The 71,870-nt window shown below is 45.8% G+C and overlaps 3 long non-coding RNA genes across 3 annotated transcripts; 2 read left to right on the top strand and 1 right to left on the bottom strand.

Moving 5' to 3' along the window:
- Positions 1-29,210: 29,210 nt before the first annotated feature.
- Positions 29,211-55,336, bottom strand: LOC131487498 (uncharacterized). The gene is made up of 3 exons (XR_009249788.1): positions 55,092-55,336; positions 45,049-45,117; positions 29,211-31,446 (listed from the first exon to the last, which is right to left on the bottom strand). It is a non-coding gene; the product is annotated as an uncharacterized LOC131487498 (long non-coding RNA).
- On the top strand, positions 30,054-31,642 carry LOC131487503 (uncharacterized). Its single transcript, XR_009249790.1, has 2 exons — positions 30,054-30,122; positions 31,351-31,642. It is a non-coding gene; the product is annotated as an uncharacterized LOC131487503 (long non-coding RNA).
- Positions 55,337-55,415: 79 nt separating the features above from the next.
- LOC131487500 (uncharacterized) lies at positions 55,416-71,083 on the top strand. Its single transcript, XR_009249789.1, has 3 exons — positions 55,416-55,517; positions 68,350-69,168; positions 70,862-71,083. It is a non-coding gene; the product is annotated as an uncharacterized LOC131487500 (long non-coding RNA).
- Positions 71,084-71,870: the final 787 nt, after the last annotated feature.

Genomic DNA, 71,870 nt, shown 5'->3' with positions numbered 1-71,870 from the left:
GCACAAACGCCACTTTTTCTTAAGTCGACTTATAAATTTAATACCAATAGAATTTTTAACTGTAGCTTCATGAGTGTATATAACTTGACAAAAAATTCCAAAGCTCGCTTGGAAAGAATAAATGTCAAGAATAACCAGGAAATTTTTAATCCAGAAGATAATTGGAGAAAATAATTAGGAGAAAATTTCCCTTATAAATATTAAAATGTGTCATAAAGTTACCATACTACACTCTGTCATAGGTGGAGGGAAAATGAACAGATCAACGAAAAAAAATAGGCGAGGAAAAGACTAAAACATATATGGGAATGTGGTATTTAATCAAGATGCCAGTACAAAACTGTAGGAAGGAAATGGCTTATCAAATAAATGCCACTGAAAGCCAACCATGGGGGCAAAAAGACATATCTATACATCATTCCCTTAATAAATGGCAGAACGGATTAAATAAACAAATGTAAAATGTTTAAAACATGAAATCTTCCAGGCACCAGAATTTTTTGTTTTCCTAGTGAGGGTAAAAAACACAGATTCTTAAATAAAGAGACTATAAAATCTGTCCACTTCCCCAACTCCAAAACAACCTTGACCGTAAGAAAATGAGAGACAACTGAAAAAGTATTCACATCACCTATAACAAAGTAGCAATAGTATATTCAGATCGTTTTTACAAATCAAACAGAAATTAACAAACACCTTGATGGAAAAATGGGCAAAGGCTTGCCATGTTGGCAAAGATGAACCAAACAGCGTTGGCAAGGGTGGGAAAGGATGTCCTCGTGTGTGCTTACGGTGTGTATTACTTTGTAACAAGTGACCAGGAACTGGGCGGCCTGAAAGCAACAAAAATTATTGTCTCACCCTTTGGGAGGCGAGAAATTGGAAATCAAGGGGGAAACTGCCAGGGTTATGCTCCCTCCAAAGCCTCTAGGGGCGAATCCTATGATTCTTCCAGCTTCTGGTAAACCTAGGTGTTTCCTGATTTGTAGAAGCATCAATTCAACCTCTGCCTCCAATGTCACATGGCATTTTTTCTGTGTCTTTGTGTCTTCACAAGACTATCTCACCTCTGTGTCTCTGTCCAAATTTCCCTCTTCTTATAAGGACACTGATCACCTCAGACAAGGGCCAATCCTAATCCAGTCTGATCTCAGTTTGGCAACATGTTTCAGAGTCCTTTTCACGAATTTACCACAATAAGATCTTTGGATAAATGGGAGAAGTTACATGTGCAGTTTATTTTTTAAATCAAAGATCTATGAAACTGGAGAAAAGTGTCAATGACTATTATGTCCATTAATAGAGGAATGTTAAGAGGCACCTGGGTGGTTCAGTCAGCTGGGCGTCCAACTTCGGCTCAGGTCATGATCTCATGGTTTGTGAGTTCAAGCCCTGCATAGGGCTCCGTGCTGACAGTTCAGAGCCTGGAGCCTGTTTCACATTCTGTGTCTCCCTCTCTCTGTCCCTCCCCCATTTGCGCTCTGTCTCTCTCTCTCTCTCTCTCTCTTAAAAAGTAAACATTATTATTTTTTTTTTTAAAAGGGGAATGTTAAGTAAATTCAGAACGTAACACCATGCACACAGTTAGGTCTCTATTTTTTTAATGTTTGTTTATTTTTGAGAGAGAGAGACACAGAGCACATGCAGGGGAGGAATAGAGAGAGAGGGAGACACAGAATCCAAAGCAGACTCCAGGCTCTGAGCTGTCAGCACAGAGCCTGATGCGGGGCTCGAACCCACAAATCATGAGATCATGACCTGAGCCAAAGTCAGATGCTTCACCGACTGAGCCACCCAGGCCCCCGTACATCTCTACTTATTGACAAAGAAACCCAGTCTAGACATCTTGCTAAGTGAAAAAAAGTGACACGATGTCATTTCTATAAAATTACACAACTTCACATTAATGTAAAATAAAAAAAGGAATATACCAATGTCCACCATAGTATGCTTTATCTTGAGGAATGCATATCAGAGTGCTACCAGAGGATATCTCACAGGTAGTGCATAAAGTCAGAGCATTTCCACACTTTGTGTAAAACATCAGGAGAGACGAAAGGGGACGCAGCTGTAGTGAAGTTCAGAGGACCCCACACTTGAGGACAGAGAGCCAAGCTGGCACATCTCAAAGCAGAAATCTCAGATGGGTCCCATCCGAGCTGGGCTGCTTTCTTCACGTGTAAACCCCACACTTCAGGGGGTTGACCCAGAGAATAAGCAGATGAAGTTTTGGGACCGACGGGCAAACCGAGAAGTGCCATTCATTCTCGCTTCTCCTATTCCAGACATAGTTCTAGCCTCTGGGGATTCAGCTGGAAAAGAGATCAATTTATATCCATGGAGCTTATGTTCTTGAAGGTAGAAAATTGATAACTAATAAATGCATGATACAATGACAGTTCCAGTAGGGTGAAGGAAACGTACATACAATACAAATATGTATTTCACATGTAATACACCGGTGTCGAATTCAGGAGTATGAAGGAAAATACAGCAGACTAACCACAGAGAGACATGAGGGGTTGCTATTTTAGGTGGGGTGGTCAGGAAGGCCTCTCTAAGGTGGCCTTGAGCTCATTCCGAGCCGACAGAAGCCACGGAGGAAGGCAGAATCTCGCGGATATCTAGAGGCAGGGCCTTCCAGGTAGGGGAACAGCGGCAGAAGCCCTGCATGTACTAAGAGAAGGTCAGTGTGGTCCTAGATAACCCAGCAGGGAATGGTAGGAGGAGATAAGGTCAGGAAGAGAGAAAGGCAGGCAGATCACAGGAGCCTCTGACGCTATGGATTTTGCATTGCATTTCGCTTGAACGAGATGAGAGTCATGGCGGGGTTTTGAACAGAGGATTGACATTATCCAACTTCTGTTTTTAAAAGATGGCTCTCTACACAGCATATAGAGCAGGGAGGCAGAAATGAAAACAGGGAGACCGACCGGAGGCTCGTGGCAATGGCCAGGCAAGAGATGTGGGTCGCTTGGACCAAGAGGAGGTGTTGGTGGAGAAAGCAAGGAATGGTTGGACTCTGAAGGGATTTCAAAGGTAGAACCTATAGAATTTGTCAGTGGACTGAACGTGTGTTTGCAAGGGAAAGAGGACGAGATGACCTCAAGGATTTTTCCACAAGCAACTGGAAAAATGGAGTTGCTGTCTGAGTCCGGGAAGATGGGAGAGTGGGGTTGGGTAATCAAGGGTTCAGCTTTGGACAGTGAGTGGCATTCAAATGTAATTATTATGAATTGCTCCCTGGCAGGGCAAAGTGATGAAAGAATACTTTCATTTTTTAATTTTTATTTTGAGAGAGAGAGAGAGAGAGAGAGAGAAGGAGAGGGGCAGAAGGAGACAAAGAGAGAGAGAGAGAGAGAGAGAGAGAAGGAGAGAATCTTAAGCAGGCTCCATACTCAGCGTGGAGCCTGACGAAGGGCTCGATCCCATAACCCTGGGCTCATGACCTGAGCTGAAATCAAGAGTCACTCAACTGACTGAGCCACCCAGATGCCCCAAGACAGCACTTTTAAGACCAGAGTTATTTTTCCTCTTTGGTCCCTCCCTGGCATCTCCTCCCCACCCCACCACCAACTTCACGTTAGCATCAGTTACCTTCTCCGGTGATGGGATTAATGTACCTTCAGGTACATGAGTCGGGGGGGGGGGGGGGCGCGGGGAGCAGAGAGAGGAGGTACCTACCCTGGTACTCCAGTTACAGACCTTGGCAGTGAGAGGCAAGCAGCCACTCTGGGCAGAGCTCATCAGCACTGGTTGCTCCCAGCGAGAAAGCAGCAAGATTTTCTTCTGCTGGCATCTCTCTGATCATTAGTAATTGCCCTAGGGGACCTAGTGGACACAGTTCTTATCAGTAAAGCAGCACCTGGCAGGTTTTGCTGTCTGAGACCATGAACCAGAGAGGAAGAAGAACAGACTCTGCTTTGGGAAGGTGAGAAACATCTCACGTTAACAGGTAAGAAAAGTTATCTTCATTCCTTGCCTTTTTTTTTTTTTTTTTTTTTTAAGTCTCATAGAATTTTCTCGAATTCTGCTTGGGTACAGACAGCTGTTTGCTGTAACAGTGAGTATTACGAGGTGACTGTTTACCTTGTCAAGGAAGCAGGTTTTGCTCCTCAGGAGGAAGGTAAAGAGAAATTTGTCACATTCACTGTGGAGCCTGACCATACCTCACATGGACCGGCATGAACATCAGCGCATTACGGTGGATTGTGCTCAGTGTCCTTAACTGGCTGTTGCTATGGAATTTTGTCTCCGTAATCAGAGCCTCTGCCTTGATAATTTGATTGCACTTAAAAAACAACAACAACAACAAAAAAACCCCTTGAATTGGTGTAAATCCTGATAACATCACGAGAGGGCTTTTGATTAATGCAAAATTAAAGCTCTTTCAGAAGCATTAATTGAATAAAAAGAACACTATTCAAAGAGCTTTAAGGACATCCCAAACCATTTGAAGATAACAGACTCTACAGCCGTTATCTTAAAATCTGGTTAATTAAAGTACTAAGTGTCATCAAATATTTTGACTTCGGGGTACTTTATTTATATTTGTTTCTATCTAATTTTCTTGTTGTCCTGGCCATTAAGTATCTGTTCTTCTTTTCTCACACTGCCCAGTCACGTTAGCAGGAAAAGAAACCCTACAGTATTTCCAGCTCAGTCTTTCAACCCATCCTTCCTCCTGGCCAAGTGTTGATGAAGTATCGTAATTAAAAGTGACCCATTTCGGGGCGCGTGGGTGGCTCAGCCAGTTAAGCAACTGACTCTCGCTTTCCGCTCAGGTCATGATCTCGAGGTTTGTGAGATCAAGCCCTGCGTTGGGTTCTGTGCTGACAGTTGTGGAGCCTGCTTGGGATTTTCTCTCTCCCCCTCTCTCTGCCTCTATCTCTCTCTCAAAATAAAAAAATAAACATTTAAAAAGGTGATCCATATTTTCTGAGGTGGCTAAGGTACAATGTGCCTTTAGCTCGGCAGAAGGATGTGACAGAAACAAACCGTGAACATAGTATTAAATTAGTATCTATATTGACAAACAATACGCTTAAAATTTGCTGCACAGGTACCATCAAGGAGGCTTAGTGTCATAGCTCGTAGGAGACCCACATTGCCTAGATATTTAGAAAGCTCATTACCTTACAACGTCCATTTGCTGGTAGGGAGTGCTCTGAAGCTGGTTAAGTCAACAACTCAAAAGCGTCATTTAACACAAAATATCCTTTCCAACCTCCTTGTTCGGGCTTTGGGCCTCACATTTATCTGGGTTGCGTGAGGTTACAGCATCTCCAACCAGAGTCCCCACGTCTGAGGCAAAGGAAAACCTCGGTGTCCCCCTTTTCTTCACTTTTTAAATTTCTTCTTCTTTTTTAAAATTTATTTTGAGCAAGAGAGAGAGAGAGAGAGAGAGAGCCAGCGCATGAGTGGGGAAGAGGGAGAGGGGGAGACAGAATCCCAAGCGGGCTCCACGCTGTCAGCCAAGAGCCTGACGTGGGGCTCGAAGTCACCGTCAAAGTTGCCAATGGTGAGATCGTGACCTGAGCCAAACTCAAGTGTGGAATGCTTCACTCACTGAGCCACTCAGGCACCCCTCTTCACTTTCTAAACGCATGAGACCTTTCCCAAAAGCCACCCAGTGCGCTTACACTCACATCTGATTGGCCAAGTTGTGTCACGTGCCTGTGACTAAGCCCAAACCAGCAAGGACAAAGGCGGTTACCTTTGTCGCCTTGCATCTCGGGATTCCCCTCCCCCCCCCTCCCCCCCCCCCCCCCCCCCCGCCCCACCACTGAGATGAGGGAGGACCCCTGCCTTTCATGAAGGGCACGCCCCCTGGACACCCACCGCAAAGGCAGACTTCTGTCATTAAAGAAAGGGTGGGGACAGAGGGCTGCTGGGGGGAAATGCATGGGCACTCTCTGGATTTCTTCCCGTCTTTTTAGCTGCTCATCTGTAGTCCTTTTCCTTACTTCTCTTCCTCTGCCTGTCCTTGAAATAATCGGGATTCCTCAGGGCTCAGCTGGGCCCTCTTCCCTTCTCTGTGTGTCCTCTCTGCTTAGAAAATCCTATCCAGTCCTGTGGTGCCAATTGCCGTTTACACGCTGGCAGCCCTCCAGACTGCTATCGTCCGCCCATACCCCTCCTCTGAGCTCCACATTTGGCGTCCAACTCCCCACTCAACACCTCTACTTCTGTGCCTGAGAAGCATCTCAGACAGGTACGTCCCAAACTGGACTTTTAATTTTCCCCCAACCAGCCCCTCTGCAGGCCTTCGCATCCTAGAAAACAGCACCTCCCCCTACCCAGTGTTTCAGAACAGATGCCTGGGAGTCAGTCTTGACGCTTACCTTCCCTAACTACCCATCACAGCTACTTTTCTTTTGCTCCGCATGGCAGCTAGCACGGGCCCAAGGGTTCAGCCCACAGTGGGCGCTCAACAAACATTTGCTGCAAATTGATTGGATGTGCTAATGCAGCACACACCTTGATTGGAGAATGGAAATGTGAAGGTTAGAAAGGGCTTGGGGGTAACAACGGGTGGCATTCTGATAAAAGATGTTCATTCTGGGGTAAATTGAAAGGAACCTTCACAGTGCCTTCTGACAGGTGTAATGGCGTCTTCCTCCCCAATTCAAACAGAATGCCACCAATCTTTCTTTTTTTTATGTTTATTTATTTATTTTGAGAAAGAGAGATAGAGAGCAAGCAGGGAAGGGACAGAGAGAGAGGGCGACAGAGAATCCCAAGCAGAGATGCGGGGCTCGGACTCAAGAACGGTGAGGTCGCGACCTGAGCTGAAATCAAGAGCTGGACCCTTAACCGACTGAGCCAGCCAGGTGCCCCCCACCAAGGTTTTCGACAGGACTTGCATGAGCGCTAAAGGAGTGGTGGCCGTGGAATCTTCTAATTTACTTGGATTTCTCTCAGAAGCATTGGCCTCCTTCGTGCTCCTGGTAGCAAAACCATGTTTGATGGTGAATGCACAACGAGGGCCCCATGTGAAGTGAAATTGTGATGAAACCTGCATTTTCTCTCAAGAAGCCTTGGGTCAGTGACTAATGAACTGTTCAGCTGAGGGATGTTATTCTTGTCTTTGCCGTCATTAATGATGCTGATACACCGTGATGTTGAACAGATGGAGAATTACACCAGTCAGCTACTGCTGCATAACAAGCACCTGTGACATCTTGGCGAGCACTTACTTCCCACGCATCTTCTGCTTGGCCGGAGTAGCTCATCTAGGTTGGGCATTGCTGGGATAGTTCTTGACGCCGTCACTCTAGCTGGGTGTGACAGGGATGACTCCGTTCCACTTGTATTTATTCCGGGTCCCAACTGAAGGGACAGCAGTTGTCAAAGGAAGTTCTTTTCACGGTGATGGCAACAAAGGCACAACAGGGAAAATGGAAACATTTGAAGCCCCTTAAGTCGTGGGCTCAGAACTGGCACACTGCCACTTTGGCCAATGAGGCAAAGCGAGCTACAAGACCCAGAGCGGTACGTGACGCCTTTTGCGGAAAGATCTACTGGGTTACAGGGCAGACAGCATGGATGTGGGGGAGGGGTGATGAATCAGAACAATGTTTCAGTCTGCCTGAGTGTATACTACACATCAAAGAAAACGGAAGAGAAATCGCGGGTTCAGCTTGAACTAATCAAGCCCGGGGTAGGGCCGAATTTCCTCTGTTCCCATCTGCTTGTCACTGTAATTCAAGCTACACCTTACGGTCCCTTTGTAGTAGGCTATCCAATATAATATCCCTCCCTCCCAAAGCCATTCCGTTAGCTATCTATTCAGGAATGCCCAGACAACTTCCCAGGCTGGTGCCCTGGATGTTGGTTCCTCTGGTACGGTTGTTATGGGAAACATTTCATTTCACATCTGCTGACACGATTTGCTGTCTCTCTAATTTTTTTTTAAAGGAGAAAGAGAGAGACTCATATTCTGATGGCTGTAAAGGATAATGAGTAATTTATTCAGAGCTATATACAAATCAGACTATCATCTTCCAGACAGAATCAATAATATAATTTTAAGCCCACACACATTTACAAATGCTAACGCTCCAGCGCAGCTGGGTTGCCATGGGCAACCAGGGCATGCCAGCTCGTGATCTGAGACGGGCCCATGTCTCCCAGCCTGGTAAGCACATTCTGCAGACAGAATCCAAGGGAGCCAAGGATGTTAGTGTTGGCTCTGATCTGGCCGCCGCACAAATGCACTCCTGTGATGGTTTGGATTAGTTCTTGATTGAACTGCTCAGCTTTTTTAAAGCTCCTATTTGCACAGGACTTCTTCAGTGCCTCTTCTGTGTCTGTGTTTAAGCAGGTTGGGGGATGGAGTGGGGAGCGTGGCAGGAGCTGTGTGGGGTAGAGCAGGTGACGAGAAGCTCTGCCATGGCTGCTGAAGGTCAGGACAGCGAAGGGCGGCACTCAGGTCAGAGGCGAGGGAGCAGGCTGGTTAGTCAACTGGAAAAGCGGGCCCCGTGGGTCTTCTCCAAAAGAGGGCCTGATCAGATGTTGGGAGCTGACCTATGTTGGCTGGGAAGACAAGAGCGAGAAACAAAAAGTCGTGAAGGGAAAGGAGAAGGTGGTCGAGCACAGGCAAATAGTGGGAATGTGGTGAGAGGCAGGCAGGCCCCACTAAAAGGGCTGCAGGAAGGGAGGGCACACAGGAATGGTCCACGATGGTTCCATTCAAACGTGTCAGCACAGGGGTGCCTGGGTGGCTCAGTCTGTTGAGCGTCTAACTCTTGATCTCTGCTCAAGTCATGATCCCAGGGTCGATCCCAGGGATCGAGCCCCACGCCAGGCTCCATGCTAAGCGTGGAGCCTGCTTAAGAGTCTCTCTCTCCTTCTGCCCTTCTCCCCCACTCATGCTCTCTCTCCCCTTCTCAAAATAATTTTTAAAATGTCAACACAAACCGAAATTCACTGCCAAAGGGGTCTGAGTTAGCTCGGGCAGCCACAACAGAATACCACAGACCGGGTGGCTTAAACAGCAGGTACGGATTTCTCATGCTTCTGGAAGCTGGAAGCCCAAGCATCAGGGTCCTGGCATGGTGGGCACCGTGGGATTCTTGCTGAGGCATCTCTTCCCGGTTTATAAACAGTCAACTTCCCGGGTACTCACATCACGGAAAAACCCATCATCCCTCTTGTGTTTCTTTTTATAAGAGCACGAATCCACTCACCGAGGTTCTACCCTCATGACCTTGTTACCTCCCAAGGGTCCAGTCTCCAAGTACTACCACACCGGGGATCAGGACTTCAGCACGCGTATTGGGTGTTCCCAATTAGGGGATGTTCCCGGCGAGAGAGCCACTGATGTTCACAAAAATCATGAAAACATTTAGAATTAGGTGGTGTTTTATGATGTTATGACATGACTTGTCCCCCCGTCACTGGCCCTAATCTTGGTCAGAATTGAAGAAGAACAAGCTGACAGAGAGACCTGGGCTGTATCCCACCCCCACCACTGGACAGCAGCATTCCTGGACTTGTTCTACCTCAGTTTATACACCTGCGACACTGAAGAGGCGCCTCAGGTGACAACCACATGAGCAGAAGGTCTTTGAGGAGACGAGCACTGTGCATCCCGCGGCCGGGGAGGAGACCTGTAAGCCGGAGGGTTTGTGTGAGTTGGTGTGGAAACCCATCAGGACATTCTTTTCTTCCCCACCCCCCCCCCCCCCGCCACCTTTCTTTAAGTGAGAACATTTAGGTTCTACTCTCTCAACAAATTTCAATTATACAATACAATGTCATCAACTGTCATCACCACGTTATACATTAGACCCTCAGACCTTATAACTGAAAGTTGGTATCCTTTTACCAAGCTCTCCCTGTTTTCCCCACCTCCATCTCCTGACAACCACTGCTGTCTCCTCTATTTCTATGAGTTTGACTTTTTTTTTTTTTTTTTTTTTTTTTAGATTCCACATTTAATTGGTACCCAGCAGTATTTGTCTTTCTCTGTCTGGCTTATTTCAAGGAGCATGATGCTCTCCAGGTTCATCTGTGTTATTGCAAAAGACAGGATTTCCTTTTTTGTTTCTTTTTTCTTTTGGAGAAGCATCCAGAAGTGGGATTGCTGGATCATATGATATTTTTATTTTTAATTTCTTGAGGAACCTCCATACCGTTTTCCATAGTGGTTGTGTCAGTTTATATTCCCACCAGTGGGGCACGAGGGTCCCTTTTCTTCACATCCTTGTCCACATTTGTCATCTCTTATCTCTTTATAACAAGACATCCTAACAGGTCTGAGGTGATGGGAATCTTTAAAATGCAGCAGAGAAATCACAAAAAGTCCTTGGGACACCAGCTGATCCGAGAAAGACAGACAAGAAAATTAAGGTCACAGAAGTTACATAATTTGCCCGTGGGCGGAAAACCAGAGAGTGGCAGGTGGGCAGTTCCGTAGGGCAGTGGGGAGTTTCGAGCAGAGGGTGGCGTGAGGAAAGGGTCTGCAGGAAAGTGGATCTGGGCTCGAGAAGAATCAGGGATGGGAGCTTCAAAAGTCAGGGAGACCCAGAAACCACCAGGTTGGGGGGGGATGGGAACAGAGAATAACAGGATTGAATGACTTGGTGGGTCGGTCAAGAGGACAGATGGCCAGAAAGGGGGCACAAGATGACTACCCTCCCGCGTTTGGGCGGCTATTCAAACGGTGGTTCTGCTTCCAGGAAAGTGAGAAGGAAGAATTAAAAAGGTCTCAGACTCGGGGACCGGGCAGCTGGTTCAACGGTGGGGCCATCCCAGGGAAATGAGACTAGAACAGCTCTCAGCATGCTGGGATCCAGGAGCCATAAGGATGGAAGCCATCTCTCCAAAAGGAGAGACCCCGCAGCCCGGGAAGTGAAGGCTGCCCGGGATTCTGGGAACAGTGGAACCCCCACCTCCACCTCCCAAACTTCGTGCACCAATGTCTCTGGCTCCAGGCTTTGCCTCTGGCCCTTCTCTCCCTTGTGCTCAAGTCTTCAGGCTTCCGATCGCCCAAGATCTGTCCCCCAAACCTGATCCTTTTTTATTAACGTGTGTGCATTAGCTCCTCTGAATTGCCGACCTTGAGCATCACCATTAGGGGCTTGGCTCCCCGGGCACGTGATCAACAGTGACGCTGACATTTCTGAGTGAGAACAAGACACTCTCCACACAGCCTTCCTTGCCTCCACTCACGCTGCAGTGACCACCGTGGGGCGGTGTCCCAGGCGGGTCTCCAGCGCTCCAGACCTCTACTTCTGATCGTCTGGTGGAGCTCTGTTCCTGGCTATCTCAACAGGAGCTTTGATTCAGTGTGATCTTGAGCAGCACGTCTTTTTCCTTTCGCCATGGTTTTCTAATAGCCTCTCCCCATGTATCTCGTCCAAAACCCGGAGCCATCCTTCACCTGCCCCACAACAAAGTCACGGAAGTCTGTTACTTCAGACATCTACCATCATCTCCACTCCCGCTACTGCTGTGGTTCAGGCCCTCTACAGTTTTCTGTGGACTCCTGCAAACATGTTCTGTCCCTTCTAATCTCTCCTCTTGCTACAGAGAGAAGGGTCTTTCTAAAATATCTTGCTGGCATTGGCTCTCCGTTGTTTGAGGATGAAATCTCCTTAGTGTGACATACACGCTCCTTCAGGACCTGACCCCCACTAATTTTTTTGCCCTTGTATCTTTCATCTCCCTGCTCAACTGCTTGAAGCTCCCTGACGACATCCAGCATCCAGCTCGCTCTGGCCTCTGCACTGGTCTACTTGCTCTGGCTCTTCCTGGAAGGCACTGCCCTTCTGGTCTTCCTGGAACGAATACTTCTCTCTCCCATGGCTTCTCCTTTGGGAAGCACCTCCCCACCCGGACCTGTCCAGCCAGAGTTAAGTGCTTCCTCTCTGTTGTTATAGTGCTCCCCCGCAACATGGCATTTATTGCAGTGTTCAAATTATTGGCTCACCTGTCTGTAATCTCTTTTGTCTTTATAGCGCCAAGATCTGACACAATGTCCGGTGTCGGTCATGCGCTCAACAAATGCTGGTCTCAGTAAGAGAAATGAACAGAGAGTTTCAGCGACGCTGTGCCACCCACACCCACCCTCATTCTGAAGGGTCACTGCTTCCAGAACTCAGGAGCTGGTAGACGAGCTGCAGGTTTGGGGAGTATAGATTCTGCTAAGCTGGATAATAAGTAGATTAACAATAATGTTTAGAACCCAAACGGAACCTAGAGATTCCTTAGCCCACTTTCTCATTTTAGGGGACATGACTGGATAATGATGGGCTGCTGGACATCTTTTCTACCTCACCCAACCAGCCGTGGGCAAGAGGGTCGGGGGCCCTTGGTCCATCTCATGTAGGATAGGAGGGGGCAGGGCAAGCCTTAATAACAATAATAACGCAATAATAACAATAGCTAATATGAGCAGAGCACCAACTCTACGTCTTGCACTGCTCTAAATACTTGACATACACTTTTCCATCTCACGTTTACTTTTTACCCAGGGGGTTAGGTGCTATGATCATGATCATTTCACAGTTGGGGAAATTAAGCTTCGTAAGCCATGTAGCTGTATCTCTAAACTCCATCATCCTTTAAAAAAAAAAGGATTATACTTTTGCAATGTTTCCATATCCTGGCCTACTCTCTTCCCTTTGGCCTCTTCCTGCAGAGGTCCAGTGCCCTCACTTCAGTTATCCAAGGTACTTCATTTAAATGCCCATGTTCCTGGGGCGCCTGGGTGGCGCAGTCGGTGAAGCGTCCGACTTCAGCCAGGTCACGATCTCGCGGTCCGTGAGTTCGAACCCCGCGTCGGGCTCTGGGCCGATGGCTCGGAGCCTGGAGCCTGTTTCAGATTCTGTGTCTCCCTCTCTCTCTGTCCCTCCCCCGTTCATGCTCTGTCTCTCTCTGTCCCAAAAATAAATAAATAAACGTTGAAAAAAAAAAAATTTTAAATGCCCATGTTCCCATAGCATCCCTACTCCTTCTCCCCTCCACTACTCATCCAAATCCTACTCAACTCAGTTCGCCTCTGGCTCTCTTTTCCCTCCCCTCCTCATATCCGGGAAAAGCCTGGTTTGGCTGTTTGTGGTGTAAGACCCACCATTGTCAGGGAGGTTTTGTTCCAGGACAGACTCTATGTCCTTTTGGTCACATGCAATAAGATTCCAGGGCACCAAGAGTCAGAGACTCTACTCAGAGGTTTTCACAGGCTCTGTAGATTCAGTTTCTACATCCAGCATTCGAGTAATCATATCCAGGATGCTCCGAAAGATGCCCTCTTAATCACTCAATAATCCTGAACCTTCAGGAGGACCCACAGTCTACCCTATAGCTTACAGCTGAGCCTCTGAGCGGCATAACTGGTCTACCTGTTTGATCCTTTCCCGAGAGCCCAGATTATGAGCCCGATAACATGAAATGAGATTACAAACTTCTTTTGCCTGACTTGGCAGCCAAAGAGATGAGTTTCTTCTGAGTCTCTGTATTTCAAAAAAAATCCCAGTGAGCAAGAAATTTAGGCAAGGGACTAGCAAGTGTTACTCTCTCCGAGCGCAAATACAAAAGGGCACGTACCTATGAAAAAAGTCTAGGATCTATTATTGCCTCTGTTTCTTTAAGATGGAAATACTTACGTCGAAAAAGCAGCAATCTCAGGCACCTTTGGGGATTTTCCCGAGCAGCCCCCATAACACTCTTGTAAAATTAATAGTAATTAGGATCATTGCTTAAACAACTTGTCATTTATATCTAATTACCATGCACTACAATAAAAATTATGACAGATTCACTTTGGTGTAGCCCTTATTTAATTACAATCCTTAACTTCTGTGGATTTTGTCTTAATAGTTTCCTGCTTACTTGTTACATTGCCTGTCCAGACTGAAAAATATTTGAGAAATTAGTTCTAGGCTTATATTGGGGTGTCTTTTTTCTTCCTTTATCCTTTTTTCCTTAAAGCAGGGCGGGAAGAGCTCAGCTTGCTGTCTTTCGTCTTGGTCGGTGAAGGCAGAGATCCTGCCCCCACACACCCCCACCCCAAAGTCCTTTCCTACTTCTGGTGCCACTTCTGAGAAGCGGGCTGCTTAGTCTGCTCCCAAAGGAGTTGCATGTGGGCTCGAGGGCAATGGCGGTGGAGTGGGACCCGGTCTTCTAACTGAGACCCCTAACGTGACCATGTTCCGGGCTGGGATCTGGACAGCATCCTGGACGCCGCAGCCATCCTGGGAGAGCCGGTAACGCTCAGAGCCCAGACTTGCCCCACTGGACCTCAGCCTGCAGGGGAGTAGGGGCTGCTGAGAGCCAACCCCCCCCCCCCCCCCGGCCTGGCTGCTTCGGGCCTGCTTTGCCAGGCAGAGGGTGCGCAGCCACTCCATCGGGATGGAGGGTCTGGCTCAGGGGAGGACGCCACCGCACCCCGCGGGCCTGGCTTGGAGCCTGAGGGCGGAAAAGGTAAGGGGGCAGGAAGCGGGACCACAACGTCCTGGGCTATGCGGTCTCTTGGGCAGAGCTCTGGGGCTTGGCTGGAATCCCCTAGGGTCCAGGGCCAATAACCCACTTTAAAGCCAGAGATCCTACTGGGTGCGCGGTAGTCTCCTCCCGTGTAAGGCCCTCCCTGTCCTTGCTGCTCCTTAACCACCTCTCCCCTAATGCACGTACCTCCCAGACCCTCCCGTCCAACCCACGTGGCCAGCTTCGCCATGCTTCTTGTTCTCCCTCCTTTCCATGTCTTGCAACCTTTTTTTTACACGGCCGGCTGCTTTCCAGTATCATTCTTTGCTTTTCAAGGTCACAATTGCCTCCTCACATAAATCAGATTCATGCTAACGTGTCAAGGGTGTGAATACGTTCCAATTAATCCGTTTTATTTGATTTCAATTCAGCAAACATTTATGGGGCAATACCGTGTACGGAGCCCCAGAGAAAACTCAAACTTAAGTAAAATACAGTCTCTCGAGGCTTTATACAACTAGCACGGCTTTTCCTCACAGGACATGGTAGTAGGCTGAGATTTTTAAAATTTTAGTAACAGTGGTGTATTCAGGTAAATGTGTGCTAGAACTCTAGCAAGTACATCAAAGCCTTGATTTCATAATTACTATTATTTAGGATGAGGCTAAAGAAGGTAGCATGTAAAACAAACAAGTCTATTTAAAGAAACATAGTAAGTAAATAACAGAAATGACAAGCTGGGCAGGGGATGACGGATTCGTGGCTGCTTTTCGGAGGAGGAGCTCGGTAAAAGAGGAAGATTTGCAGATCAAAGACATGCTCCGAATGAAGAGACGGGGAGGGGGCAAGAAAGGCTTCATGGAGGACGTGGCATTAGAGACGGGTCTCCAAGGATGAGTAGGAGTTTTTCCAAGACTGTGTGCAGTAGGGGCCATCCACATGGAGGAAACAGCACACGCCAAGTCAAGCGATTGAGGCACACAGGGCCTGAGGGGCCCATCTACGATGACTGCGGGACAGTGAGGTTAGAAGTGGATCATGAGGAGCGAAGAACCGGGTTTTGTTCTTTTCGCCGTTGTGACCCACGCAACCCATCTATCAAAAGGAGCTTTCCTGGGGACAGGATCTGCACACTGTGGGTGAGATCAACTAATGGAAAGTGATTTCCCAGAACATGATTGGCATCTAAAGGAAAGATGGACGGTCGTTAACGCCAGAGTTCTTCCAGAAGACGCGCAAGTGGTGGTTGGCGAAGGCTTTGTTTTCTGAGTGGGCACTGCGTCATGATGGAAAGTGGGTGGCAGCTCTGAAAGTCTGAAACCAGTGGCTCCGTGTAGGGAGCCTTTGCTTTACCCATTAGATTCTTGTTCACTCGCCCACGATTGAAGGAAGCTTCCACCATCGTCAGAGGATGGCCGAACTACGGGGGGCATTTTGTAGTTGAGGGTGAGTTTTTAGCTGTTTGTGGCCAGCCTGGGGTCTGATCTTTTGCTAATTGCACTTGCCCTGGCCACACGGTGACTGGGCTGTGCCTGGCAGGGGGCTCCCCGTTGCCGTCCCGAATGGTGACAGGATCTGGATCTCCTGGCACGAAGCGGGTGTGGGATGGTGCGGAATCCAGGCGGTGCAGGAGGCTGTGGGTTGAAGGCACTTCAAAGCAAAAGGGCTGGCCTGTGTGGCACGTATTTAAGTCAGCTGTGGGAAAACAGGCACATAGCAGTTATTTTTAGTTTGTATTAGAAACTGGGAGAGCCAGAGTTGCTCATAGAGTACTGGCTTTGGATGTAGGAGAGGAAGACTTTTTCAGCTCTACCCTAACTTCTGTGCCCACGTCCAGGGGGAAGGAGCCGAGGAAAGACAGCAGACAGCACGGTCAGCCCATCGTGGGCTCGTTCGAGTTTATCATCGCCGTCTCCAGACTTATTCCATCTTCGAGGGCTCCAGCCTTCCTCCGGTTCCACCCGCTCCTTCACAGAATACCCCTCCCTCTCTGAATGCCCTCCCAAGGCAAGACCCAGAAGTTTCTTTCTTTTTTGGGTGTACAAGACTGATAATAGCTTGAACTGACCCTTGCAGAAGATTTTGTACTTCAGCGAGGCTGGGTACCGTAATGTGAAGAAGAAAGCTCTAGCTGGACTCTGACATTGGTCACTGAGCAGAGCATCTTTCGGGGACGTGGGGTCCTTCTTAACACAGTTAAAGCACAGTATGTAGGTAGTTTCTCATCCCACGTGTGCATACACTCAAATTTGGCTGGCACCACGTACAGCTTGGCTTTTAAGGCTGGAAAGAACCGGACCAAATGTCCTGTCTTTTCTGTAAAGAAACCAAGACCCAGAGGATTGAAGTAAGCTAAGTTCAACTGTATAGGTATTTTTTGAGCACCTACTCTGTGCTGGACATCATGCTCGACGCAGGGAAGCAATGGTTAACGTGATCCAGTTCCTACCTTCATCTCTCCACCATCATACACCCACCTGCGCAGACTCAGAGTGGGATTGTCACTTCTGCGGCTGGTCTGTCACTGAGAGTGGACAGATAGGGCACCAGATTCTTTGCCCGGATGGAGCTGTGTGTGAACAGTGACTCATAAATGGTTTCTGTCGAGTCTAGGAACGGAGCTGGGGGAAGAGTAATTGTCGTGACTCTGAAGTCTTGGGAGATAAGGGAAGATCCAGCAGGCAGGGATTAAAAATGCAAACTGACTATAAGCTTCTCTTAATTCAACCGAATTCAACAAATATTTGTTGAGTGACTGTTTGTGCCCGTGACCGACAAGGTTACCGAGAACACAAAAACGAATGAGGCCCGTTTGCTAACGTGAGAAAGTCTGTGACACGGTCTGCTGTGGTTTTCAAACCGCAGGTCCCGGCCCGCCAGCGGGTCATGAAATCGGCCTAGCGGATGATAATAAGCACGACTCAGGGGGAGAAAAAAAAAAAAAAAAAAAAGGAAATAAAAGAGAATAGAATAAGAAGGAGCATGCATCAAATATATTAAAGGGAAATAGCGTTTCACAAAATCAGGACTTTCAAACTTACTTTTATATCAAAATCCTCCCTGAGAACGTGTTAAACACACACATGTATGCATGCTATAAATCATATGTGTGCATGCTCACAATGTTTTCTGAGCTTGTGTATGTGTATTTACACATATGTAATTTATAGCATGCATGCATATATATGTTTAACAGATTCTCACCGAGGATTGTGATATAAAAGAGAGTTTAGAAGTCGTGGTTCACAGTACCTAACATTGCAAGGGCTGATATTTCAGGCATACGTGCCAGTGGTGGGACCCCGGCCAATCCGTGAGCGACGGCGTGGCAGTTATCCAGTGCCACAGTGACCCTGCCTAACAAACAGCACAAAACCTCAGTGGCATCCAACACTCCCCGCTGGTTTCTCACGTGCCCGCGGAGTCAGCTGCGCTCATCACGCCTGGCTGGCTTACGTGTGGAAACCAGCAGGTTGTCAGCTGATCTAAGACCTGAGTGGCCGGGACGCCTGGGACAATCTGAGATGAGTGTCCCTCATCTTCTAGCAGGCTAGACCTGGCGTGCCCTTATGCCAGTTGTGCAAACACTTTTTACGCCTCTGTTTGCGGCTCGTTTTCTAATTTTCCATTGACCAAAGCAGCAAGTTTCCACGCCAAATCCAGAAACAAGGTGGGAAGACATTGTAACCTGGCAGATAACAAGGGCCATTTTCACAGTTTGCCACAACAATGAGCAATGAACTTGGATTTGCTTTGATTGATTCTGTCCCCAGGCTATTGGTCTTCCCTTCTCTGATCTTGACTTTCAACAGCTGGTGCCTAGAATTCTGGAAGGTAGGACAGGAGCCTCTCTTCCCTTTGCAGGAACATCCTTGTCCCTCTAACTCTGCATTTGGTTCCAGGGGAAAGTTCCAGTCAACCGTTCCAGCAAGGGGAAGGCTTCATCCCATTTATGTTGTGGAAGGAAACCAGACGTGATCTTACCGTGACCTTGGGCAAGTTACTTATCTTCTTTGGTCCTCAGTTTCCCCACGGTAAAGGAAGGGGGGGAGACCATATGGGTCCTAAGATCACTTCCAGCTCAGTCTTTCTCTGGCTCTTTCCCTGGTTGCCTTGCTCGTGGTACAGATCTGTTGTTCCTGTACTCACTCGTCCCTCCAATGCTCGTGGCAGAGCAAATCCACCCTGGCCTTTTTCTGCCAAGAGTGAATATTGCCTCAGAATTCTCCTCGACATAGTACTTGATCACTACTGTTGATCAGAATACACATGCAAGGTCAGCTTTGTCCTACTTATTTGGTGAGGCTGGAGGAAGCATCTCTCTCTCTCTCTCTCTCTCTCTCTCTCTCTCTCTCTTTCTCTCTTTAAACCACTAGGAGGCCATGGAATCTACCCAAGCAGCTGGAAAAGCAGCAATGTATTCATTTTAGACTAATTTAGAGAAGCAAGCTGGGAAATGCTTGGGCTGCTCCTTGCAACGAATTTGGATCCTCTTAAGAGCTTACACAAGCTGTAAAATCTCCCTGTGGTGGGAAGTCTTGAATACTCGCTGAGGAAAGGGAGAGGATTTGCCTCTTCCAATGTCACCACACTTTTAACCACACAACATATGACCATAACCAAAATAAGAAAGTAAGAATACCTCCAAGTAAAGGGGAATTTGAAGGCCACCTTTAGGGTACCAGTCACCTGAGCTAAAAAAATCCACTCTGATTTTTAGACTGTCCAGAAGAGGGACGGGAGTGATAGTGAACAGTATAGATCTTGAAGTCCATATATCTCCACAGTCTATTTGTCTGTCTGTGTTCCCCTGGGAGCTGGCCCAGGACCTCGGGCAGAGGCTGGGCACCAAAACATTGAGCTGGGCGATCAATGACCTGGTCAGCGGCACAGACAGCCTGTGTGGGGATCCTGGTTCCAGTAGTTAGTAGTTGTGTGAATTGTGCGAAGCTGGGAAAGTTCATTGGCCTCTCTGTGCCTCAGTTTCCCTATATTTATTTGCTTGTTTGTTTGTTTGTTTAGAGGGGAGAGGGGAGAGAGACAATCCCAAGCAGGCTCAGTGCTGTCAGCGTGGAGCCCGACATAGGGCTCGATCCCGGCAACCGTGAGATCACGACCTGAACCGAAATCAAGCGTCGGACGCTTGCCTGACCGAGACGGTCAGGCGCCCCTGTTTCCTGACATCTAAAATAGGGAACATAATCTCCTTTACAGAGTTGTGAAGGTTGATGGAAACATGCAGATAAAGTGCCCAGTGGCCAGCTCACGGTACACTCGATCAAGGTTAGAGGGTGTGGCAGTGTTGCATTAGGCTGCAGTCATTATTTCAAAACTGAAGCTACTCTTTTGATCTTCGTGCTCCGAACATGGCTAAGACGACCGTCTTTCTTTAGAGCCGTGGCTGATGGTGGCTTTGAGAGTTCCCGGAACAGTCACCCAGAATAACCCCCCTCTCCCTTTTTTTTTTTCATCTTCTTCCCTACGTTATGCTATGATCTTTTGGCACACAGATGCTTTCACCATGTAGGTTCATTGCACAACTCCCTGCAGCCTGCCTCTTTTCCTCTTCATCGGGACGATCTGCCACAGAATCTCCTAAATTTCAACCCGTAGAACTCCCCAAACCCTCTGGAGTTATTTTCTCTTTGAGAACCTTAAGACCACAGGATCATATCTATTTTCTGAAGCTATAGAGACAGCCGCTCAAGGAACAGATTTTCAAAAGGATACTTTATTCGATTAATTAGTCAATTCCCTTGTCGGAGATGTGAAATTACCCCTAAACCATCCTGACTGAGGAGACTCTTACAGTGAGCAGCACAGAGATGTTGGGTTGTAACAATAGGAGAGCTCATTTGCAATGCAAATGAGCAACCAGCAGGCAAATGAATCCTTATGGGAAAACCACTCTAATCATAAAAACCACTTGCTTTGGGGAGACTGCAGTGTAAGGACAAGCAGAATCATAGCTCCATGAATTCCCCTCTAATATAGGATATTAGAGAATTATCCAGGTAATTTTCTATGAAATTGCATTTGAGTAAAGCAAAATGCATTGCCGGGCAATAGATAATATCTTTAAAATGTGACTCCACAATTGTAGACTGAATTATTTATGGTTGTCACTATAGCTATGATAGTTTGGAAATAAAATAGTCAGGCTTTTCTCCCTGTTTTTATTTGTAGGAAAACAAGTCATTCAAGCTTTTTAGTGATACAATGTGACTTGCTGTCGATGGCAGTTACGAATTTTCAAGCTCTGCCAAGCACAGGAGTACCCAGAAGGGACATATGTTTTCTCTGCTTTGTGTTCCAAATTTGCCTTAAAAAACATGCAATTATGTGAAGGCCTGATTTATATTTTCAAGGAAAAGCACAATAATGGCTCTGTTTTGTAGCCGTGTTTCTCCAAAACGGATTTATATTGCTGCCTTTTCAAAAGAAGTTGGCTAATGATCATTGGATTTTCGATTTCTGTCATGACATATGAAAATTTGATGAGGTCTGAGAGATTTAAGAACTGTTTTCTTAAGTGCAGTGGAAATTTAGTTAACAGCGTTTTGTACTGCAAGCCTGAAAAATACTTACCTTTCATCCATTTCATTATTATTATTGTTGTTGTTGTTATTATTATTATTGGTGGAAGGTGGGGGAAGGGGATGCAGGAAAAATTGTTTTTGGAGCCAGGATGGAACAGAATGATTAGGATAACAAAGAGTGAACCCTGGAAGATTGGAAGACTGTGGGAGTGTCATGAATGTAGGAGGAAGCAGGGACGGATAGGATATTTCCTGGGGATGGAGAGATGGCTTTGGGGAGGAAATGAGGCTTTTTGGTTACATTTATACTTTAATGAAGATTCCTGTAAAGCCCCTTATAAATCATGTAATCACACCGGCTGTAGATTTCGTGCCCTTCATTACTACTATTTATGATGGCGTTCACACTCCTCTTTCAGCAACATTTCTAGTAAATTTATTGAGAGAAGATGAGTTAGTCTCTTTCTGGATTGGGGAGCCCCCTCCTGGGAGGTAGGGCAATTTTTTTGTTGTTTATTCTCTTTCAGTAATGGAAATAGAGCAAGGTCAAAGGCCAATTTCACATAATCAGGGAGTTAGTGGACAAATAATTGCACAGCGTAAAATTTCAGGAAGTTTTGAAGTTAAGAGGAAAGAAAAGGTATCGGGGCAGTGAAAAGACAGAAGGATAACATACATGCGACTTGTTTTTATTGCCTGGTACAAACCTAGAGTCGCTTTGTGAGTTTAGGAATACATGTCTTATGTAACATATAGGCCCGTAAAGTATGTTGTATGTTTAAAATCATAAAGACACAGAAAGATACGATGTAAAACAATTGGAATGATAGCATGTCTTCCCCATCATTTTTCAATCTTAAGGGAAATAATTTTCAAATTCTTTCAACAATTGTTTTACCCCCTGGAATTCACATCTAGGGTGCAAGATGAGAAGTCATATGCTCTGAGAGGTGCCATGTCGGTAGACCTCAGATTCACGTACTTTTTTCTGTATGTGTTGCATGTAAGCCTCGTAAACTCTCATCTGCTTTTTTTGGATCTAGAGAGGTTTGGTCCAAGGAATTTTTCATTCGGTGGTAATAGGTTTTGTTGGGTAAGGGAAGTGGTCCCTCAGTGGGATGGAATCGTCTTTGATACGATGGAGATGATTCCCCCAGTCAGCTTTTTAATACTACCTTTTGAGTTCAGGCCTTACCAGAAAAGCTCTACAGGGAAATTTTAACTAGAAACTTCGGGTGGAGTGTTTTCCCTTCTGGAGCCGGGTTTCCAATTTGGTTCCTTGATGAAAGCAAATTAAAAAAGTAATTATGGGATCATTCAGATTGAATTTGAAAGGTACTTCAATATTATGAAATGATGTGTCTCTCAATAGCTTGGGTGTCGGTCTGAGTTTTATGGTAAAGGCTACCACCTTGGAAGCTTGGAGGCTGGACGTACTGATCTCAGAGGATGATTCTATTGGGGAAATAGCCACTTTCACCCTTTGGTATCTTCCTCAAGTCTCGTGACATGATGCAAGGACACCGGAGCTTAACTTGGCTTTACTCACTGGGCACGGTTTATTCATTCATTCTAAGCCGGAAGTTTAGACATTTTCATTTATAAAAGCCAAATCGTTGAGATAGTAGCTCAGAGGCTGGGGGTGAGAGGAGGCAAACGCTGGTGGTCTGTTTATGGAACTAAGGACAGATGACCAAAAGACAGCTGGTTTCCCTCACACCCAGTGTACCAAGGCCCCTCTAGCCATAGCTTCAGAAAATGTTTCCGGGTCACTTCTCCCAAGACTTCCTCTTGGTTCAGCCTGGGTTGAGATGGAACTGGGGCCAGAGGATGTGGCAGAAGGCAGGACAGGACTACTACTGAACAGGACATCTGACAGGAAAGAAAGAGAGTCTCTGTAATATGATGTAGCAAAACATGTTCAGTCTCCCTTTTCCCATTTCCGTCTAGGTCCTGACAGGTCTTCAACTGGCCTCTCCTCTCCTCCTCCTACCTCGCTACTTCTTCCGTCCTTCCAAGCCCATCCAGCCAATCTTCCCCCAGAACTGGGAACTAAGAGGTCAGTTGAATTGGAATAGAGGCTAGAAAAATGAGGGTTGGGCTATCCTAAGTGTTTTTCGGAGGCTTAGCTGTCTCATTGGCTTCTCATAAAGGGAGAAATTGTGGGTTTCCAGAAGTTGCATTTTATGGGCATTACCATTAGTATTATATGTTTTTAACTTTTTTTCTGTTTTGATGAGATTGAACATCTAATGACTCTAGAAGGGCTACAGAACATAAAAGCACTCTTTCAGGTAAGACTTGACCAGGTAAGCTTTCTAGATATTCATTGGGTAACTTGATTCTCTCTTCCATGGTTAATTTTTCGGTGAAAAGTACAATCTTTTTAAATTCCTTTAAAATAACAATGAAAAAGAAATTCTCCTTAGTTGTCATTTCTTAATGGAATTAGAAACAAATTGCAAATGCATGAGAGAAATGAACAAGGGGGGGATAGAATGTTAGAAGTTGACAAGGTTTAGGTAAGTCTAATTAGACATTCGATCCTTTGGGTTCTTGCTCCTAGACTAAACAAAAATGCAACTATGTTCATCACTAATTATTCTTTTTCCCTTCTAAGAAGTATGAAAAGAGAGGAAGACAGCTGCTGGACATGGAAACATTCAAATGCGTAATGAAGCAGAGTATGAGGTCACAGAGTAAAGTAAATGGATTTTATAAATGTTGGGTTATGGAAATCACAGTTAAAACTTCACCTGTATGAACTAATTAGGCTTGATGTTCCATCTGTAAGATCACTCTCAACTCTAAACTGTGATTTCTGCTAGTATCTACCTGACTCACAGAACAGTTTATTTGGGAAAATATTAAAAAATTTTTTTTCTGTAACGTTTATTCATTTTTGAGAGACAGAGACAGAACATGAGCGGGGAAGGGGCAGAGGGAGGGAGACAGAATCTGAAGCAGGGTCCATAGGCTCTGAGCTGTCAGCACAGAGCCCGACGTGGGCCTCGAACTCACGAACTGCAAGATAATGACCTGAGCCGAAGTCGGATGCTCAACCGATTGAGCCACCCGGGCGCCCCGGGGAAAATATTTTTAAATTATTTAAAAAATACCAGACCAACAAGGTATTTAGAGATTTTTATTGAAAAGAAGGGAAAGGCTCTTGTTGGATCACTAATTATGTCTGTAGACGGTCCCCGACAGATGATAGTTTGACTTTAAGATGTATGTGAAAGTCATATACAGTCAGTAGAAGCCATATTTTGAATTTTTATTTTTTCTCCAGAGTTAGCGATGTGGTCTGATCCTCTCTTGCAACGCTGGGCACAGCCACAGTGCCTAGTCAACCACGTGTTCATGAGGGTCAAGCTGACAATACAATGACAACCATTCTGTACCCAGACAACCCTCAGTATAGTATTCAATGCTTTATTATAAAAGAGACTTTGTGTTAGATAATTTTGCCCAACTGGAGGCTAATGTAAGTGCTCTGATCACGTTTAAGGTAGGCTAGGCTAAGCTATGATGTTTGATAGGTTAGGTATATTAAATGCATTTTCCACTTAAAATATTTTCAATTTACAGTAGGATTATCAGGACCTACCCTGATACTCCTAAGTGGTGGAAGATCTATCTGTTGTTTCCAAAGAGTGTGGACATCAATTCTACCCCCAATCTGCTGGAATTAAAAAGTTTAAACATTCCCTCTGCCGTCTTGGTTAGCTCAGTTGTTAGCTCAGAATATGAAATCTTGGGGCGCCTGGGTGGCTCAGTCGGTTGAGCGTCTGACTTCAGCTCAGGTCATGATCTTGCGGTTCATGGGTTCCAGCCCCGCGTCGGGCTCTGTGCTAACAGCTTGGAGCCTGGAGCCTGCTTCGGATTCTGTGTCTCCCTCTCTCTCTCCCCTTCCCTGCCCCTGCTCACACTCTCTCCTCTCCGTCGCTCTCTCTCTCAAAAAGAAAAAAAAAGAAAAAAAGAGTATGAAATCTTAATGAATGGCCATTCAGGCTCCTTTAGCAAATTGCCACGAACTGGGTGGCTTATAAATAACCAACATTTATTCTCCACAGTTCTAGAGGTTGGAAGTCTGAGATCCGTGTCAGGTGAGGGCTATCTTCCAGGTTGTAGACTTCTCCTTATGTCCTCATGTGGCAGAAGGGACTTGGGAGCTGTGTGGGGTCTCTTTCATAAAAGCACAAATATCATTCATAAAGGCTCCCTCCTCATGACCTAAGCACCTCCCAAAGGCCCCACCTCCTAATACCATCACATCAGGCTTTAGGATTTCAACATATGAATTTGGGGGTGGGGTCAGGACACAAACATTCTAGTCCATAGTAATAGATAATTATATTTATATAATTATTATGTATATATAATCATATTATGATAGAAGGGGCTCTTTAAGCTCTAGTGACTGAGGCTTCCTGATTACATCATAAATCATATATAAAAGCAAATTCAAGGTAAAGCTCTTTGATCTTGTCCTTGGAATTTGAGCAAAAACATGCCCCTTCTAAGTATAAGTCCACAGTTTTAATGGCTACAGTAGAAGTTTAGGTGTGTCTAAAATTTCTCCTACAATGAGAAATGATCATTAAATGGAACCTATTTTTAAACAATCTCTCCTCTATTTGTGCAATACTATACAAAGAACTTCTGTTTGGAGGAGAGAGTGTTTTAAATGGATAAATTATTGGGTGATTTACCAACATTCCAGATCTTTTTAACCAAAGCAGTCTAATTACTTATATTCTAAGAATGCCTGGTCGCCTAGTCAGCCATTCCCTCCCTTATCCTCTCATTCATTCATTCACTATATATTTAGTGGGCCAGTATTTACTTAGTGAATATTTACTAAGGCTTTGTTTTAGTCCCTGTGGCACACAGTCAGTCAAGATATAGTCTCCGCCTTCAGAGACATCAGAGCCACTCTAAAATTCAGGGGTGCTTGATGGCTCAGTCTGTTAAGCATCTGACTTCGGCTTGGGTCATGATCTCACAGTTTGTGGGCTTGAGCCCCGCATCCGGCTCTGTGCTGACAGCTCAGAGCCTGGAGCCTGCCTCGGATTCTGTGTCTCCCTCTCTCTCTGCCCCTCCCCTGTTCGCACTCTGTCTCTCTCTCTCTCTCTCAAAAATAAATAAACACTAAAAAAATTTTTTTTTTTTTAATTCAGCATGGGGGCCGTGGGGGCATATCATCCAGACCAGGCAGTTGGGCCTGGAGGAGACAAACCTTGGGCTAAGTTTTGAGGGATGAAGGGAATTGCTTCATAAAGGAGGGACAGACAGGCAAGGTCTTCCAGAAGAGGGAACCGCATTTCCAGAAGCACATAGGCAAGAGCCAGCATGCTGCTGTTACACCTCTAGGGGAATCTGGGCAACAAAATGTAGGACAAGGATCAGATTATTTGAGGCCATTTGTACTAAGGTTAATTTTATCCAGTCTATCACCGAGGAGCCATGAAACTGTGTCTTTCTTATTTAATCAAACAATTAATTGATTTTTGACCGTGTGACCATACCGTCTTAGAATCTTTACATATTTCATTTCATTAGTCTCTGAACAGCAGAATAGTTTTGTCGGAAAGCATTCCTATTCTTATTTTGTAGCTGAAAAGACAGAGGGTTGGAGAATCTGAGTAAGTTACCTGAAGCCCCTCAGCTACTCAGGAAAGCCTTCGGGATTCAAACTCTGGTCTGAAACTAATGCTCAATATATCGGTTAAGATTACGTTCACCTACAGGGTGACAGAAAATGCTAAGCCACCAAGACAGAAGCAAGATAAAAATTCCTTTCTCTCTCACATAAAAAGTCAGGCAGTCAAGGGGCTTCATGAAGTCATCAGGGCGAGCCTGTCCTGCTTTGCTGCTCTCCCGCCTTCCGCACGTGGGCTCCTCTTCATGGCTCACGATGGCTGCTCAGACTCTAGCGGACATACTCTCATTCCAGGCGGCAGGCAGAGAGAAGGGGCAAAAAAGGATGCACTCCTTTCCTTTAAGGACAGTTCCCAGAAGCTGCCTGTGACGTTTTTAACTTTTCCATCAGAAATGAATCACGTGTCATATATAGCTGCAAAGGAGGCGGGTAAAAGTCATCTTTTTTCCGAGGAAGCATGTATCCTGTTAAAAGTTGTGCATTCTCTTAGTAAGGAAGGATGGCTAACACCCCCACGTCCTCTCCACTGTTCTAGGGTTTCATAGTCTAGTCCCTGCTAAAAACCAGGAAGTATCTCCTTCGCTCCTTCTAGGAAATGTTGACTTAGTCAAAATTTAATGCCAGAAAAGGGCAAGGACACTGAAGAATAACATTTAGGGAGAGCACAGTGCACAGGGTGAGCATTTCAGATGTAGGTGGCATCTGTAGGAACAGGAGTCTTAGTCCCAGAGTCCACCAAGCCTTTGGGTTTTGGGGGAGTAGAGGAGGTGATACCCTATTTTCTTATTTCTATTATCTTTGCATGCACTGTTCCCTTTGCCTACAATGCTCTCTTCCCATTTTTTGCTTAAGAAATGACTCTCTGAATTCTGATTTTTTTTTAACGTTTTATTTATTTTTCAGACAGAGAGAGACAGAGAGAGAGAGAGAGAGAGCATCAATGGGGAGGGGCAGAGAGAGAGGGAGACACAGAATCTGAAACAGGCTCCAGGCTCTGAGCTGTCAGCACAGAGCCCGACGCGGGGCTAGAACTCATGGACCGTGAGATCATGACCTGAGCCGAAGTCGGACGCTCAACCGACTGAGCCACCCGGGCCCCCCATGATTTTTTTTTTTAATATTCTTAGAATCTAGTACCATGTGCATGACACGTGCAGGTGCCAAATAAATGTTGTTGAATGAACGGATGACATGAAGGCAGTGTGGCCACCGTGGACTTGAAGGGGTCTGTCCTAGCTTTCCTAGAAATTAAGAGGTCCTTCTTTTAACCTGACAGCGGTCTATGGTTACCTGGAGCAGAGAACTAATCATTTTGCATCACCTCATTTGCTTGTTTGTGACCCCGCTAAACAGTGAATGCTGTGAGGACAAGGTAACATACCTTTCAGCTCTTGAGGCCTCAGCATGTGGCACCACCCTTGGTATACCACTGGTGCTCAACCTGTGTTTCTTCTATGCGTGAGTCAACGTGTGGAGGAAGCAGGCAAGTGTCTGTCAGAATCCCGCATAATCACACTGAGAAGGCAGAGCCTTGGGCAAAATCCACATGCATAGACATATCCCCACCCCAGCTCTGGACTGGAAGAGAGACCATCTGATGGCCCACGTCCTGCCCGAGGGCCAGCTCCTGCCGGGGCTTGCGATGATGCGTGACCCTTGCCGGATACACCTTGTCTGGAGCTCCAAGATGCCCCGGTGTACCCACAGCTCTCCTCCACTCTGCCTGGTGGTGAAAAGGTGGTCGAGGTAGGCAGCCTGAGCCCAGGCAGCGATTTCTCCCATCCTGAGCTTTTCTGTTTCCAGTTCCATCTCTGGCCCTAGGCTCTTCTTGAGTCCATCCCTCTGGGTGTTTTGGTTTGTTTGGACATCCATTTCAAAAACACTTGTTCCATATTATGTGCATGGTATTGTCTAGTTGCCATGGTGAAGTCTGCACTGTCAGCCGCATCCGGGAGGACGATACGTCTCCGTTGGAGCATGACTTAGAAGGAACTGGGGCCGCGCTGAGTTCCGAGCCAGGGTCTTTGCTCACAACCTCTACACTGGCACTAAGTGTTGATTCACCAAGGGGCAATGCCTTGGTGTCTTGAACACCCAGGCATTATCTTATTTTTACCCTTTTACTGCCATTACTACACAAAGGCAAACACACCCGGGACTTGTAAGAGACAAGGCAGCATCTCACTCCCCCAGATAGACGTATAACCTTCCCATTTCTGTTGAAGCTACCTTCTGCATACATTCCTGAAATTACAGAAGCTTGGGGTTTGAAACGACTTTAGAGGTTACCAAGTATATAACCCCTTCCGTGCTCAAATTTTCTTCTCTGAGAAGCCATGAGTCAGCATATGCCTGAATACCTTCAGCTAAAGAAAACACAGTGCTTTACAAGGCAGCCCGTTTCAAGGTTAGAGAGCTCTGACCTTAGAAACTTTTTCCCCTTTATGAACTGAAATTGGTCTTTCTTGACATTTTCCCATTAGCTCAGTTCTTTTGAGCCACCATAACAAATTACTACAAACTTAGAAGTTTAAAACAATACTTATTTATTTATTTATTTATTTTAAGAGGGGGTGGGGAGGAGAAAGGACAGAGAGAAAGGGAGAGAGAGAATCCCAAGCAGGCTCTGCGCTGTGGGCTCAGTCCCACGAACCGTGAGATCATGCCCTGAGCCAAAGTCGAGAGTCGGACATTTGACGGATGGAGCCACCCAGGTGCCCCCAACAATCCATATTTATTATCTCACATTTTTTGTGAGTTAGGAATCTAGTCATGGCTTAGCTGGGTTCTCTGCGGTAGGGCGTCTCATGAGCGTCTCATGAGGCTGCAATCAAGGTGGTAGCTCTGATCGGCGTCTCATCTGAAAGCTTAACCGGGGAAGGATCCACTTCCGAGGACACGTGGTTATTGCCAGGCTTCATTTCCTTGCTGGCTGTTGCCCAGAGGCTGCCCTCAGTTCCTTGCCATGTGGGCTTCTCATTAGGGCAGCTGACAACAGAGCAGCTGGCCTCATCAAAGCTAGCCAGGAAGAGAGCCTGTGAGCAAGGCCCAAGTTAGGTTCTCATGTAATCTAATCATAGAAATGACATTACCCTCTACATTAAGGTATTCTATTGGCCACAAGCCAGCTGCTCAAGGGGAGGGGATCACATAGGCCATGAATACCAAGATAGAAGTTCTAGGAGCCCCAGTATCTCATGGGGAAAGAATTTTAGGGTCAGCACACTAAACTCCAACTAACCACCCTATTCATGTTTTGGAGCAGGCATTCCAGAGATCTTTGAGTATGGTGCATTTTAATATGAAATTTATAAATTGGAAAAATTAAGATTTCCTCTCCTTCATCCTCTCCCCCAACAACCTAATAAAGTGTTTACTCCTGTGCCATCTATAAACGGGTTTTTTTTTTCCTTCCTTTCCAGAGGATTGAACAAATAGAACAGCCTTTCATGAAAATAGACTGTGAATCAGTGGGCAGAACTGAATGGGTAAGTTGGGTTATACTTTATAGTCAAATTGAAGATTAGTAAGGAAAACACAAAAACTGTTGGTGCCGAGTATGATACGTCCCTCAGTGCCTTCATCTACTTGAAACTGATCTGAGAGGATATACTTGTTCACAATTTTCAAATTTCATAATGTCAGGTTAAACTCGGGATAGTTTAACTGGGGATTTCAGTAGCTAAAGCAAGTTTCAAGAAGAGTGTCCTAAAACCGGAGAATAAAGGATACATTTGTCAACTTACCCCAAAGCAAAAGTGAAACATCTGAGCAAGAAATTCTGTGCCGTAATTGAATCAGTTAATACATGTCAAGTGTTTAGAACAGGGACAGCCACAAAGTAAATTCTCAACAAATATCATCATCATCATTATTATTAATGTTACCTAATTTTGATTGTATAAGAATAAGGAGCTGAGACATCTGCTTTAAACATTCTCTGCCTTTGTGTCTGCCAGTGCCCTTCTATTGTTCCAGGATGAATTAAGTTCTAAAATGACTCCTCTATTCAGACCTGGGGCCAATTCTCCAACCAAATCAATACAAGTGTTTACATTGTCATCTGATTTGAATAGGAAATCGGGCCTCCAGAGAAGAGAAAGCTCTAGTGCAGTGGGGCTTTGGGGGCAGTGGAGAGAAAAGAGATGTTCCCAGGCCCTACAGGTGCCCCCGCCCTGTGCCTATGACCCTAGTTCTTTCCGCTAGGTATACCGCTGAGATTCTAAATGCGGCATATATCCTGGTGGGTGGGAACTGGGCAGTGGGATCAGTACGGACTCGAGTCTCTGGCCAGCCACTTACTAGCCGTTTGATCTCAGGCAAGCTATGTAGCTTTTCAAAGCTTGGGTTTCCAAATTTGTAAATGGGAAGAGCAGTGGTACCTATCTCATACAGTTATCATGAGAATTGTGAGCAAGGTCTAGTTTGCGTGGGACATTGCATACTTTCAATCACCACCACCACCATCTTCTTTAGAGAGACAGAGAAAGAGACTGGAGGTGGGGAAGGGAGCCCAAGCTGGGTGACAGACCTCCAGCCCCAGCTGAACAGGCACACCCAATTATCACTCTTGAGTTTTTGGCATACAAATGAACTAGTCTCTACAAATAATTAGGTCGTGTCCAAGAAAGGAATTATCCATACCCTGACGGTAAAGAGAACTTTCGAAAGGAAGGAGCGTAGTAGATGTTTAATGAACCTCCTTTTACCCTCCAGGATGGCTTCTGCACATATCTGCAGCTCGAGTATTCAGAGCAAGCGGATGCTTTGGCCCGACAGAAAGAGGTTTCCTTCCATCTGCCTGCTGTGCTGCTGAAGTTGAAAAGAAGAAAGAGAGTTTCTGTGTGTGATTTTCATTTGATAAGGATGCTGAGTGCTCCAGTTTGATTTTATTTGCTATTTTAAACTGCTCTTCAAGTGGCATGATTACAGAAATTGTGTCCTTGAATGTAATATATTCACGTTGTCTTTTGCTAGTCTATAGAATGCAAATAAAATATGATCTCTATATGTAGTACAAGATAATGCTTCATTTTGCTTCTAAAATCAGATGGAGTAATGAATTACACATGATTCCATCATGGAATTTGTCGTATGTCTTAATGAATGACAAGTGGAAAAGAATTTTCCTTCTTTTTTTTTTTTTTTTCCTGTTAAATGATTATTTCAGTTTAGGTAGCTAGCTATCCTGGGGTTTGTCTTCAGAGAACTTATTGAATCACAGAATCAGAAATTCAGAAGGCAAAAAGCATCTGGGAAGTAGACTTAGGATAGGAATAAAAATGCCTGACCTATTTCAGAATATATGCTCTCTTTAAAGTCTTTATTATTATTGTTATCTCATTCAACAAATAGTTGAGTCTCCGACATAGCCTAGGCTCTCTGCTGGGTGCTGGGGGTATAGAAACTCACCTTTGCCCTCTGGAAACTTATCATCTACACTAGAAGTTCCTTGCGATCTTAAACCCCTTAGGCTGTGAAATAAGCCCGCCCTAGAGAGAGGGAATAAAGGTGGCTCTTTGAATCTATGTAGTAAGTTCTTTCTACTTGAAGGAGAACATCAAATTTTTAAAAACTATCATTTTTTTTAAAAGTTTTATTTATTTTTGAGACAGAGAGAGACAGAACATGAGCAGGGGAGGGGCAGAAAGAGAGGGAGACACCGAATCCAAAGCAGGCTCCGGGCTCCGGGCTGTCAGCACAGAGCCCGACGCGGGGCTCAAACTCATGGACTGCGAGATCATGACCTGAGCTGAAGTTGGACGTTTAACCAACTGAGTCACCCAGGTGCCCCTAAAAAACTTTAATTTTATTAAATTTTTTTTTTTAACGTTTATTTATTTTTGAGACAGAGAGAGACACAGCATGAACGGGGGAGGGGCAGAGAGAGAGGGAGACACAGAATCGGAAGCAAGCTCCAGGCTCTGAGCCATCAGCCCAGAGCCCGACGCGGGGCTCGAACTCGCGGACCGCAAGATCGTGACCTGAGCTGAAGTCGGACGCCCAACCGACTGAGCCACCCAGGCGCCCCAAAAACTTTAATTTTAAGCACACCTACTGTCTTATGAAATTGTCCTATTTAAAAAGGCATATTTTTGTTTATTTCCACTCTTCCGCACATTAGGATAAGTTCATCAGCCGGAAGCCCAGGTGAGTGACAGATGTCAGCAGCATGCCACAGTACAACAAACTGATCATAGCGACTGGGTGAGTGTCTGCAGCTCTTCAGTTGGAAGGAAACAGTTGTGGTATGACATCCATTTCCATGTGTGTTTACACAGCCATGTACACATTTGTGGTATTTAAAAGTCCTGAAGCCCTTTTTATTTATTTTTTTTTTAATTTTTTTTTTTTAACCTTTATTTATTTTTGAGACAGAGAGAGACAGAGCATGAATGGGGGAGGGTCAGAGAGAGGGAGATACAGAATCTGAAACAGGCCCCAGGCTCTGAGCCGTCAGCACAGAGCCCGACGCGGGGCTTGAACTCACGGACTGCGAGATCATGACCTGAGTCGAAGTCGGCCGCCCAACCGACTGAGCCACCCAGGCGCCCCCTGAAGCCCTTTTTAAAAAATGCTGGCACTCATAATATCAATCAAAGCTACTTTGCAAAGTTATGGCCTTGGGTGGCCCATTGCAATGATGTCATTGCCTCAAACACGGGCAAGAGGCCCTCTTTTGGAATACTTCCAGAGTGAAAGTATGGGCCAGATGGGGAAAATATCAGTCTTGTGACCTTTTAGCACATCTTATTTGAGATTCAACATAATATTCCTATTTTATTATCCACCAAAATTCAGTCCGAAGTGCTCTGGACAGATTCAAAAAAGTCAAATCCCCAGTAAAAAATGATGCTCGTTGCTGAAGAGCCTCAGAAGAATGGGGCTGGGGCTGGGAAGGAAGATCCCGAAGGTTTTGCTCATGGCAATGTAAGGAAAATGAATGGGCACCACCCTGGGCTGCTTGGTTAACCTCAGTCATGGCCTGGGCGAAGGGGGTGTGGCCTGGTGGGAAGGAAATTGGGAAACTTCCAAATCAACGGGGAAACAAAAGCAAGTTCAACAGGAGGGTTAGGGGTACAGGGTCGGGGATGGGAAATGTGATCCGGGGCGGAGAGACCGAGGGCTCTGGCTCTGGGGGCAAGACTAAGGGAAGGGGTGGAGCTTGAAAGGAATTCCCACAGCCCCGCCTACTGGGACTCTCCCTGACTCCCCGCAAGCTGGGGGTTTTCTCTTCTCCACCTGATCTCCTCCAGAGGCCCCTGGTTTCCTAGGCTTCAACCATTTTAATGAACAAACAGTTAATCCAACCTCAGATCATCGAGGCTACTAAATACAATTAAATTTATTAATAATGAAAATATATTTGTTAATATATTAAAATGTATTCATATAATTAATATTAACTACTAAAAAACAATAAACCTGGGTGTATACTTTCATCCGTTCCAGTTTGATTTTAAAAGCCACGCTTGATAATGTAATTATCATGTGTTTTGCACACGTAGCAGTTCAGAGATGGCAGTCACCTACTAGAGATTCTGAGCTGACAATTCAGAAGATGAGGCAAGGCTTATGACAGCAGGAAGCCACTTGAGCTGCAGGGCAGGTGAAAAGGAGGTGGAAAAAAGGACATTTCACGCTGAGGGAAAGACAAGGCTTTGGAATTTAGAGAGTGACCCCTGTTTGTTCCATGCCAACAGGTCAAAGCAGTAAGTTGTTTTTCTAACACCCACAGTCAGCTCCAAAGTAGACAGGCTAACAGAGGAAGGAAGGGGTCAAGGGTGCAGGCTGGAAAGGTGGGAAATTCGGGGAGCACCGAGTTAACCCCTTAGTCTACAGAAAGAGGCTTGGCCCTCCAGTTTGCAGATCTTTATTATATGCAGTAAATAACAGCCCACATTTTGAGCCCTTAGGAAATCCCAAGTCCTGGACTAATCACTTTCGCACACGTCCTCCCATTTAACTCTCCGGAAAGACAGGAACTGGTAGGATCCCCATTTTTACAGGTAAGGGGCCGAGTGGTGAGCTGGGATGTAATGCCCCAACTACTGGCCTGTGCCAGCCTCCTGATGGTCAAGGACAGGCCAGGCCGGTTTGGAAGCAGGCAGAAGACATGCCCCCAAACGGTAGGATAGCAGAGGGAGGCCTCAGGTTCAGCTAGAGGGGTTGCTTGGTATGACAGGTGTTTTACTGATCAGGGGTCTCCGTTTTGTGGGATCCATTGGATATAAAATATGTTTTACAAAAGTGAAGTGAGGAGTGTAAGTTTACTCCAGCCGTGCTTGATCTTTGAACAGAAACCGTGAAATCCAGCTCTATGAACTCTCCAACAACCTGGAGCCTTACTGTCGCATCGGCGGCCTGGAGGCTGTCCCTCTGAGACTGGACTACTGGTAAGAGCATCTCCAGAGCCAGGCGGGCCTCAAGGGGGCGCTCTCACCTGGTCAGCGGGGCCTTCCCTCCTCTCCCCTTGGGCAGTTATGTTCAGTTGTGTTCAATCAATATTGAATCAGTAAATGTCAGTATCAGTTTCAGTACATGTCAGGGTTTCCATGCAGCCTGTGGTGACCACATCACACATCACAGTACCGCCCAGGAAGGAGGGACCTTCTTGCGTCTAATAAGGAAAGGGAAGTCTAGAGATGTGAAATGATTCTTAGAGGCATGCAATTATGAATTAATCTGTGTCTTCAATGTGACTGGATTAACTTTCCTGAAACTCGACTCGGACCATGTTAGTCTGCTTTTTAATGGTTGCCAGTTCTCTCTCCAAAAATATCCACACCCTTAAGAGAGAGAGCATCCAAACCCCCCTCTGCCTTTCCGGCCTTCAGGCCCCCTGAAGCCTCAAGCCTCCCAACCACCAACATAGCTAAATAGAGACCTCTCAAGTTGGGTCAGGCATCGTCACCACCACGCTGCTCCCAGTGCTTCCCTCTTCCCCAACCACCCATCCCATCACGTTTCTTGAGCACCTACTGTGCATACTCGTTGTTGGATGTAGGACCTGTGTGTGAATGAGACAAGATTCCCAGTGTCGCAGAGTGGGTGGTTCCTACTGAAATCCTACCATTCTTCATGGTCCTAACCTTCGTGGATTCCCCTGATTCTCCTCTGTACCCAAAAACCAATGTCCCCTGGAAGCTTCCCCATCCTTCGGATGTGGTGGTCCCGCATGTCGCTGGGGCACAGGTCCCAAGTAACTCTCAAGTGGCACCAGTGCCTTCGTCTGCTGTGTGCTCTCTGACCCCTGCCCAGTGACCGGCAGGCACATAGCAGGTTCCCAAGAAATGTTTGTTGAGTGACCAAGTCAGAAAACTCTTATTTAAGTGGATGAAAGGAGGCTCCAGTCTTATTTTGCCTTTCGCTTCCCCCTCTTTCTTTTTCTTCTTCTTATGAGATAGAAGCCTTTTAGATGCTCAACGATTTCAATAAAATATGTCTTTCATTCAGTTCTCTTCTACCAGTCATTTTGTATTTTGAGAAATAGGGAGAAAACTTGATGGATTAAAAAAAATGTTTTTAATGTTTTATTTATTCTTGAGAGAGAGAGAGAGAGAGAGAGAGAGAGCACAAGCAGGGGAGGGGCAGAGGGAGAGAGGGACACAGAATCTGAAGCAGACTCCAGGCTCTGAGCTGTCAGCACAGAGCCTGACGCGGGGCTTGAACTCACAAGCCATGAGATCATGACCTGAGCTGAAGTCGGACGCTTTACCGACTGAGCCACCCAGGCACCCCTAAAATGTTGATGGATTTAGAAGAAGTGGTTGGAAAGCAAACTTGTGGCCAAGTGGGTTCTCAAAGAACAAAGAAGGGAGGGAAAACCAGACCTGCCTGGCCTCCCTCTTGTGTAAGGCAGAGCCATCCCCCGGAAGGCCACGGAGCCCCAGCTGTTGGACTGCCCTTCTCCATCCTTATCAGAAGCCCCATTCCTGTGCCAAAGGTGGCCTCTGCCCATAGTTCATGATGAGGGCTTGGAGACTTTCCCTGCACTAAGGGGCCCAGATGACCGTGGCACCTCATTGAGTTGTGCAGTGATTCATTGCGTTTTACTGAAGACATCACACAGTTTCCTTGAAAATGAAAGACTGAGTTGTCACTGCTTTCAAGGAAGGACACTTTGATGAGCAAAGAAAGATGACATCTTGAGGGAACTCATTCGTCCAGGCAAAGAGAGTGCAGCTTAGCAGGCTATGCTTGTCTCTTGCTCCCCTGGTCCCCTAACAAGACATCAATGCCCATCAGCCCAGCTCAGGAAGCTGGGCTTCTCCTGGGATGGATTGGGGACCCTGGAGAAGGCAGGACAGGGTGATGGATCCAGAAGTCAGCCCTCTTAGTTATCTCTGGGGACCTGGGCAAGTCATGTGTTCAGTCTTAAGGTCGGGTGGCTCATGTGCAAAACAGAGATTGTAGTTGTGCCTCCGGGCAGTGTGGTGAAGTCAGAAGGGCACACTGCAGATAAAGGCCTTAGCACAGTGCCCAACAGAGCACCTACTCCCTTCTTCTTCTCACCCGATGTGCGTGAGCCATGAGAACAATGCTTGATGGCCCCCAGGGCTTCTGTCCCCTTAGAGCTCTTCAGACTCCTCTCATTACACTCTGCACTCTCTCTCAACTCTCAGGCTAGCCTCTTTGGCCTCATTCAGCTCCTCAGCCTTGCTCAATACTTTCCCCCTTCAGGGCCTTTGCACATGGTGTTCCCTTTGCCTGAAAGACCTCCACTCCCACCTTTCCCTTCAGATCTGAATTTAAATCTCATCTCCTCTGACCGTCCTTTCCTAATGGCCTTACCAAACTATGTCCCCACTGACCTTGTTCATTTTCTTTATTGCACATATTATGGGCTATGAGTATAGAGGGTGAATTCTTTGTCTACTGTCACTAGATTGGGAGAGCAGGACCACATCTGTCTTGTCCCCCCTGGAAGCCCATGTTTATTGCAGGGTGTGATACATGATAGCTGTTCAGTATTTTTTTAAAAAAATTGAATAAGCAATCAAAACTTTAGTCTCTTAAATCACATGTCGCTAAGATTCATGTTAGGTTGTCTAAACTCTTTGTGCCTTAGTTTCCATGTCTATAAAATTGGTAAATAAAAGTAGTATCCACTTCATTGGGTTTTTGGGAAGATTTCATGAGACAGGACTTGTCAAGTACATGTCTGGCACACAGAAAGGGCTCTTTAAATTCTGGTTTCCATCATTATCATGATTAGATGAACTCTTGACAAGAGAGGGCTAAATGGAGAGCACCCTAAATTAATAAAGACTCTAGTCATGAGGACCTTGTTATGCCTCATCACTCCTGGGGCTTGGAAGTGTGTGTGTGTGTGTGTGTGTGTGTGTGAAGGGGGTCCTTTGCTATGGGCTAGGGATTCATGAGCTGAACACATAGGACACCTAGCCTCAAGAGGAGTACAGTCCAGTGGATCTGAATATGTTAGTTGGCTTGGTCTGCCATAACAAAATATCAGAGTCAGCAGCTTTGACAACAGAAACCAATTTCCTCACAGTTCTGGATGGAAAATCCAAGATCAAGGTGTGAGCTCGTTCTGTTTCTTGTGAGGGCTCTCCTCCTGACTTGCAGATGGCTACCTTCTCACTGTGTCCTCACATGGCCTTCCCGTGGTGTAGATACATGGGAAAGAGAGAGATGTGTGGTTAAGGGCACTAATCCTATCATGAGAGTCCTACCTTCATGAGTTCATCTAACCCTAATTGCCTCCCGAAGGCCCCATCCCCAAATACCATCACACTGGGAATTAGGGCTTCACCATATGAATTCTGGAAACACAAATATGCAGTTCACAACAGGGAAATTGACTGACATGGGTGTGCACTCTAATCATGGCATCTGTCTCCTGCTGAGAGGATGGAGTCAGTGGTATTGGCCACACACAAGTTGCATCAATGAATGGGGCTGTCTGTCGATGATGTCATCCTCTCACAGCCCCTCCTCTGTTGTAGGGCTGTCCCAGGGGACTAGGAGTGAGGTTCCAGATACTTCTCTGCTCCTGTGAGGTGAAGACTAGTTGTTGTTTTTTTTCTTTCATTCTCCCTCTGGTGTTTAGCTTTCAGACACACCCAACAAAAAACCAATTTGAAACAGCACTTATAACCCATTATAACCCCCACAGACCGGGCATGGGGGTGTGTTGGATGGAGATGACCCTATGTCACCCTAAAACCTCACTTAAGAGTTGCTGGCTTGATTCCTTACTGATTCCTTGCTAAGCAACCAGCACATAAACTTTGTATTTTATCTCCATTTCATCTCACCACCCCCTCACACCCAGACCTAATCACTTAGAGCAATATTAGAACCAACATGGTATTTATCATAATATCCTGGGAGAGTAGGGTTCTGGTAAGTACAATGAGAGCTAGTTACAGGGACTGAATGCTCCAGGGAGCATTAATCATGGTGTCTGAGTGCATTTGTGGGAGCACATTGTAAACTAATTGCCATGTATGGAGCTCACTCTATCATTACCTTTAATATACAATTTCGCATACAATACAACTTCTATTTTGTTGCTTTCACACCACTGTAGACACACTCTAAGGTATGCTTCAGCCTTAAAAAGTTTAGATATAAAAGTAAAGCAGAAAGCCAAGAGAAATATGTTTGATGAATGATAAATGTATGAGCCTAACAGGACCTTTGAATCATAAAAGACATTCAATGACTATTTTTTGACGAAGCAAATAAATACAGGAAAAAAAATCAGTATTTTTTAATCCCAGCTTGATCTACTGCTAATTTGTCTGCTAACCTAGGGCAAGACATTGCCCTCCTTACACATAAAAGAAACCAACAACAGGGGCGCCTGGGTGGCTCAGTCGGTTGGGCGTCCGACTTCAGCTCAGGTCACGATCTCGCGGTCCGCGAGTTCGAGCCCCGCGTCGGGCTCTGGGCTGATGGCTCAGAGCCTGGAGCTTGCTTCCGATTCTGTGTCTCCCTCTCTCTCTGCCCCTCCCCAGTTCATGCTGTGTCTCTCTCTGTCTCAAAAATAAATAAACGTTAAAAAAAAAAAGAAAAGAAAGAAACCAACAACAACAGAAGAAGAAGAAGGGGGAAAAACCCACTTTACTAAGGGATGTAACATCAACTTACCTCAGGAGATTTCTTGGAAGAAAAACTTAAGTTTTTAGAGCCTTTTATTAGAACAACATGTCAGTAAAAGACCAAGTAGAGATTGACTTCACTTCCAAAATTAGAGACATTCCGCTCAGTATATGTAAAAAAAGATGTTTGTATTTTGAATACTACTCACAAAATGAGCCCTGAAATATAGAATTAAAAAAACACTATTTTTTCATGTTTGCACCCCAGTGAGGGAGGTAGACAAGCCAACCAATCTGTCTTTACAATATGAGAGTTAAGTGCTGGATAGAGACCTGTGTGAGGTGTGAAGGCAGGGGTCCCACCTGTTTGACTGGAAGCCAACAGCAAAGTCTTTGCGGGGGAGTGACCTTTGAACTGGAGAACAAATAGGTCATGGTCGGCCCAGGGACAGAAAGGACATTCCAATCCGTGGCAACAGTATGAGTATAGGTGGGGAGAGGGAGGAGTGAGAGATATTGAAGTTTTTTGCAGAAACCAATGTACTTTGGAATGAAAACATCTTTTAAGGAAAGAGGGAAAGAAAACATCAGGAAAGACGAGATTTGCTAATGGAGGGTCATCTCTGCCCTGCTAAGCACTTTGTCTTGCATCATCAATTCTGTGTGGATTTTATCTTAATAAATATTTCATAGCCTCCTTGTATTCAGTCTTAGAAAAGGAAATAGAACATTATATTGTATACTACAGCCAGCAATGTATTTTCATTTGTATAGGTCCAACATGGTCAAATAACGGCAATTTCTTCTAATTCAACTTGTTCTATAAAATACACATGAAGCAGGGTGCTTGGGTGGCTCAGTTGGCTGAGTGTCCAACTTAGGCCCAGGTCATGACCTCACGGTTCATGAGTTCCAGTTACATGTTGGGCTCACTGATGTCAGCTCACAGAGCCCACTTTGGATCCTCTGCCCGCTCTCTCTCTGCCCCTCCCCCAGCTCATGCTCTCTTTCTCAAAAATGATTAAGTATTTTTAAATAAATAAATAAATGAAATACACATGAAGCTCACAAAACAGAATTTTGGTAGATTATAGATTTGGCTGCAAGAAATATATTACCTCAAATATATTTCTGACTTTTTATTTAAAGACAACATTGTTTGATTAGAAATACTCTTTGGGGATAATTTGGGTGTCCTTTTTAGAAGGCTTGGATTATATATATATTCTATTCTATTCTATTCTATTCTATTCTATTCTATTCTATTTTATTGTTATAAGAACACTTAACATGAAATCTACCCTCTTAACAAATTTTTTAAGGTTAATTATAGGTGCAATGTTATACAGCAAGATCTCTAGGGCTCTATTCATCTTGTTTAAGTGAAACGCTATAGCCATTGACTAGTAACTCCCCATTTCCCCCTCTCCCTAACTCCTGGCAACCACCATTCCTTTCTCTGATTCTGTGAATTTGACTCCTTTAGATGCCTCATATAAGTGGGATCATGCAGTGTCTCTCTGTGCCTAGCTGATTTATCTTAGCATAAAGCTTTTCTTGCCTTTCATTTTGGTATCACATCCATGAAATCTTTGCTAAGATCAAGGGCATGAAGATTTTCTTCTATGTTTTCTTCTAGGAGATTTAGAGTTTCAGGTCTTATGTAAGTCTTTAATCTATTTTGGGTGGATTTGTGTATGATGTAAAATAGGGGTTCAGTTTAATTCTTTTGCATGTTCATATCCAGTTTTACCAACACCAATGAATGGATTACCTTTCCCCTATTGTATAGTCTTGATACTCTGTTTTTGTTGGCTTGTTTTGAGAGAGAGAGAGAGAGAGAGAGAGAGAGAGCACAAGTGAGTGAGGAGCAGAGAGAGAGAGAGAATCCCATGAGGGGCAGAGAGAGGGAGATAGGGAAAAAGAGACAGAGAGAAACAGAGAGAGAGGGAGAGAGAGAGAGAGAGAGAGAAGTGAGGCTCACCTGAAGTGGTGCCCATGTTTGTTTTGTTTTGTTTCCCGAAGTAGGGCTCATGCTCATCCAAAGTGGGGCTTGAGATCATCTGATGCGGGACTTGAACTCATGGACCGTGAGATCATGACCTGAGCCAAAGTCAGATGCTTAACTGACTGAGTCACCCAGGGGCCCTTTTTTGAAGATCAGTTGACCATATATGTGTGGACTCATTTCTGGGCTCTCTATTCTGTTCCATTGGTCTTCATGCCATCTGAAGACATCTCTCTTCATGCCAGTACCATACTGTTTTGATTATTACAGCTTTGTGATATAGTTTAAAATTAAGAAGAGTGATGTCTCCAGCTTTGTTCTTCTTTATTGAGATTTATTTGGTAATTTGTGATTCCATATGAAGTTTTAAATTGTTTTTTCTATTTCTGTAAAAGTGACATTGGGATTTTGATAGGGATTACATTGAATCTGTAGATGGCTTTGGGTGTTAAGCCTTCTAATCCATGCACACAGATATCTTTCCATTTGTTTGTGTCTTGTTCAGTTTCTTTCATCAATGCATTATAGTTTTCAGTATGTAAATCTTTCACCTCCTTATTTAATCTTATTCCTAAGTATTTTATTCTTTTTGGTGCTATTTTTAAATGAGATTGTTTTCCTAATTTCCTTTTCAGATAGTTCATTTTTAGTGTATAGACACACAGCTGATTTCTGCACATTGATTTTGTATCCTGCAACTTTACTGAATTTGCTTATTATTTCTGACTTTCTTCTTTAATGGAGTTTGTAGGGCTTACTATATATAAGATCATAATGTCTGCAAACAGGAACAATTTTAATTCTTCTTCTCTGATTTGGATGTCTTTTCTTTCTTTCTTTCTTTCTTTCTTTCTTTCTTTCTTTCTTTCCTTCTTATTTTTATTGCCTAATTGCTCTGGGCAGGACTTCCAATATTGTGTTGAATAGAAGTGGCAAAAGCAGGCACCCTTGCCTTGTTGCTGATCTTAGAGGAAAACTATTGAGTTTTTCATTGTGAGTATGATGTGTTAGCATCGGGTTCTTCAAATATGACCTTTGTTACATTGAAGTACTTTCTATTTCTAGTTTGTTCAGAGTTCTGAACACGAAAGGATGTTGAATTTTGTCAAATGCCTCTTCTGCATGTATTGAGACAATCGTGTAATTTTTATCCTTTATTCTGTTAATGTGGCATATCACATTAATTGATTTCTGTATGTTAAACCATCACTCCATCCCAGGGATGAATCTCACTTGGTCATGGTGGATGATCCTTTCACTGTGCTGTTGGATTTGGTTTGCTAGTATTTTGTTGAGGATTTTTGTGTCTACATTTATCAGGGATAATACCCTGTAATTTTCCTTTTCTGGTAGTATCTGGCTGCCTGTGATATCAGCGTAATGCAGGCCCTGTAGAAAAAGTGGTAAATCTTCTTTCTTTCTTTCTTTCTTTTTTTTTTTTTTTGTTTGTTTGTTTGGTGTTTGGGGTTTGGTAGTATTCACCTTTGAACCTTTGAAGTTATCTGGTCCTGGACTTTTCTTTATGGGAGGTTTTTAATTACTGATTCAACCTCCATACTAATTATAAGTCTGATGTTCTATTCATCCATGATTTTAGTCCTGGTAGGTTTTGTGTTTGTAGGAATTTGTTCATTTTTTTTTCTAGGTTATCCAGGTTTTTTGGCATGTATTTGTTCATCATAGTCTTTTATGATCCTTTTCATTTCTACTGTATCGATTATCATGTCCCTTCTTTCATTTCTAATGTTATTTATTTGAGTGTTTTCTCTTTTTTCTTGGTTAATCTAGCTAAAGGCTTGTAAATTTTGTTAATATTTTTGAAACACTAGCTCTTGGTGTTGTTTTGTTTGGTTTATTTCTATTCTAATATATCTCATTTCCTTCCTTCTGCTAACTTTGCACTTTGTTTGTCCTTCTTTTTTTAGCTGCTTAAAGTATCAGGTTAAGTTGGCGATTTGAGATCTTTCTTTTTTTAATGTATATATTTGTCAGTATGAACGTCCCTTTTAGGACTGCTTTTACTGCATTCTATAAGTTTTGGTATGTTGTATTTTCATTTTCATTTGTCTTGAGGTACTTTCTAATTTTATTTTCTAATTTTTTTTGTTTTTTTACCAAATGGTTTTTCAAGAATGTGTTGCTTATTTTCCAAATATTTGCATATTTCACAATTTTCCTTCTGCTATTGATTTCTACTTTCATTCTACTGTGTTCAGAAAAAAAATATTTTGTATGATTTCAATCTTCGTAAGTTGTTAAGACTTGTTCTGTGACATAACATGTGATCTATCCTGGAGAAAGATCTGTGTGTGCTTAAGAAGATATATTTTGCTGCTCTTGTGTTAGATGTTCTGTATATGTCGGTTGGGCCCATTTAGTCTGCAGTGTAATTCAAGTCCTATGTGTCTTTATTGACCTTCTGTTTGAATATTCTATTCATTATTGAAAGGAAAGTATTGACTTTTTTACTATAATTGTATTTTTATCTATTTCTCCCTTCAATTCTGTCAATATTTGTTTTATACATTTAGGTGCTTTAATGTTGGGGACCTATAAACTTATTATTGCAAATATCTTCCTAGTGAATTGACCCTTTTATCATTATATAATATCTTTCTTTGTCTCTTGTGACAGTTTTTGACCTACTGGATACTTTTTTAATACAAGTATGGCCATCCCTGCTCTCGTTTGTTGGCCATTTGCACAGAATATCTTTTTCTATTCCTTCATTTAAGCCCATGTGTGTCCTTAAATCTACAGTGAGTTTCTAGTAAACAGCATATAACGGGTATCATTTTTATTTATTTATTTATTTTTTTTACGGGTATCATTTTTTTATTCATTGATGGGGGAGTTTAATCCACTAAAATTTAAAGTAATTATTGATAGGAGGGATTTACTATTGCCATTTTATTGTTTTGTTAGTCTTGTCTGTCTTTTCTTCTCTTGCTGTCTTCCTTTGTGTTTTGTTGCTTTTTTGGTATTGATATCCCTTGGTTCTTTTCTATTTTTCTTTTGTGTAACTTCAATAGGTAATTTTTATGTGTGGTTACCATGGGGCTTACATAAAATATCTTATAATGATAACAGTTACCTTTTAGCAGATAACAACTCAAGTTCAATTACACACAAAAACTCTACACTTTAACATAGTCCCACAAACACACGTTATGTTATTGTTGTCACAATTTATTTTTATTCATGTTGTTTAACTTAATGCAGTTTAGTTATAGTTATTTAGAATACTTTTGTCCTTTACTTTTATGATAGAATGAAAAGTGATGTACTCACCACTGTTATAGTAACTCAGCATTCTGCATTTGTCTACATATTTACCTTTATCAACAAATTTCCATTTCCGGGATCTGGATGTACATTCACTTCTCCAGATTTTAGCCTTTGTTCCTTAAAAAACAAACAAAAAATTTTAATGTTTATTTATTTATTTATTTATTTATTTATTTTTGAAAGAGAAAGAGACAGAGAGTGAGCAGGGGAGGGGCAGAGAGAGAGGGACACACAGATCCAGAGCAGGCTCCAGGCTTTGAGCTGTCAGCACAGAACTCCAACTCATGAACCATGAGGTCGTGATGGAGCCAAAGTCAGACACTTAACCAACTGAGCCACCCAGTTGCTCCAGCCATTAATTCTTTAAATGAACTTTCTTCCTTTGTCTCTCTTCTCTTTCTGGAACGCCTATAACTTGTATATTGGCCCACTGGATGGTATCTCATAAGTCCCTTAAGTTTTCTTCATTCTTTTTTATTTTTGCTCCTCTGACTGAATTATTTCCAATGACCTGTCTTTGAGTTTCCTGATCTTTTCTTCGGCTTGAGCTAGTCTGTTTTTGAACACCACTAGTAAATTTTTCAGGTCAGTTTGGTTCTCTTCAGCTCCATGATTTCTCCTAGGTATTTAAAAAAATATATATCTTCTGTCTCTTTTTTGAGATTCTCACATTGGTCTCTTGACCTTGATGAGCATCTTTATGACAGTTATTTTGAATTCCCTGTCAGGTAAATCCTATAATTCCACTTTATTAGGGTTGGTTTCCAGACTTGTATCTTGTTCCTTTGTTTGGAACATATTTGACTGATTCTTTATTTTCCTTGGATTTTGGGGTTGGTGTCTGCTCGTTAGACAAAGCAGGCATCTTTTCCAGCCTTTACAGACTGCCTTCACAGGAGAAGATCCCCATTAATCAGCTTAGCCAGGGATTCTGAGTTTTTCATTCTGTAGAGGGAAGCTGAGAGTTGAAAAGTTGGGATGCTGGACACACAAACCAACCCTTTCCTCCCCTGGATGAAGCTGGGAACAAGGGGGACCAGCTCTTCCTGGTCATATGGTGTTGAGCCACAGGCAGAGATTTCTTGTGAGATGTTTTAAGCCTCCTTACCGGCTTCAGTGAGCCTGCTTTCATACTCATCCAGGGTGCCAGAGGCTTTCAGTCAGTTTCTGGATTTCTCACAAGGGAAATCTGTCTGTGGATTGTTGCTGAACTAGTGTGTCTGTTGGGGGGAAGGAGGGCCCAGGGCTTTGTATGCCACCATTTTGTTGACATCGCTTCAGTGCATATTTATTTTACTATTTATTTATTTATTTATTTATTTAATTTTGTTTATTTTTGAGAGAGAGAGAGAGAGAAAGAGAGAGAGACAGAGTGCAAGTGGGGGAGAGGAAGAGAGAGAGGGAGACACAGAATCTGAAGCAGCCCCCAGGCTCTGAGCTGTCAGCACAGCTCATGGGGCTTGAACTCACGAACCGAGCGATCATGACCTGAGCCGAAGTCGGACACTTAACCGACTGAACCACCCAGGGGCCTCACAATGCATATTGTAAATACATGTTGAAGGAGACTCGCTCTGGTAGAGAAACGAGGGATGGATTAGACTGGGTTCAGAGAGACTGATAGAGTATTGCAGAAATTCAGGTGCCTCGAGTTCATCGTCTGTAAAATGGGTTTCTTCTGAGGATTCAATGAATGAATAAATATAAAGCCCTTGAACTGGTGACTGGCATATAATAAGTACTCAATAAGTAGTTGGAATTATTATTATCATCCATATGACAAATGCCGAAGGTAACCAACAGATGAGATGGAGAAGAAAACGACTCGAGTTTTGCAGAAGGCCACGTAAACTGGGCTTGTTACTGGTTGGAGGTGCGGGCCCGAGGGCCCCTGAGCAGAGGCCACTCCAAGTCTGGGTAGCTGATGGAGCCTTTCGCCACCACTCGGGGACTAACACAGGCATTTGGTTTTGCTCAGTTTGGGGGAGATAATCATTAAGGTCCCTTCCATTCTTTCCTCCTCACCCCCTCTCCAACATCACATCTGTTGCCATAAAGGACAAGAACCAGGATAAAGGAGAGGCACGGAGGAAAGGATCTCAAAAGCGCCGCCTGCTTGACCTCTGAGCCCACTTGGGAATCTCAGATCCGCTGCCTTTGCCCGTCGGGTTTTCCTCTAAGTCCTTTCCCGAAGGACTGAAGACCTCAGCTCCAAAGAGCAAACATTTGTTAAGCCTGTCGTATGCAGCGGTCCTTACAGAAGTCAAATGATGAGTAAGGGATGAGGATTAAAGGAATGGAAGGAGAGAGAGGTGAGTACAGCTGAAGAAAAACACGACGCCACACTAGCAGAGCTCACTCTCAATTCATGACTCTGAAGCTCAAGTGGTCCCTTGAGATCCCAGGCAGGCATCTACAAGCCCCAGGCACACTCATTCCAACCTTGTTCCAAGCCTATAATTTCATTCTTTCTCCTTCCTCCTCAAATCCCCATCAATCCCTCCCTTATCCTCACCTTCGCTCGTGACCTGTTTCTTACCTTACAGTGAAAATTTAAGCAGTAGTGTCTGTAGGCCAGACGCTATTCTGGGTTCAGGGAACCCATCAGTGTGCAAAATAAGTAAGATTTTCTGCCCTTAAAAGATGTTTCCATTCGAGTGGCGGTGGGGGGGTTGGGGGGGGACGATTGACAATAAAAAATAAATACTGTAAATAAGCAAGTGATACAGTATTGTTAGAAGGCGGTAAGTGCTATGGACAAAGACAAGGTAACGCCCAGGATATATGTGTGTGTATCGATGGGAATGGAGGGGGCCGTCAGTTGCAGCCTCAGGTAAGGTGGTCAGAAGCGGCTTCAATGAGAAGGGGACCTTCAAACTGAGACCCAGAGGAAGCGAGGGAGTGAGCCAAGGAAGCCAGGGGGATACCTGGGAGACAGCAGCCCAGACCATGGAAGAGTGAAGCAAAGGTCTGGAGTGAGACGTGCCCCCTCGCTCTGCATGTTCAAGGACTCACAGCATCCTGTCCCTGGTCCTCTGCTACGTGCCCATGAGACCATCGCCTGCCAGGCTTCCCGTGACTATTTCTCACTGGTCTCCGTGCAATGACCTCCTAAGAGGCAAATCTTTTCCCTCTTTGGAGCCTTCACTGTATCCAACTCTGTGATGTATGCCATTTCTCCTCCCTTGGCTTCTGCTATAGTGCTCCGTCTCTGGTTCGCCTACCCTCACTGCTCCTCCCTCTCCTTCTTCCTCCTCACCACCGCCCGCCGCCCATGCTGAGAGCCCCTCAAGGGCTACCCTCGGCCATCTTATACCACATTCCCTCATTAAGTATTGTCTTTTCTTCAGTGGGTTCGGCCATGATTTAAAATCTACTTCTCGACACCTGCTCTCTAAATGCTACATTCATTTCCTTGTGGATAAGCTACGGGCCTTTCGAACTTGAAGCGTCAAAATTACAACTGTGCTGCCTTCAAATTCTGCAGTGTTTTCCTGTCTTGATTTCAGCCTTCGTCATTCAAATTGAGACCCTCGGAGCTCCCTGTGGTTGCTTTTTCTCTTCCTCACCTTCCACTTCCAGTCGCGGACCGGTTCTTGTCCCTTCTCTCCTCTCATTTCCGCAGTCACTGCCCCGACTGAGTCCTCACAGTTTCTCACATGTTCTAGTTAATTGGCCCACTGCCTGCAGTCTCTCCTCTTTGCGTGTTGGCCCACAAGCTCTGGGCGGATTTGATTGGGCTCTGCTCTGCTCGGTCTTGAACAAATCTCAATGGTCAAGGCCTTTTTGGGACACGGACACTTGCCATGTGATCTGAACTCGCTCCAGCTTCCTCGAGGTATGAACGTGATGAACATCACTGTCGCTTTCTGGTTTTCATCCAAGATGGCTCTCGCAAGACATGGTTCATCCCATAACAGCAGTCTCCACGATGCTCCGGGTGAAACTTCTCACAGAAGTGACAGAATCCCAGCTACCCTTCAACGCCTTAACACACTCCGTTTGCTTCAGGTCAAGTACGTGCTAAGTAAAAATGACCTGCCTGCTCCCCTTAGCTGGGTTGTGAAGTGGGAGCACTGCGGATCTAATCACTCCATTTCTGGAAGGCTGATGTCTAGAGAAGAAACCAGCATCATAACTAGAGACATACTCTGCCACCTAAAGGAAGGTACTGCTTGGCCCCTTGTGGACAGCTGTCATCGGTTCCAGTCTCCCGGAACACCTTTCATAACTGGGAGTTGATGATTCTCACCATTTTAAGGCGGAAAACTGGATTTGCGTCTAGGCTTTATGTATTCCAGACAGAAAAATGTATGGAGTTGGTAAGATCATTAGGATTTAGAATACCAAGACTTGTCAGACATGGACTCACTTATCATACATAATACTTGGCAATTTAGGAAGTTCAAAGAAACAAAACCTGGAGCCAATCCAAACGCTGCGGGGTACTTCTAATTTCCTGGCTCCCCTGTTCTTTCCAGGGGCATATGCTGAGTTTCCCCAACTCTGGGGCCCCGTCCTAAGCACTGTCTGAAAACTGCAGGTTATTAGATGTGACAAAAACGCTCTCGTGAATCTTTCAGCTGAAGCCAGTTGGCTACCGCTCTTCCCTGCTACCCCTAACTCCCAAAGGAGAGGTTTCTTTTACGGAGACTAAAATACACCCACCGATTAGCCAGAGAAATTTCTGAAGCAGGAAGGAAATTATCAGTCTTAAATTGGACCTCTTTGCATCTTAAAAAGAAACCAAAGATAGCCTCTTTGAAAAACTCAATCCTTCTAGATTGTTATCACCCGTGGCTGCTGCTGTTACTGCCACAATGAAATGCTTCAGATGCCTTGAATTCCAGGCAATCTGGTCTCTTGCCAGAGCTGCGGAGTGAGATGATTAATTTCTGGGCTCTGATACTCAGGATGGATGTGTTTCTGGGATTTTTTTTTTTTTTTTTTGGCAGAAATACCGCTGGAGTCTAGCTCTCTTAGAGAAGTCAGCGATTCGATTCCTCGAGGCAGGCCCCGGGGCTCCTTCCAGAGTGAGCCACAGCAGACCAGAGATCTCCAGGCAACTCTTTCCATTTTTTTTTTTTTTTCCAACGGTCTTATTGTTGTAAGAACAATAGGCCAATATTCAGGGGCAAAGATTTGTGAAGGAGAAGCCAGGGACGCACCCACAGTATGTTTCCTTTATTTTAATGTACTTGGGATAACTAGCAAGTGTGAATCTCAGTCCGCAACTTTGGGTGTGTGCCTCAGGGCCTTTGCATTCTCCATTATCTCCTCCAGGGGCATCCTTCCCTCCTGAAATCTGTGTGGCTCAGTCCAGTGTCACCCACTAGGAGAGGCCTCTCTGAATCACCCTACGTGCAGATGCACTCTCCACATCACCCCACCCCCAGACCCAGAATCCCTTATTGTCCTTACCCTGCTTTATTTATCTTCATGGCAATTATCATTACCTGCCATAGGCTGTATTTATTTATTATCTGTCTCCTTATCAGAATACGAGCATCTTAATGGCAAGAACTTTATCTATTATATCTCACTGGCCTAGAACAGTGCTGAGAATGTGGCGTATATTTAATATATATTTATATTTGAAGAATGAAGGAATGAGTGGGTTCAGGGGAGTACCTAGACTATCACAGACACTGTGTTTGACATCATCATGCATTCAACTGGAAGACAAATCCCAGAGTGGGCGAGGTGGCCTCTGAGTTAGGCTGAGGCTCAGAAAGCAGAGAGGACACACGTCATGGGAAACCTGGGACTGAGAAAAGAAGTCCTGTGGCCTCCAGGACAGGCTGTGGTATTGGCCGAGGCTGGTCACGGCATGGGGCTTGGAGGCCAAGCAGCCAAAGGTGAACGAGGGCCACCGAGGAATCAGGGTGGTGTGCAGGCCAAACCTAGTGCACCCGGCTAGTGCCGGACTGTCCTCCCGTCCATACTCGTGACGATGAGCGGACCACAGAGAACTTTATAAAGGATGCTTTCTAAGTAAGTACTTCCAAAGACATATGCCAGGCACTGTTCGGGTGCTGGGGATAGGGGAGTGAAAGAGACAGGTGAAAGCTATGTTCTCAAGGAACTTCCATTCTAGCGGAAGAGGTAGCAATATGCAAAATCAGTGGGTAGTATGTTAGCGAATAAGGACTGAAGAGATGAAGTGTAGCACAGAAGGGGCTGGAAGGGCAGAGCTCACCAGGCGCCAGGGGAGGAAGGACTTGAAGGGAGAACAGCCATGAGCCACGAAGTTTCCAGGCCAGGCCGGCGGCTGTGTGGTGGGACATGCCTGGAAGTATATGAAGGCATTAACCACAAAGATCGGTGTGGCTCCTTATGGGCCCAATGCAGTTCGGGGCAATTAGGGCACGTTAGTGAAGAAAACAGGCCAGAACCCTCGCCCTGGCAGAGCCTGGCTTTGAGACAATAAACAGCCAATGTCTGATTACGTAGGATGCACCCAAGTGGTAAGTGCTGTGAAGAAAAAAAGATCAGATAAGGACATCAGAAATCCAGGGTGGTCACGTGCCTGCACGTTGGGCGGAGTCGGGATCATCAGCCTGAAGAGATGGGGGTAAAGCCCTGACGCTGATAAGCGTTTGCCGCAGGCACACAAGCAGGTGGCCGGGCCTGGGTCTGGGGCACTCAAACCTGGGGTGACCACTGTCAAGTGCAGCTGCTGGAAAGATGAGGACCCCGAATTTCCACCGGAGGTCACTGCACTTTTGTGTGAGGTGGGATGAAAGCCTGATGGGAATGCCTTCACATGGGAACTGGAAGAGAAACTGAGGCACCAGTATGAACCCCTGTCTCAAGTAACTCTTCTGTAAAGGGAAGGAAAAAACTGGAGTGATATGTTGGAGGCGCCAGGGGATCAGAACAATTTTTTTTTTTTTATAGTTTCCCCCAATGAGAGAAATAAGAACATGTCCGTGTGCTGATGGGAATGATCCAGAACGTGGATAAAGCAGGAGAGAAAAGAGGGGAAATGCTGAGTGACAGCCTTGGGTGGGCAAGAAAGGATGGGGTCCAGGGCACACGTGAGGGGCTGACTTCAGGGAGGAGCTGGAATTCATCAGCAGGACCCAAGAGAAGGCCGAGGGGGTGGGTCGGGGTGCAGGTGAACGTGTGCGTATGTGATGGGATCCGGTAGAGGCCTCTTGTAAGGGGTTCCATTTTCTCAGTGACTTAGAAAGCAAGATCGTGATCTGAGAATGGGAATTGGGAGGAGGTGTTGGAGATTTTCAGACAAAGGAGGAAGTAGGGAAATGGTCCTGGAGAGTGGGAGATGAAGGATGGCTGCCAGGAAGCTCTGAGAACTTATTTGTGGTTTGTGGTCATGAAGCTGAAGCCAGCCCACGCAGCACAGTTGTGTGGTTTGTCTCCAGCCACATTTTCATGCACGGGGTGGGTGGAAAGTCAAACTGAATCAGGGCTGTGCTTGTGCCAAAAAAGAACAATAAAAGAGAAAGTTGAGGGCACCCACGTGAGGAAGCGGTTGTGGCTGACCATGGAATCTAAGCCACACATGACAGAAAACGAGGCACGAAAGGGTCAGTGGACAGTGGACGGTGAAAATGTGTTGGGATCAACGCACCGGAAGTCCTGGAGTTAGCCTGTGTGAACAGGCTGAAAAGACTGGACATCAGATAAGGACATCAGACATTCAGGGTGGTCACGTGCCTGCACGTTGGGCGGAGTCGTGATGTTTGATGTTGTGATTCCGGAGGGTCGCAGTTGTTACGAGTGCCTAAATCAAGGAAGGGTATGACCATGCCAGTGAGTGGCCGCAGCACGGTAGAAGACAGAACCGTTGTAAGGAAATGAGAAATCAGTAGACTGGGTGGATGAGTTATGATTGATATTATCTCGCAAGAATTATGGAAAGAGCAGTGTTGGGGAGGATGACGATACGGAAGGAGGCTAAATTCTACCCTTTAAATCTTCTGTGAGGTAGAGAGAAATTTTCTTTTGGTCCAAACAGGTCTTTTTGAGAGCCTAGCAGAGAGCCTCAGATCTTCGTCTTCTTGAGGGATATGTATGACCTTCTTCCTTTCTTTTTTTAATAATTTACTTAACTCGCCAACTGTTTCTAGTATTTTCAGTGCTGTATGTGGGCTGATTGCTAGGAAAAGGTACGTCAAGTCTCTGCAGGTGAATATGGCTGCATAACAGGAATCCCTTGGCCAAGGAGAACTTGACTCCTTACTATCTTTGTCACTTCTTCTCTGAGTCGAAAATTGGTACATAATTGAATATTTGCAGAAATAACCTTGACAAGAAATGTTAAGATAGAGAGAGAACCTTTCTTTTTTTTTTTTTTTTTTTTTTTTTTTTATTTATTTTTGGGACAGAGAGAGACAGAGCATGAACGGGAGAGGGGCAGAGAGAGAGGGAGACACAGAATCGGAAACAGGCTCCAGGCTCCGAGCCGTCAGCCCAGAGCCTGACGCGGGGCTCGAACTCACGGACCGCGAGATCGTGACCTGGCTGAAGTCGGACGCTTAACCGACTGCGCCACCCAGGCGCCCCAAGAGAGAGAACCTTTCTAAAAACGTGAAAGAAAGCCCAAATAAATGGGAAGTGACTATGTTCCTGGATGGGAAAATTCAATATTGTGAAGATGTCACCTCTCTCCAAATTAAATGTCAAAGTCAGTGGAATGCCAATCAAAATCTCTATGAGATTGTTTTGGAGCTCAAGAGGTTGATTCTGAATTTCATCTGGAAGAGTAAACATGGGAAAATGGCCAAGAAATGTTGAAAAAGGACGATGGGGAGGGACTTGAGCCATCTGATATTAAAGGATGCTATTAAGTTACAGTAAATGAAAGAGATAAGATACTGTTGTAAAGAGACAAATAGATTGATAATAGACCTATGTTTATATGGAAAGTAGTATTTGATAAACCAAGCATTTCAAATTAGTGGAAGAACAATGTAACAAATAACTCTTGGCTATATATTTAGGGGAAAAAACTTAAGTCTTCGTATCACGGTATACATAAAAATAAATGCCAGATAAGGATCTAAATATTTTTGAAGTGGGTAGTAGAGGAAGATATAAGTGAACATCTTAATAATAATTGGGGTGAAAAAAGTCTTTTGCAAAAGCAGGACTCAAGAGATAACAGTCGAGAAAAGATGAAAAAAACGGATTTGACTTCAAAGCTCGAAGACCATTTCTTTTACTAAAAACTTCCAGGAGAGACAAAAATGCCCTCATTGGTGTTGTGTATTAATAACCACATTATCTAAAAGAGGATTTGGGAACGCTTCTAGCAATGAATATAGAATAGAAGATAATACACATGTGTATATGTGAATGGGGTGAAGACAAAAAACACATATAGAAAGATAAAGTCAGTGAAGAAAATATCCACCACAATATCCCCCAATAATACATTTCTTTTTAAACTTCCCAGAAGCCAGAAAAAAGAGGGAAACAACATCCATTGGCAGCTTCATAGTATCTGTCAGATAACAATGAAGGTGTTTACGAGACGCGCAGATTTCTGGTACTGACGCAGAGAGAAAGGTCTCTAGTAGGTCCCTTCCTGCCTTTGGAAATACAAGAACAGTAAATAAACCCGATATAAACTGATGAACTGTTCGCCAGATTTAACGTGACCACATCATGTCAAACAAGCCTTGCAGTGGGGACGTTGATGTTTCCCAGATACGGGTGGGCGCCCACCTCTTGCAGCCACACGGCCACGTCACTGGTTTGGATAAGAAATCCAACCGCACCACGCATTTTGTGATGTTTGCCGAGAAAACTGAAGATTCGAGGGGTCACGGGGAAAGGTCCCGCCTTCCGTCCTCACCACCTCCTCCTACGCGGCCTCTTCATCCCTCCTCCCTGCCGCGCGCCCGCTCCTCCTGCCATAAGCCCCCTGTGCCCAAGCCGTCCTCCACCGGGCAGTCATTTCCCTCTGCTGGTCCTGGCACCTGCCAGCACTCACCCAAATCCTTGGAGCCAGCCATCTACCCAAAGCGGGACTTGTCACATTCCCCCGTAAGAATCTGGCCTCTCTTTACGCACTGGGACTGGGGAGCCAGTTGTCCCCCCACGCTCCCTCCAGCTCTCACCTGACAGGAGGGATCCCTCCCATCCGAGAGGTCCCTGCCACTCCTTCCAGGCTGGCCGACATGGTTTAGAGTCAGCATCACCGAGGAGCACCTCCTCACAGTCCTCGCTCAGCTGCGCCACCGGCTTTATAAATAAGTTTCTCATTTTAATTATGAAGCTGCGTGGTGGAAGCAGGCGATTACATGAAGAGAATCTGAAACCACTTCTGATCTAGGCAAAGTCGCCAAGTGCCTATTTCCAAGAAGGTTCTACAAATAGAACACGGGCATGACATAAAGGACATTTGTCAGATTCTACCCTCCCCACCCCACCCCCCCAATCCCCGAGCTTGTTGTTCTTGGTGTCTGAAGATGTTTTCTCTTTACATTCTCTGCTTCAGTTACGAGGACTCTGACAAGTGCCCGATTCTCTACGGCGACGATCAGGTAGGTGTGGAGGGTGGAAGGAGGGCAGGAGACACTTAATCGGAGGCCAGAAAACCGTCTGCCTTTCTCTCGGGGAGAAGCGAGGGGTGGGGGAAAGGAGGGTGGGAGCATCTCTGTCTCGAAGCTGAGACAAAATGAAGAGGAAAACAGACGAGGAGACCCAGCCGTATGTCGAATAAATAAAATCCTAAGAGGTAACATGTATGAAGTGCTCACTTACATGCCTGGGGTGGTCCTCAGGGCTTTCCACCAGATCCGATCAGTTCATGCTACGGTTGCCGTTTGTGAGAATGGAGCAACTGAGGCACAAAGCGGTGATGCAGCTTTCAAGCGTACCTGCTCCCGGGAGGTGACAGACTGGGATTCGAACCCACTCAGTGTGAACCAAGTCTGTGCATTTAACCCCTATGCTTTACTGACTTTCCTGTAAAACAGAAGGGATGTTCCAGGTAATGATGTGAAGAAACGGCACTGGAATGGAGTAGTCGCTCCGAAAGCATTGCTGTCGGAGCGCAGGGGGACAGTGGCACATCTGGTTTGCCTCCCGTTGGTCACCGGGGGCTCTTGCTAATCAGGGGCCAGGAGGGAGGATGCCCTTCTGTGTGTTTTGTTTGACAGTCAGAGATAAGGTTTAAAGGCAGATTCCCGTGGGAGAGGAGACAGAGTGCTGTAAACACAGCTAGGTCGAAGGGTCCAGTATCCCAGGATCTTTCTGAAGAAGTGTTAGCAAGGGCCAGGGGACCACCACCAGGGCTTTAGGTCCTGAACAGAACCGAGCAAGCCGGAGAGAGGAAGAAGGCAGATGGGACCATCGCGGACACCGAAATCCAAGAGCTCCCAATTTCTCATTGTGCCCAGGAGTTGCCTTACTCTCGACTTTCCCCTAACGCCTTTTAATGCTGTTTTTTTCAAAAACGAGGAGCGGGTGAGAGAGCAGACGGGCCCTGGTGCGGAGACCTCCAGCCCACAGGCCCCCACGTGGCGGGAGCGGGGAATGATCTGCGCGCTGCTCAACTGTAGGGGGCGCCATTCACACAGACTAGGAGGTGAATGGTGTCCCTGGGTTTATGCTGCACGGCCTCTCCCGGGCCTGACATTCCTCAAAGGGACGCGGACACCGGGACGGAGTGCAAGAGGGAAGCACCCCACCCCCACCCCCACCCCCACCCCCGGCCGCGGGGTCAGTCGTGCCCCTGTGGTCCCGAGCCCCAGGCGCCTGGGAAATCGGGCTCCGTGGCTCTGCCTATCTCCTTGCTGCAGTCCTGGGTGCGGTCCAGCCCGGCGCCTGTGGCGACGGTCCAGCAGAAGCCAGGAAGGCGAAGCCGGGGCCGATCCGGGCGACACTGCCTGTTCATTAGAATGCAGGTTCATTGGCAAAAATGCAAATGATTCATTTCACTTCATCCTTCTGACAGACTGTGCTGGTAGCAATAGCTGGCTGCTTCCCTACACCTGTCACTGCCGCGGCGCTGCTCACTTTGTGTAAAAGGCCTGCCACACTTCAGGTGTATATATAGCAACCAACCCGCGGCGCAGCCCGCCTGCGGGAAACTCGATCATTCACTGCCCCCTAGTGGACTAGATGCGAATGAGCCAATTCGCTGCGGTCCTTTGAGCTTCTCTGCAAATCAGAGTTGCATTTTATGGCAGGAAGAGTTTGCGGGAGTCTGTTGATTGCGTCGCTGTTGCTGCTGGTGGCTCAGGGTCTTAATTAACAGCACTCTAATAAGATAAAATGTCAGTGGTGGAGGACTCTTCGTGGAGCTATATTTGAATGTTAAAAAGCCACGACGTTTTCAAAAAATGTTTGAGTCCTCGTTTGATGTTTATTTAAAAAAAAAAATCAAATTTTCTTTAGGCTAAAAAAAAAAAAGGCTTACAGTGAATGTAGCATTAAAGAGTTCGTGCTGTCATCCAGCAAAGCCATCAGTTGTACCTGAGAGAGAAGGGCGGTTATTATAAAGCAGAAGCACGGGCCTGACTTTTCACCCAACCGTCCTCTGGAGGTCACCTATTGAGGACCTAGCGTTGAGGACCCAGTCACACTCAGCATAAGGGAAGCCACATTTGCAATCTGCTGACAAAGGCAAGGGGAGCTTGGTTGGCTAACGTCATATTACCAAGTCTCTCTTGATTGTCCTTGGACTTCTTTCGATTGCTGCATCTAGCCCAGGCTTATGGCTTAAGGATCATTTATCAAATGAATGTTATCAACATTCATCAGTGTTATTTGCATGCAGCAAATTAAGAAACCTGCTTCTTAAAATTAATAATCTACTTTTATACCCTTTCTGAGCTGTTTCCTCATTGTAAGGACTTGAACAGCCTTGTAATTATCTCTGAGTTCAGTGACTTCATTGCTCTGAACTTTTGGCATACCTACTACTGGAATATTCGAGATACTAGAATAACTCCCTTTCCATAGCCCGGACTCTGGCCATAAAGACCTCCATTGGTATAGTCTAGGCCAACCATGCCCAAGTGCATCCTTGTGTATGGATTAGCTTCTCACTTACGCATCTAGAGCGATGTTGGTTGGAGAATGGAAAAAAAAAAATTCTCCCACAAAGCATTTCCTGTACTTTGTGGTACAGATGAGGAAACCGGGCTCAAACGGTTACAAAAGAAGTAGCATGTGGGTGAGACGGGCAGAGGGATAACGCTAGACCCTCCTGTAGGACAGCCTTGTTCACTTGGCTCATTCATTTCAGGCTGACTGTAGGGTCAACACAGCCCTGATGATCGGAAACTTCCAAGAGAGAAAAATGTTGGTGAGAAAGCTTTGGTGGATGGGCACAGGGCAGGACTCAAAATTTTCCACCCCGTGTAGCTCAGAAACAGCAGGAAGTGAAGCGTTTGGGAGTTCTTCCTCGGCAAACTGTAGTTTTCCTCAGAATGTCACAGAAAGCGCTGCTGGTGATTCACCAGGTTAAACTTTTAAGAGGAAGCTGCTGTCGAGGGTGGAGGCCCAGCGGCTTGGGGCGGAGGGGAGGCGGGGTGGGGAGGCTTGTTGACTAACTGGTCAGAACATTCTAGCCAGGAAACTCGAATAGCTTGCTAAAGAACACAGGGAAATGAAACCCTCACTGTGGAAACTTTCGATGCAATAATAAAAATTAAATAGGCTTGCGGTATAACTTACCAGAGAGAAATAGGTTAGTGGAGCTGCCTTCCTGTAGGTCCCCATTACAGCCCAATGAAGTTCGATGCTTGCCTATTAAAGTTGGGCAAACTGCCCATCAAGTGGCCCCATTTTACCTGACCTGCTTTACATCAGTCGGTCAATGCATGTCATAGACCCGGAGGCCCCAGGACTGAGTGGTCATCTGGTCTACCCCTTGGCCTCCCCAGCCAATATCCCTGATATCGTCTCTAAAGAAATGCTTGAGTCAGGATTGAATTAGGTGTCAGGGGCAGAGAGAAAGGGAAGCAGAGTGGGGTCATGGGGCCAAGCTAAGAATATTCTTCCGGCGGCCTTGGGAATTTTACAACCAAACCAGAAGAATCCAGACGAACCACGTGTGAAAGGATTTTCAAGTGCCCATAAAGGAAACGCACACAGAACGCGACCAATATTTCTGCTTCCTAGGCTTTGTCGCTTCGTCCTATTAGGGTCACCTGGCTGCGTGTCCCCGGTAGGCAGGCGGGCGAGGTGAGGTTCCGAGCGGGCCATCCTTCAGCCGAGAAGCTGGCTTTTCCTGAGGCTTCGGCACGCCGGGCTGCCCCGTCCTCCCCAGCTGGTCTCCGGCCAAGCTGCCTCCCCAGCCAGGCCGAGCGGGGTTTCTGTGGGGGTTCTGAGCTGCCGGGGCTGCGGCTGCGGACGGCTGGTGCAGGGGCGATAACCTGGCCTTTCCTGCTTCAGTCTAGACAGATGCATGATTGAATAAAGGATTCATCCAAGCCCTGTGTCACATTGGCCATCTGGAAAGTAGCCAACCACTCATTTAGCAAATTGCTCTGTTTAAATGCAGCTGCTGTGTCTCAGCGTTTATGCTACCAAGACAGATCGCGTGATTCCTCTGCCTTCATTTATCTAAGCCGTTCCTCTCAATCTGCCAGGAACTTAAAAAGGCTGTTAATGCATGACAAGGCACTTGACCCACATGATTTCCAAACTGAGAAGGAGCATCCGTCTTGTGCTGGGTCGTCCTTTCCTCAAAAGCAAGGGCACCTTGTCTATGCTCCCTCTCTTAATGAAAGCTGCCTTTATTAAGAATCCCATTAAGCTCCGCAGCACCCAGCTCTCCAACACTGTAAATATTACCCTTTAGAAACGGGTCCAGAGGCCCTGCGCGGGCAGCTGGCCGGGTGGGTGGGTGCTCTAGGCGACAGTCGGGGGCTGACCTCAGACCTCAGATCTCTGGACTGAGGGTGCCGTATGGCAGCCCGGTTGCCTCTCTCCATTTGGAAAGATGGATTACAGTCGTTAGCAGATAATGTCAACAAAGCCTCTGAGATGATTTGATAAGACTCAGAAGCAAAATGACTGCAGACCAGCCACGAGCTCTCAGGGTTTTTACCTTGGTTTCCTTTTTCTTTTTCCTAAAGGAAATGGTAAAAAAAAAAAAAAAAAAAAAAAAAAAAAATACCCCCTTTTTTACCTTTTTTTAGGTGAAGCAGTTTATTGTAGGATGTCACTGGTCACTTTGGCCTGGTACTGATTATGATCTGTTATTTATCAGGCAAATAATCCTGATATGACCACTGGCTTCATCAACTGCTTAACTTAATTGGGGTCACGGTGTCATTAAGTCTGGAAGCCAGAAGCCAGAATAAGGGAGTGTTAATTAAATTAAATATCATCTGCTCAGCCCTCAGCTAGGCCCATTGGAAGACCAACGAAATAGCATAATAAATGATCTTTGCGGGGAGAAAAAGAAACAAACACAGGAGTATTCAGCACAGTGCAATTGTGAAGGTGCGAGCTTGGGGTCCCAGCAGGTGCAAAGAAGCTGCTGAGAGGGACAAGGTACCCGCAGGAGGCGAGGGAGGGGGAATGTCCAAGAGGCAAGAGCTGATTAGCAGCTGAACATCCAGGGAGATCGAGGAAGATGAGAGACGGGGAAAATTCCATTTAATTTATTAGAAACGGAAACAGTGGTGAGAAAACTGTGAGCGGAGGGACAGGGAGACAGATTGCAGGGCTCTAAGGGGGGGTTCGGAGACAGAAAATGACATATTAACTGGCGAAATGTGGAGAGAGGGGAACAGCATACGGTGGCTTCTTGAAATAAGATGAGGTTCTAAACGGTACTGTAATTGCATGGAAAGTGACAGAACCCAAGGACGCGGATGTAATTCTCATTAATAGATTTTGCACTGGAAAAATATTACATAAGACACACGTCACAGAATTTTGGGTGGATGTCACAGAAAGGCTAAAAGAACAGCACAGCGGTTGACCAGAGATTAATTCTAGAGATTCGGAGCCAGGCTGAGCAAAAAATGACATTCCCTACCACGCACCCCACACACTGCGAACCCGATGAAGACCGTAGCTGGTTCCACTGCTGAGTCTCCTGAGCTCGGAGGCCACACGAAATGTAGCGAGTCCAGTGCCTATGCTACCTAGGACCTCTGGTCCCCTAAGTATGCCATTCAACCTCTTTCTGCCTCGGTCTATATAATGAAATAATCAAAGCGCCTACCCCGAGGGATTGTCGTGAGGATGTAATGAGAGAACGCGTGCGAAGCAGGTAGTGCGGCACTGGCTGCTTATTGGAGGTTTCCTGAGTCCCACTGTACCGGAAAATACCGTAGCAAGCTCCCATCGACAAACTAGCAGCATTTAGTTCACACCCCAGAGGGCACCTTTCGCTACTACTGTCCCCGCCTGCTATTGTGCCGGTGATTTCCGCTGTAGCAACTGCAGTTCCAAGTACGGGTCACTATGAGACACGTCCTGGAATGATCGGGGTCCCCTGCTTGCAGTCACACACCACAGGGAGCTCCCCCTGTGACCTAGGTCCGGGCATGGGGACAGTGCGGTCTGACCGAGCTCATGTCCCATTCAAGGTGGCGGCAGCTCCACCTGCTAAACAGAAAGGCCCATCTGCTCTGAGAGAAACAGAAAGGCCTGGAAAACTATCTGCTCCCTTTTAACTGGAAAAAACATTGCTTGTTGTTTCTGCCAAGAGTGCACAAGCTATTAGAGGCTGGGAAATACATGGAATGTGTTGGCTTTTCTGAAGGGGATTTATTTTTCTTTTCTGTTTAAAACCGTGTTGCAGGGATGTGTGAACATTCTGTCTTTGGCTTCCGTAGGTGAACTATGAAGGTAAATATTGAAGTTTTAAATCTAATTTCAAAAGAAGGGAGTAATACATTTTGAAGCAAGGACGTAGCCTCTTTACGTAACGATTGCCATGGGGTAAAATAATAATGTTCTCAAGACAGCTTAGGGGTTGAACTAGCTTTTTCTTCTCCTCTCCCGCCCCCTGACAGACTCATTTTCCCATTCCAACCCTCCCCTGGAGTGGCTACAATACCACTATGGACCTCCAAAGTTGGGACGTTTGTTCCTTCACTCGAGAAATGTTTTCTGAGGGCATATCCCGCCGTTCTGCCTGGTTCAGGGCAGAGAGCAGGGAAACCAAAACTCATCACAGACAAAGTCAGTCTGAACATGTCAAGGAAACATACAATGTCCAGACCTCTGCGTCCAAGTGGCAAATTAAGGAAGGTAGTTGAGTGGACGGTCACACAGGAGGATTTGGGGACCGCGCCTGGAAGTGTTATGGGTCATTTCTGCCCATATTCCAGAAGTCGGTAGTTGGTCACATAGTCAGCTTAATTGCAGCGGCAGCTGGGACAGGTGAACAAGTCATCAGGAGGGAAGTGCCTACAGCGAACGACGAGCCAGTCTTTACCACAAATATTGAAAAAAAAAGCACCCAAACCCAACACATCCTAGGTCTCCCGTGACATAGGATCCGTGACATATGATCTGGTGGCATGGCATCCCTGGCCCTCCCGGGGAATTCCCTCTTCCTTTCCCCTCTCCCATCTGCCCCTTCTTTCCATTCCTCTCTGCCCGGCCTGCTGAATCCGTGTCCCCACAGGCTCTAGGGTGGGCTGTCTTTAGAACCCTGCTTTCCTCTGCATCTTGGCTTACAAACTGCACATTTGGAATGTGCCCTCCCCTCTGTCCTGGCTTGTCAAATTCCTCTCCCACCTCCAGTGTTTGGGTCCCACTCTGTGTCTTCCACAGTCTGACTGATTGCCGCACACAGCCCTCCTGTAATATTCATGGTCTGCACCGCCCCTGGGGCTTTCTCACTCACCACCTGGTGGTGAGGCTTTACAGCGAGGCCTCATCTTTCAGTAGAATGGATGCTGTTAGGGAGGACAGCACCTGTCACCTAGAGGCGGTAGCTGGGGAAGGAGACTGAGGTCATGGCGATGCCGGCCCGCAGCTCTGTCCGTGTGCTCCCTGCAGTGTGGCTGTTGCCAGATGCTTACCTCGGCTCCCATGTCCTCACTCATAACCTGAAGACAGCAATACTTAACCCCCCCCCCCAACTTCCCTCCCAGAGGGGCTTTGAGATCTGAATGAGGTGATTCATGTGTATCCAGAAGGAGGACCAGGAAGATCATTCACCGGGCTCATGTGACCGAGAGGCAACACAGGAGGGTGTCCTGGGGACGGGGCTCAGGTGGTGTCTCAGCACCTGCCAAGGGGCAGACAAAGCCCTCGTGTGTCAGCTGGGTAAAGAGGTGAAGGAGTGGCCACCTGTGGTGCTTCTTGGAAACTGGAGAAGTTTTATCTAAAGTGAATGGGAGGGTGGGGGGCACCAGGGTGGCTCAGTCGGTCCAGTGTCTGACTCTTGATTTTGGCTCAGGTCACGATCTCACAGTTTTGGGAGTTCCAGCCCCGCATTGGACTCTTTGCTGACAGTGCAGAGCCTGCCTGGGGTTCTTTCTCTCTCCCTCTCTCTCTGCTGCTGCTCTCTCTCTCTCTCTCTCAACATAAATAAATAAATACATAAACATTAAAAAAATAAAGTGACTAGGAACAGTACATCAGGAATGAACACCACCAGCTTTTGGCTTTGAAGTTAGGGAAATACCTTTCTTTAGACAAAAGATAGAGCCGGCCAGAATCACCCCGTGTGGCACATGACAGCTTTACTTAAAGAGCATTTAACGCCCCTCATGATAAGCACAGGAGTCCTGCTCAGGACCTCTAGGTAAATACGTCCGTCCACCTGCCTCCTTGCGGGCGTTTGCTCTTGCTTGGGCCCTCCGGGTTCCCTCCTGGAACGTTGGCCACCATAGCTAGAGTGACCCCAGGAGCGCCTTGGCAGGTTCCCTGAAGGAGGGCCCAGTGAGTCCCAGGCTAACGGGGCGTCTCTGGATCCGGGCCCTGCAGGAGCTCAAGCAGGAGTGTGGCCTCCTTCCGCTCTGCTTTCCCCATCTGTCAACCGGGGAGCGGATACAAGCCGTATCGTGGAGATGCCGAAAGGACTTGATTGCTAAGGCCGAACACCAACCCTATACACGCGAAACCTAAATACCCCTTTGCCAACCACGGCCTCTTGACGAGGAGACGCGGGATTCCTCCGAACGGTTGTGGCGCCGGTTAATTGGCAGCTGGCTGGATAAAGCGAAAAGCACCATCTCTGTAGGACATCTCATTTTAGGCGGAACCCGTGATTCCCTCTTGGAGAAAAGTGGATTGAAATCCAGCGGCCCGTGCTCCTTGACATGTTTGGGAGCTGGCTGGAGGGACGGGTGCCGGACGTGCCCCTTCTTCTGTCTCTCCGGGCGGTACCCCAGATGACAGGTTGTGCTTGCCTCGGCGGAGGCAGCCGCAGGTGCCCCGGGGAATGGGGTGAGGACCGCACGGCTGTGTCCACCCCGCGGGACAGAGCAGGAACTCACACCTGCTCCTCACAGGAGAGGTGGCCCCCGAGTCAGCTTGCGGCCTCAGTGACCGGCAGCGTGCAGCAGAGTGGTGAGCAAATCACCGCTGGTGACCGGGGGACCCCAAGGACAGAGCAGCCTGCTGCGGGAAACTGGGCCTGTCACAGTCACACTCTGGGGACCACGAGGCACTAAGGCAAGGCAACGGTTTGTGCTTCTGTGGGAAGTTTTTGAGGCCGTTTTCCTTCGTGTACTGCATCTCCACAGACACACCTACTCACAGAGAAAGGCGCACAGGTCTGCGGGCACCCCCACAGCCAGCCACACACCCCCCCCCCAGAAACTTGCCCGCAACCCCCCCAACAAATATCCCCGAAAGCAGGTGTAGACTCTTTGCAAGCTCACCCACAAAGGCCCCTATGTGCTCCCGAGTGGAATACCCTCCATACCCACAGTCACCCCCCATAGACGCCGCATAGATGCTCGGCGGTCACGCCCCACAACCCCCCCACACCCCACTGCCACCACATCGACACTTTTACTAACACCCCCGACGTCCTCCACGAACATCTCAAAACATACCCTCCAAGCTTTTGCAGACACCCCTCCACCTATCTTCCACACGTTTCCTTTGACGACACTCGCCCAAATGCATCTAATTTCACCCCACAATCTCCCGGCACAGACACTCGCAGATAGCCCTGCAAAACAGCACGCGTTACCCTCTGACACCCACACAGGCACAGCCCGGTCACCCCCAAACACCATCTGCAGATCCAGAGGGACGGCACACAGTTGTTGCCCCACATCGATCCCCTGTGCAGTCACACGCAAGGATCCTGTGCACACACGCAGATCTTGTACGTACACACACATGCACAGTCGCCCTGCACAGGTCCTTGTGCGTGCACGGAGCTGGACACAGGCCAAGCATGCAAAGAGATCCACCCTCTCCCGGCACAGGCAACACCACCCCAGCAGACAGACACACAGACACCTTAGCTTCACTTCTTCAGTTTGTTATTTCAGACGGTCTTCTAGCTAGAGCCGTGTAAATCAAAGGTCTATATTGCAAACAACTGGGAATATGGTGCAGTAGTCTCTGGTCGCGGTGGTGGTGGTGGGGGGGTTGGAACAGAACAGTGATCAAACGAGATCACGTGGTACATTTCTCCATCGCCCTGGCCGGCTGGTGAGAAAGCCAGGGAGGGGAACAGACGTCTCGTCATGCCCATGAAGGGTGCCGGCTGAGCACAGCTGGAAGACCGAGGTGTGGTTTCTGGGACATGCCGAGTTCATTTGTCTCCCTATAGCCTTGTCAGGAACATAAAGTCTGCTCTGACTCCTTTCATGCAGGAGGCTGTTGATCTCCTCTAGGAGACAGTTCCCTGCCCCGCCGCGGCTGGTTTTCCTTACAATACAAAAGAAAAAAAAAGAGGTAATGTTCCAAAAAGTCCTCAAATTCTCTTGGTGCTTCCAAAGAGGGTTATAAGAGTATATGGTGGCTGTTAGAAGGAGGAGGGGCAAGACACGAAGATCACAAAGAAAACCAGGAGGACGGATAAAGGGATTCGAATGCAAGAAATAGCCCAGACCAGCTGGTGGCCATCTGGGAGCTATGAAGAAAGGGAAGAACAAAGTTGTTGAGTTTCTAGCAAGTGGGTACAGTTTTATCATGAGACGAGGTTACTGCTTTGAGGAACTGGAGAGAAGCCAGAGCCTTGCCAGCCATTAAAAACAACAACAACAACAACAACAACAACAACAACAACAAACAAAAAAAACCCAGTCTAATGGTTTCCCTGAGGATTGGATTACAGTGAGTTTGCTCCTGTCTCAAATAAACTAGCTAAGGGCATGATCATTTCCAGGAAAGTTAGAGGGCGTCTGAGGGTGTAGGGAAATCGAGACTTAGTCTCTGGATGTCAGGGTGAAAATGGACACTGGGGAAACAGGAAAGATACTTGATTGTGCCTTATACCGAGGTTGTCTTTAAAGCCTCAGGTAAGACCATGGGGAAGGCCACTGGCTATAGGGTGAGAAGTAAGTTATTACAATCGGTTATTTTGATTTTGTTAAAAATTGAGGGTAAATTGTATGTGTTTGCATTGGGGCTGTGCACAGAGGAGAGAAAACGTAAAACCTGTAAGTACGCCATAATATGTAGAGAGAGTATGTATCCACTCACCTGCCCCACAGGGAACTGAAGGATGGCTCACCAAAAGTTAGCGTCTCTTTTCTCTTCCCGCTGCCTCCAGGAATGGGGCCACTATCTCCAGGTGCCCTCTCCAGGCCAGACATCCCAGCCACTCAGCCCCACATCCAAATAATTGGTCACCTTAGTGACCAATTCTCTCCCTTTAGTAATTCTAACCTGTGCCCTCCTTTCTCTCCCCTCAGTCACTTCCCGCCTCCCACCTATCATTACCGTCACAGCAACAAATTCCTCCCCAGCCTCCAATATCAAATCCCTGCAGATCATTTTCCAAATTTTTCTTGAGTATTTGTTTGTTTGGGGGGTTTGGGTTTTTTTGTTTGTTTGTTTGTTTTTTGTTTTGGTAAAACATCAAATCTATTCTTCCGCACATTCAACGAGCATTTATTGAGTATCTACTATGTGCCAGTCTTTTATCCTAGTTGCCTGGGACACAACGATGGACCCAACAAAGAGGTCTTTATTTAGTCAGAATCTAGTGGGAGAAGAAAAACAGTAAACATAATAAATTATATGAGATCTTTGAAGGTGATAAGTGCTGTGGATAGAGTAAAAACAGAGCAGGGCACAGGGTATCGACAGGGTAGAGTGTGTGTGTGGGTAGGGGTTAAAGTAGGGTATCCAGGATAGTCCTCATCGGAAGGTTGGTATTTGCTCAAAGGAGGTGAGGGAGTTAGCAGCAATGTGCAGAGTGAGATTGGGAGGCATGAGGTGAGAATGGAGAGAAGTCACATGGGGCCTCATAGCAGGATTGAGCTGTTGTGGGGTTTTAAGCAGTGGGAGACATGCTCTGACTTCTACGTTGAAGTGATGTTCTAGTTCATAGTTCACTATGTTCTAGTTCATAGTTCACTATGTTCTAGTGATGATGGTGACTCAGACCATGGGGAAGCAGAGGAGACAAGTTGGTGATGTCTCTATTCTGCAGAAAAGCCTTCAATGACTTCCCTTAGCCTTCAGATAAAATCCGAGCTCTTCAGTATGGCCCACAAAACACGTCAGGATTGGGGCCCTGCTTATTTTTTCAGATTCATCTCTTCCTGGTGTTTTCACCCCCACCCCACCCCCCGAAATGGCCCCCATATTCTAAAGCAGGTGGGCTTTTAACAAGTATCCTCTTTTCTCATGGTCCCATGAGTCTGTGTAGCTGACTCCCTCGGGCTTCACTAAGCCTCTTGTCCTCAGGAAGCCTTTCCTCCCCATACCATGCATCCCAAAGCAGACCATACATACTTCAGTGGTTGGGACTATAGTTCTGAGACAGAAAGTTCTGTCCACAATCTGTCTCTCTCACTACACTGGGAACTCCTAAACGGTAGGAATAGAGCTCTTATTTCTGAGTCCTTAGTAGATATTAAATGGTTGGATGGGTGATGGATAGATGATGAATGGGTGGATGGATGGATGGATGGATGGATGATTGGTTGCTGGATCTTCATCAGATCTTTAATTCAAGGGATTTTATTTTTAGTTTAAAATTAGTTAATCATTAGAAAATGCTTAAAAATAACTATAAGACATTAACGTCTTCATTGTTGAAGCGATGGTTGAAGGAGTGTGCTCGGGTAACCACTCGTGAGCATGTGTACTCATCAACTGCACATGACAACTGTTTTGCTCGAGAGTTGAATATAAAGGGAATTTTGATTAACGACCTCTTACTTGCCCATTGACCAAATAGAATTTATTTTCTTGACACGCTGTTCAATTAGCAGTGGTTCACACTATAACTTTATGTTCCTTAACCTTCAGCTTTCCCTACTGGCCTCTGTCAAGTATATCATTCAACTGAAATGATTGATTTATGTTTGGGAAAATACTGAGAAGAACCTGACGGTGACTAGAGACATACGTCTCATCACCTGTAACCTTTGGAGAACAGAACCAGAAGAAGCAAACTCTCCTTTCTTCACCAAGGCCATCCCTCCACAGAAGTATACTGTAAGCTGTATGGAAAATGAAACAAAAACACTAGCACATTTGCTCAGATTTGGACATTTGAACATTACTCCAAGCCTGGAATAACCGTAATGTAATCAGAGATTGAAACGATAGATTTGAAGGATTCTGAGTGAGGTCTCAGATAGACATCTTACCTAATTTGTGGCCAAGCCAGTGGAACTAGAAACCTCTCTGCCACATCCCTGAGAAGTAGGCATTCCAAATCGGCGTGGCCCTTCTGGGAACGGGGAGCTTCTGTCTCAAGGCAGCCCCTGAAAATGCGGATTATTTTTTAAAAAAAATTTTTTTAATGTTCATTTTTGCTTATGAACTGTAAGATTATGACCTGAGCCGAAGTCAGACGCTTAACTGACTGAGACACCCAGGCACCCCATGGATTATTTCTAAATATCCAAAAGCAAGCCCTACATGACTCCAAATGGACTCTCCGTACTTCCAGGAAACAGGATAATTTGAACACACGCCTCTACTTTTATTCCCACCTAAATGAAACTCATCTGAACAACAGGGAGAGGATTTTTTTTTCCCTCTGAAGGCATAGAATGAAGGATTGGATAAATAGAAACAGTAGCAGCAAAACGTGGAATTTGGAAAACAGAAAAACACATGGTAAGTTACTTAGGAAACCCCCCAAAACTAAGTCCTTAGGTCAGCTGTGGGAAAAGCAGAGAGCCAAAAAACCATTTCACAAGGCAGAACCCACTCCCCCATGGGCCCCCGAATTGGCAACACTTCCCCCTAGATCACTGATGCCATATTTTCTCCTTTTAGGCAGGAAATAACAATCAGATGTCATTATTATCTTTGGAGAAACAAGATGAAGTTCATTAAATAAGAAGGAATCATTATAGAGGAAAACTGAAGGAATAAAAAGTTCTTGGAATTTAAAACTGTGATCAATATTTTTTACCTCGATAGAATGGTTAGAAGATAATATTCTCCCAAAACATAGGACAAAAAGACAAAAAATGTGAAATAAAAGAGGAAAGATAATAAAACCATAAGACCAATCCAGAAGTATAATATCCAAATATTGGGCCCAGAAAAAAAGAGAAAAGAAAGTGGAGAAAATAATCAAACAAATAGTTAGAAAACACTTCCCAAAACATTAAGAGCAAAGAGAAGATTCTAGTGGTGTCCAGAGGAGGAAAAAGTCAGTTCATTATGCATAGGATTAGTACTTACGGTGGATTTGGACTTTACCACAGCAGTACTGAAAACCAGAAGGTAATGGAAAATCCATTCAAAAGTCTAAAGGAGGGACACCTGGCTGGGTCAGTCAGCAGAGCAAGGGACTCTTGATCTCAGGATTGTAAGTTCCAGCCGCATGTTGGATGTGGAGATTACTTAAAAATACAATCTTAAAAACAAAATCTGTTAGAACATTATCTCCAGTGTTGAAGTCTATACTGAGACAAACTATTACTGCAATGTAGGAGTAGAACAAAGTCGTTTTCAAAGATGCAAAGTTTCAGAATGTACTTCCCATATACGTATTCTTCTCAGAATAATGTGGAAGGATTTTCTTTTTTTTTTTTTAATTTTTTTTTAGTGTTTATTTCTGAGACAGAGACAGAGCATGAGTGGGGGAGGGGCAGAGAGCGAGGGAGACACAGAATCAGAAGCAGGCTGCTGAGCTGTCAGCACAGAGCCCGACGCGGGGCTCGAACTCACAAACCGTGAGATCATGACCTGAGCCGCAGTCGGTCGCTCAACTGACTGAGCCACCCAGGCGCCCCAGGATTTTCTCTATAAAATGAGGGAGAAAACTGAAAAGTGGAAGAAACAGGATACAGCAAACAGGAGATAGGAAGAAGAACATCCAATGCCATCCCCCCACCCCCCAGGAGGACAGTAAAAAGAGGGCCCAAGATGACAGCTGTGGACCAGGCTTCGGGCAGCCGGAGTGACTCAGAAGATGAGGCCAATGAAACGAAAGCTGAAGGTCTTGAGAGGAGACTGAGATGTTGGGTAAAGAATGCTAAGTACTCAGACGTCCAAGCAAATGAAAGTAGAGAGTCAAGAGATAACACCCCAGCCCGAGAAACCAACAAGCAAGGTAGGCATGTTATTTAGAGACCTCGAATAGACACCAAAATAATCATCTAAAAAGGAGGGAATGTGGAGACCCTTGGGGCCGGAAATGGGGAAAGGCGTCAAGTTTCTCAAATTTGCAGAACGATTTCACTCTTTAAGCAAGTGCATATAGCTTAGATAAAAATAAAAAATGCTTCTTAAAGGAAAAGAAAAACAAAACATAAGTCCCCCCAAAATGCATGACTCTTATCTTCTTTTCTCCCAGATAAACATTTCTAGTTTTCTCAGCTGTCCTTCATATGACTTCATTTCAAGATGTCTTGTCATGAAGCCTCTCTTCTAGGCAATGTCTGGAGTACATGGGACTGGACACCACAAGGCACCATATGGCCCACCAGGGCTTTACCTGCTGGCATATTACCTCCCACATTCAAGCCATGTATTTATTCCTCATTCTTTTCTTATAAATTGATGCTTTGAACCTACATCCAGAGCTTGCCTTCTTGCTAAATTTCACGTTATTGATTTTTGGCATCCTTAATCTGTTTGGTTAAAATGATTTTAAATGCTGTCATTGACATCCAGTAGATCCACTCTTTCCCTCAGCTGTGTGCGGTCAACACATTTCACAGTGCTACACATAGTGTATTCACGCAGGTCCTAGAGGAGACTGCTGAATGGGGCACAGTGAGAACACAGTCCTGTGGCATGTCACTAAAACCTCCCCTCAGGGTGGGATTCACCTGGTACTATTCATTTTGCTTTGACTAGAGGCATTCACTCTTTGCTCAAAAGCTACAATGCAAGGACACCTTTGGGAGAGGAGTGGAAAATAAACAGTGCTGGTAGTAACAATTCCAGGAACTTTTGTTTCCCTGGAGTCACAGCAAGACGAGTCACGGTATTCTTCAGTTGCATCTGGGTGAAAAAGAATAAATCTGTTGGGGCTTTGTCCTGTAATGGATAAGCACTCTTGTCTCCCCTCCTCACCCCCCTCAACACACACAGTGAAACAATTTCTCAGTGTTATCTGCTGGGAACCAGAGTCCCAGGTGATATTGGCCTTCCACAGCCATTGAGGTGGGATGTCCAGAAGCCCTGCTCTTCTGAAATGTGGGAAGGGGCTCTCATGGGCCACCGTGGAGAGTCCCACACTCCTTCTTAAGGGGTCTTGAGTTGGGAGGGGGGAGACTTGAGGTTCCAGTTGCATTGACAGACTCCTCCAATCTATGCTTCCTTGGAGATTCGCAGTGGTGCTTAAATACTGTTAGTTA

The sequence above is a fragment of the Neofelis nebulosa genome, chromosome 1 (assembly GCF_028018385.1).
Source record: "Neofelis nebulosa isolate mNeoNeb1 chromosome 1, mNeoNeb1.pri, whole genome shotgun sequence".
NCBI lineage: Eukaryota > Metazoa > Chordata > Mammalia > Carnivora > Felidae > Neofelis > Neofelis nebulosa.
Note: the sequence above shows the minus strand (reverse complement) of the source record. Positions and strands in the feature narration are given on the sequence as shown.